At 33.9% G+C, this 72089-nt stretch overlaps 2 protein-coding genes across 2 annotated transcripts; both read left to right on the forward strand.

The window, feature by feature from the left end:
• Nucleotides 1-5937: 5937 nt before the first annotated feature.
• On the forward strand, nt 5938-49985 carry LOC129226481 (uncharacterized). Its single transcript, XM_054861092.1, has 5 exons — nt 5938-6033; nt 24814-24960; nt 26292-26567; nt 39436-39743; nt 49658-49985. Exons 2-5 carry the CDS (start codon nt 24829-24831, stop codon nt 49845-49847), a joined length of 906 nt encoding a protein of 301 aa, XP_054717067.1. The 5' UTR covers nt 5938-6033; nt 24814-24828; the 3' UTR covers nt 49848-49985.
• A 15560-nt stretch (nt 49986-65545) lies between these two features.
• Nucleotides 65546-66751, forward strand: LOC129226710 (la-related protein 6-like). The gene has a single exon (XM_054861339.1). The coding sequence runs from the start codon at nt 65546-65548 to the stop codon at nt 66749-66751; it is 1206 nt and encodes a 401-aa protein (XP_054717314.1).
• Nucleotides 66752-72089: the final 5338 nt, after the last annotated feature.

The following is a 72089-nucleotide window of genomic DNA, read 5'->3' on the forward strand; positions in this document are numbered from 1 at the left end:
AATTCCCTACTTTATTGGACCTGATGTCTAAATTGCTTTGGGATTTTAAGACAGCCGATAACATCCAGCGATGAATGATCCAACATGTATGACGCTCAACTGAACGCAAAAGCATTTTTAAGAACGTCAGGATTATTTAGCGATTGATCGAGCTTCCTTACATTTTAATCTTCTCTGTTTGGTATTAGTTTTATTTACTCGTAAATTTAAAACTATGTTTGCTATTCAAAACGCTAGAAAATTTCTTAATCTTTAAAAGAACGTCATCCCACAGGGAGCATGAGTGGAAATGTTGGAAATTGAGAGTGAAGGATCGAGAGAAGATTCGACACGTGGAATAGAAGAGTAAATATTTTATGTTTCATTATCAAGGATGGGTAAAGACAAAGTGGTTGGTGAAGGCGTGACAAAAAAAAAGTAAAAATAAAAATGAATAAATTAAATTAAAAATAAAAAAAATAAAAATAAAAACATCAAAATTATTTTTTAAAATTAAGACATATTATGCAGAAATCATTTTATCTTTTTTACTACTTTCATAGGAGATTAAGAGATAAAGGGACGCATTCCCCATACCTTTTTCAGAATCCCTTACTTTTTTGAATAAATATTATATTATTATATTTATATAATTGTTATTACTATCATTATCACAGTTATTACATTACTATAAATTCAACCGTCAAGGTATGAAATGTGAAAGTTTCTTCTACTCTTCTGCATTTTAACGAAGCAATTGCCTCTTTGATGATATTTTGGTAGTTGAAATTTTTACTCTAACTCCAGTGGATGAACCCTAAACTCCAGTAGTAGTGTTCATTGTTGACCAATTTTACGTTTCTTCATTCTCCTAAAATGACTGTTTTACCAGTAAAACAGTTAAGTGACCGGATACAGTCCAGCCTTATCAAAATAAAGCATTTCCTGCCTGTCAAACATTAAAAAATAATGTTATCAAATTATCATGCCGTGTTAGCGTTACTCGCTCGCTGTTATATATATGAGGATTATCATTGTAATCATCATCAATATTGTTATTATCTTATTATTATTGTTATTATTATCATCTCTGACATGATCACCATTATTATTATTATTTTTTAAATTTTTTGTTTTATTATTATTATTATTGTTTTATTATTATTATTTTATTATTATTACTTTATTATTATTATTTTATTATTATTGCTTTATTATTATTATTTTATTATTATTACTTTATTATTATTTTATTATTATTACTTTATTATTATTATTTTATTATTATATTTTTATTATTATTGTTCTATTATTATTATTTTATTATTATTATCATTGTTAATATTTTCGTACGTTGTTTTTGAAATTTTCATCAGCATGAAACTCTAAGGTAATGACGAAAATACAGATATTCGCCAGATTCAACGCTAAAATTAAATAAGAATCGTTTTTAAGAATTGAGGAAACATCACACAGCCCAAAATTTTGTAGATTAGTTTCATTATTTAAGTAGAGTCGGACCCCGATTTAACGAATTCATCGAAACCGAAACTTTATACGTTAAAATGGGGTTTTTGTAATATCAGGGTATGAAAGAAAATTAAAAAAATGCACTTACCTTACCTAAAACCCCTAATAAGCAACTGCGCAAAAATATCCGAAATTGGAAAGTTTGCACTTTTTATTTAGCATTCCACAACTTATTACACGCTAGTTAATTTGAAATTTAAACTACTGAGTAATAGATGTTTGGACAATTTCCTTGATACTTGACTCGAAATAGTTCTCTTTTGATTTCATAGATAGAAAAGAATACTGTGTCTTTTGCAGTCTGCGGCATGAGATATGTTTTCACAGTTTCCAGGTCATGTAATGCATTTGAAAAAGGAACAGTTTTAATAGGAGTTTCATTATCGCCTTCAGCATCAGAATCACGACTCGTTGGTTGCTCCCTCGTCCTCGCTAAAAAGAACTTTTAAAAATAGGCGAATTAAAGATTAATAACACCATTTTTTAAAGTATATCAAAGAAGGCAAGACTCGATACAACAAGCAATGCAAAAAATTTACTTTGATGGGATTAAATTTAGATGACGTAACTATTTTTCTCAAGTTAGATCTGAATGCAACTCTCTTTCTGAAATAATGTTCGCAGCATGTTGATTTGATTTTACAGAAGCGCTGCCATCAGTCTGGAAAAAAGCTAAACAGAAAATAAATTGCTGCTGTCTCACTTTTCTCCCTATCTCACTGCATCCACTCCTCCCCTACTGTTATGGTATATAAGAATAATCTGGATCTACTGGATTTGCTAAATAATTTAGAAAAGGCTAGAAAAAAAAAGAACTAATAACCTAACTCATGAAGGACTAATAAATCCCTAATAAAACAAAAACAAAGAAAGAATATTTTGAAATTTTAGATAAACTAATCACAAAGGTCGAACGAAATTCAATCAATCGGATTAAAAAGTTTTGAAACATTGGAAGATGTTGTTATTTATGCGGCCGAAGGGAAGTTTTCATTTTTAAGATAAATTTAATCAAGCCTTTGAAGTTCACTTCTTTTAAGAATTCTTCGATTTTAATAGTGACAGGCATCATGCAAAACAATAAATTTGGCCAGGAAAGGGAGACAAGAGTTCTATGAAATCAATTTTGGATATGATACAGAATTTTAAGTGAGAATAAGAGAGATAAAAATGAATGGGGTCGTTTCCAAAATTTTAAAAAGTATTTTTTTCTGAAAGAGTATGCTTAAAAACATAGGGTCTGACCGTTTTTTTAAATAATTTGTTTCATTTAATACTTAAAAAAATACTTAAATCGGTGAGCTTTCACTGTTTACGCTTCTGCCTATGACATCACAAATGATGAAATGCCATTCAGTGTTGCCATTCACAGAGCAAAATAGATAATTCACGTCTTTACTCACGTGTATTGGCAACGATATGGTTGATAGAAAGCCTAGAGCGCAATTTTAATCAGCTTCTTGATTATCATTACGTGGAAACGCGGTAGAAAGATGCGCCAAAGAGCATCATTTGTGACGTCATCAAGACCACGCCTTGTTTGAAAAATCGAACATTTAAAAAAATTAATTAAAAAATAACTGTTGTGAAAATGAAAGTATTTTTTGGGTCCATGTTATTTTTTTTATTTATTTATTTTTTTTTTTTTTTGCTTATTCTATCAATTTCAGTGACAAAAAGTACTACTTTTGACTGAAGGAAAAAACCCTATTCTGCGAAGGTGTACGTTTAATTGCTCTGATTTGAAAATTTCCCACATTTTCGCCGAAAGACTTTTTAATTTTAAAGCCCCATTTTAAAGCAAACTTACGGAGAACAGTGTCACAAAAATGATTGACGCATATAGCCATTTTACATGAAGATTTCGACAGAATTTCTCTTGACAATTGACATCAGTTTTATAATTAACATGTTTGTTTCCGGAATCTTTAACGGGAAAGGACGATTCGAAAAAATTAAAAATAAAAATTTGAAACGCACACGAGTTTTTAGCAATATTTGCTAATAATAAGAAGTAGTTAGTTAATGTTAAAAAAAGGCTTTGAAATGTATCGCCGGTGTATACCTGGAAAAAAAAAACTTTTTTATGATAACGTTGAATTTATATATGACTAATCTATTTGCTTTTTGAGTTTCTTCATCCTACGAAAGTTTTGATGCGGAAGGTATCAAGAATTAAATTAAAAAAAATATAATAAGAAGTTAGAATACAATAGACTCGTTTTACGCGGGTTTATTTTACGCGGTTTCGATTATACGCGGTTTAAGATTTGACACCTTTATTTTATTTTACGCGGATAAGTTTCGGTTTTACACGGATGCGGCAATGCAAACAGATAAAATTATCCCCTCTTTCAAAATACAAACTCCCAAAGATTGCAGATTACGCTTAATCAACTGCATTTTGGCGTGCTAATATTCGACCTTGGGCCACTGGAGACATTTTATGCGATTGGTTCCAGAACTCTTTCCAGAAGTAAAGTTATTAAACTCACACAGTTCAGAACTCACGGGAAGAAGAGCTTTTAGGAGTGACAAAGGAGGTCAAAACCAACGAAGATACCGACGTCGGTGACGCACAACCAACACATTGAAAATTTTCAGCCATTCCTATACAATAGAAATGATCTTTCTGATTTGTTAGTGAAGAAGGTTCTCACACGGAAATGACGCAAGTGATCATGGATGTGTTAATCCTCTGCAAAGAATTACAGAGAAAAATTATTAATGACTGCCAAAAGACTATCATATCCAGCTCCTCTTTATAAACAGGACACGAAATTAATTTGTGTTTTCTTTCTGCATGCTGTGCATAAAAATCGACATAAGTACACATTAAACTTATTATACAATTAGTCATCACTAGAATGAAGTATTTTGTAATCTACGGAACCAAACCCCTATTTTAACACCAGTATTAGATCTCAATTTCGTGGTTTAGATTTACGTGGCATTTCCGTGAAACGTAATCCCCGTGTAAAAAGAGGGTCTACTGTACTTAAAGAATTTCTTTGTAAAATAAGACGTCCAAAACAACCACACTGTAAAAAACATGTGTAACCTTACTCCGTAAATACGGTGGCAGCATTTTGCATTTTGTAAAATGCTGCCTTATCCTGGCGGCTAGCTTCCTCCATAGCAATCAAGTAACTTAACTAATAAAACTGGTCTAATTCTAACGTATGAGCGTTACACCTGCTTTTACGAAGTAAGGTTACACATTTTTTTACAGTGCATTTTCAACGAGTTCTTCCTTTTTTTCCCTATGATAAGCAACTTTTTACTCTTAATCTCAAATGTTTTCTTTCTTTCTACATCCTTGACAACGTTCCATAAAATAAGTCTAGAATTTACAAGAAAGCATACCTGGATATTTTGAATCGCTGTGTCTTTCTTCGAGTGTCTCCAACTCCAAAAATTCTGCAATGTCGATCTTCAATACACGAGATGAATTTTCTAAAATTTGTATATTAAAAAAATATATTTCCCGTTTTAATCTTAATAATCCTTGAACCTGCTACTAAGGTTAAGAAAACACGCCTGAAGAAGTTTAAAATAACTTCAAACTTTCAAGACTTTATTATGAAATAAGACTTTTTTTTTGTTAGAGCAAATGAATTTAAGTACACTAAGTTGCAGATTTACACAAAATCGGGACTTTTTTAGTAATTAACGTGAAGAGCTTCCGGGAATGACTTTTAAGATATTTCCTCTTTAGTATGATAAAATATAGCATATTGGCGATAAATTCATCATCCATTATCTTTTCTTTACTAATAATGAAGCTGAAAGTCTGTCTGGATTTCTGTGATGCGCATAGCGTTTAGACCATTCAGCCGATTTTCATGAAATTTGACACAAAATTAGTTTGTAGCATGGGGGTGTGCACCTCGAAGCGATTTTTTCGAAAAATCGATTTTGTTCTTTTTCTATTCCAATTTTAAGAAACCTTTACCCAGCAAATTATCACAACGTGGAAAATTTAAATTACGAACTTATTATAACGTGGAACTGTAACATTGTCGAGCAAATGAACGTAGCAAATTGGCGAGAAATTCGTCATCCATTATTTGTAAATAAACAGGCGAACCAAATGACCTTTTAATTTTCAACTACGGGGAAAGCCGCGTGCGGGTACCACTAGAGTGTAAATATACAGGCGAATCAAATGACCTTTTAATTTTCTACTACTGGCAAAGCCGTGCGGGTACCGCTAGTAGAAAATAAAGATGACTATTACTTTCAATACCCTCCATTAGAGTGACTCGCGAGAAAACTTTCAAGCGAACCCACATAAATCAGCTTCCATTGACTCAAGCCACTTTCCCTCAGTCCACGAAATCTCCAACAAGTGTTGGGTTAAACATATGTTGCATGCCTTGCGCCACACTTCCGACCTATCACCTTATTAGCAGGTAATTAGGGAAATCAGAACGGACGCAATCATTGCAGAAGTGGCGTTTTCCGTCGCTGCTTGCAAGCTTCATTATTCGCCTGAAGCTGCATCGCCTAGAATTAGGAAAGGTGAGTGGTGCTTTAATTACGCTTTTAATACCCGAATTTAGAGCGCTATAAGGCAGTTTTCCGAACTTCCACACTTCAAAGCAGTTGTAAATTGAGGAGTATTAATGCCTAATTCCCAACCAGCTCTTTGTCGAAATTAAGTCGGGACGGAAATGTATTGAAATATTACTGAAAAGCGTATTTGAAGATGGTTTTACGCTTGGATACGATCTGATTTACATATATGGGCAGTACTGTAATGGATAGGATTTGTCACTAAATGGTATCAATCAGATTCCAACGTGTGAGAGTAAGGAAAATTATTTAGGTGCTAAATTAATCAGATAATTTAAAACAATAAAGTGTATTTTCAAATGATTTTAGCACTCTTCTTCGTACGTAACGCTTAGACTCGAAGGTGGTTTTACGATCTAATGTAGATATTGTGGTAGTTCAAAAATGCATGTAAAAAAAAAAAGTTTCTCCTAGACAACGGGTCACCCCTCAATATTTTTAGACTAGTGGATAGTAATATACTGGAAGAATTTTATCTTTCTATTTCAACTGAAAGAGGGTGCTCAAACCCCTCCCCCAAACTTCGTACGCATGGGGAGGGAGAGGGGTTAAAAAAAATACATTGAATTGAAAAAACAATGCTACATATTATAGTATATACTAGTAATATGCATATACATTGCAATAAAATAATTATTTACAAAAAATAAATAAATAAATAGATAGGGAAATTAAATGTTTTTAAACTAGTGGCATTTTCTATACTACGGTAATGTGAAATTAAGGGATCATTGAGCACCCTCTTAAAATTTGAGTAAGAAGGTAAAACTTTTACTGGTCTAAAACAAATAGGGGATGGCCTGCACTTAAGCTTGAAAAAAAACTTTTTTTGAATCTCACTAGTAGACATATAGGCAGTTACTGTTATTGACGGAATTTTTCACCAAATCGTATCAATCAGATTCCAAAGTATAAGGAAAACTAATTAGGTACTAGATTAATTAAGACAATGAAATGATTAAACGTATTTTCCTTTGATTTTAGCGCTCTTCTTCCTACGATATCTTTAGATAAAAAAACTTAACTTCTCGTTCCAAGAAAAAATAAAAAAATATGGTACTTGAATTATAAATGATTAGTCCCACGCCATACATAGGAAGAAACATTTAAAAAAAACTCTGTTATGTGAATTAAAAATGAAAGATAATGCGTCCTACCTTTCTTAATGGGGGTATAGGTGCTTTGTAAAATCGGTCAGTACTAACAAATACGAAATAAATTATTATCATTAAATAAAAATTGCATTACTGAGGATCATTGCCTTGACATTCAAGCAATATGCCTCACTGCATCAGGTTACATATTCTACTGGAAAAAAACATCACAAAACATATTACTTTCAATGAAAGGGACATAAATTAGATAAATTAATGCGAGTCATTAGATGATTAACACAATAAAAACTAAAATTAACTTTAAATTAACAACGTGTAGAAAGATTAAAAAAAAAAAATTCACAACTTTGTCATATACTCATGGTTTCTAATACTTTTGTTTTTGAAGTGAAACTTTTCGTGCGAACTTGAAATTTTGATCCTCAACCGTTTTGTGTGTCGGAAGTGACGTAGTTGTTTTTTATTTGCTGCCAAGAACAATGAATAATAGTAGTAGTAATTATGAAGTTAGTTTTGTTGATAAATTTAACAAGTTCATTTCAAGGCTGAACGTAAGCAAGCATATATTTGTGGATATTGTTAATTTTGAACTTTTCAAATAATAAAGGTTTTCGAAGATTTCTTTGATTCAAGTCAAGTCATCTGTTTAAAAGTTTTATTCACATTTCACAAGTTCAGCCTTGAAATTAGTTTGCTAACTTTTATTAATAAAATCAACTTTAAAATAATAATTATTTTTTGGCAACAGTTAAAAAGCTGGTTTCGAGTTCAGTTTTCTCCGTTGTTACTAATCTATTTTCTTCATAAAAATGTACGATTTTGTTGTGAATATGCCTAAGTCAGGCGCAAAAAGAACAAGAGCATGACCTGAGAAATAATGTGCGGATAAAGTGAAAATTTCGAATGCAAAAAAAAAAAAAAAAAAATAAATAAATAAATAAATAATTAATTAATTAATTAATAAAATAAATAAATGTGAAGATAAAAGTTTCACTTCTATCGTGAGTCTTTACGACACACAATTCTTTTTATTTCTTCCACAACCATAGCATCTTTGTATATCGCAAACGTTTCATGTAACCATCCGAAGCAGTTTATGCACTTTATCCAGTCAACAGAAAACTTGGTAGAAAAGTAATCTATGCACACAAGCACTTTTTTTACTCCTTGATAAATAGTACTGGCTCATCAATAGGGCTTTCACGTTCGAATCCTTGCATAACTCTCCTTTGAGAATTAGTCAGTTTAAAGTTGGTGGTTTTTCTATTGTTTACTGTTGTCAAAATCTTCCCTGCTGCAGTTTTTAAATTTCTTTTTCTTTTCTTCTATTAAACTCACGCTAAAGACTCTCTCTAACTTGCTCTTTCTTGAAACATTCTTTTTCTTCTCCAAAAAGTTAGTGTTGCTGATTCTATAGAAGTACTTAGCTTTAGCACAATAAAAAATAAATAAATAAATGCGTAAAGTCACCAGTATTAATGGGTGTAACGTTGTACGAAATTCTGAAGGGTGTAGTATCATTGTTTTAAAAACTCAATCTTGTGCGATGGTTTCAGAAGAACTCAAAGCGCATGCGTAAAGACCATCATCGATGCAGGGCTGGTAAACTCTTATCAGCGGAATGAAAACCGGCCTTGGTGGCCGAGCGGTCAAAACGTTTGCGTTGCGACTTGTGCCAGAGATTCGCTTTGGAGGCTCGAGCACCGGGTGTTATATCCTCTCTTAGTGCAATAAAAATGTATTGTTTGTATATTAAATTAAATAATCGTTGTACATTGGTTGTGAAAAAGCATGAACTTGATAAATCATTACTAATCATAAAGTTAAAAGTATCTTTGTCCGGATGATGTGTGGATGTCTGTAATATGTCTGGATCTCTGTGACGCGCATAGCGCCTAGACCGTTCGGCCGATTTTCATGAAATTTGGCACAAAGTTAGTTTGTAGCATGGGGGTGTGCACCTCGAAGCGATTTTTTGAAAATTCGATGTGGTTCTTTTTCTATTCCAATTTTAAGAACAAAAATATAAGATGGACGAGTAAATTACGAAATTATCATAACGTGGAACCGTAACACGGGCACAAGCCAATTGGCGAGATATGAAATTATCATAACGTGGAACCGTAACATGAGTACAAGCCAATTGGCGAGAAAATTTGCCATACATTATTTGTAAATATACAGGCGAACCAAAAGATCTTTTAATTTTTCCATTACGGGCAAAGCCGTGCGGGTACCACTAGTATTGAATAAACAAATAGTTAAAATAAAGAGCTGTAAAGAAAGGGGTTTTAAGATGATATTTTAATGCTGTTACAACGAAATTTCAAGTATTGAAACCCACTACTTTATTTCTGTACTTTCAATTTAAAACGCATCGAAAGAAATAATTACTTGATCATTTATTATAACCTGGATAATTTAAATCATCGAGTAGTTAGCTTGAAGTGTAAGTCTACTAACAATTAAAAATGAGAAAAAAAAATCGGATAAAAGCTTGGTTTTTGTTAATGTGTAACCTTTCAAGCAATTTCTCTGTAAGCATACAAAAAATTCTGGAGTAACCTCACGCAGAAATGAGCGAGACGTTACACTATAGCGACATGACCATGGTGTAACGGTCCACAAGCCATGTGTAACTTTATTCCAGTCATATCAGTTAAGTTTCTCCAGAACAGTGGAGGCAGCTAAGCTGCCACTGATTTTATGGAGTACTAGTGCTACCCGCACGGCTTTGCCCGTAGTTGAAAATTAAAAGGTCATTTGGTTCGCCTGTATATTTAAAAATATTGGATGGTGAACTTCTCGCCAATTTGCTATACTCATTTGCTTGCCCATGTTACGGTTCCACGTCATGATAATTTCCTAATTTATTCGTCCACGTGGTGATCAGTAACATTTTCTTTGAATAGGAATAGAAAAAGAACAAAATCGAATTTTCGAAAAATCGCTTTGAGGTGCACAACCCCATGCTATAAACTAATTCTTTGCCAAATTTCATGAAATTAGGCCGAACGGTCTAGGCGCTATGGGCGTCACAGAGATCCTGACAGACAGATAGAAATCTGGACAAAGAGAGATCTAGACAGAGAGACATTCAGTTTTATTATTAGTAAAGGTAAAGATAAAGAAGGTAACACAGAATGCTTTACAGTGCAGTATTTAGGAGCGGTTTTCTCCAACAAATTAACAGTGCTGATCATATAGATGTGATTAGCTGGAAAGGTATTTAGGAATTTTAGAAGGCATCTGGAAGTTTAACTTCATTCCCCTCTTGAGACATTCTTTTTTTTTCTCCAAGTTAACTGCTGATTCTATGGAAGTACTCAACTTTAGCAGTATTTAAGAGTGGTTTTCTCCAACAAGTTAAGAGAGATGATTCAATGGAAATGTTCGGTTGAAAAGGTATTTAGGGTTTTTTTTAGAAGGGTCTGGAAGTGTAATTTCTTCTTCCTTGCGATATTCTCCTTTTTCTCCAACAAGTTAACAGTGCTGATTCTAATGAAGTGTTTAGCTTCAGCAGTATTAAGGAGCGGTTTTCTCCAACAAGTTAACAGTGCTATTGGGGTTGTTTGATTCAGTCAAAAGCACTACTTTTAGTCACTGAAATTGATAGAATAAACAAAAAAAAAAAAAACATGAACTCAGAAATTTTTTTCCATTTCCCAACATTTATTTTTTTAATTATTTTTTTAAAATATTCGATTTTTCAAACAAAAAGTTGTCTTTATGACGTTTATGACGTCACAAATGATTTACTTTGGCGCATCTGTTTTCAGCGTTTCCACGTTATGATAATCAAGAAGCTAATTAAATATTGCACTCTACGTTTGCTATCAAACATATCGTTGCCAGTACACGTGAGTAAAGATGCGAATTAAATATTGTGATCTGTGAATGGCAACAGTGAATGGCATTTCATCATTTGTGATGTCATCGGCAGAAGCGTAAACAATGAAAGTGCACCGATTAAAGTAATTTTTTAAAAATATTAAACGAAACAAAATATTTAAAAAATGGTCAGATCTTATTTTTTATGCTTGCTCTTTCAGAAAAAAAATGCTTTAAAAATTTTGGAAACGACCCCATTATATACAAGTGATTAGCTGGAAAGGTATTTAGGTTTTTTAGAAGGCGTCTGGAAGTTTAACTTCCTCGTCCTTGAGACATTCGTTGTTTTTCCCTTCAAGTTAACAGCGCTACGTCATAATGTTTCTCAGTTTTCACCATGTAAACAAAATATCGCCAATCAAAGAATCTTTAAAAAACTTTTTTTACTGTGTTAAATAATCCAGCAACTAAATTAGGAAAATCCATAAACAGCACAAAAACTTCTATTAATTTTCCTTTTTGCACAATTTCAAACAATCGCCAAATTTTACTACTTATTTTGGAAACATTTCGGATGAAACTCTTTAGCGCCATTTTATGGTGACCAAAAGTATCTCAGCACCTGACGATAATATCTTTGTAACGAAAATTAATATCATATTGTTTTAAAAAGTAAGGAAAGAAGGAGGGAGCATCATCGAAGGTATCCCAAAACGATTCCCGCAAATTCGGTAAAATCGCACCAAGAGCCAACAATGATTGAAATTTCCCAAAATAACTAAAGCAAGTATAAGGGGATTACGAGCAACTTCAATAGCAATACAGAGAAGGTTTTAGACTCCATGTTAAAAAAAAAGTATCAACAGATTAATCTGTTCAAACATGAGAAGAATAATTTCATACTTTGGAAATTTGTATATGCTTTCATTTCTAAATCAATACTATTTTGTTCTTTATACTTATTGCTATTTTACTTTTATGGGTAAGGAAGAAACTCGATTTTTAATCACGTCAAAAAGATGTGTTTTAAATTCTTTCACTTAAACCAGAAAACAAAAGCAAGTAACGATTTTTTCTCATAATTATTACTGACCCAGGCAACGCCGGGTATTTTTGCTAGTTGTTAATGACGATGAGTGGTTGTGACCAGAGATGGGCAGATTCGTATTCGTAAATCCGAATCCGAATTTGATTCACAGCACCTTAACGTGTCAATCCGAATACGAATACATTCGTATTCACAAGTGTGAATTCGAATAGATTTACTTTTGCAAGTGTAAATCCGAATACGAAATTCGGATTCATACCTATGAATCCGAATCCGAATCTATTCGGATTCAGATTTATAAATCCAAATCATTTCTGATTCACATCTATGAATACGAATCCATTTGGATTCACACTTGGATTCACTGAAAAATTTAATTTAAAAGGCCAATATAAATAAATAAATGTTTGTTTGTACTTCGCTACAGTTCGAGTTTTGGGTGTTAGTGAGTTTTTGGATGTATATTTATTGGCGTTAAACTAAGTAATTGACCCGAAAATGAACTTCCTACTATTCGGAGCCCCAAGTCGAATACGACTGGACCCAGGTTTTAGAAGTCATTAAAAATTTAAAAATCATGATTTTATGGTCATAAACGCTAAAAATTTCAGTTAATTTTTTGTATAGTCAAGTGCCCAAACTTAGGAGTTTTGAACCTGTTTTACCTTTAGTAGCATATTAATCATACGTTTTCCATTCGAACGAAGCATTCTATTTGCAGGATATGCCTTACGACGTCCCTTCGAGACAAAGTATGAGTGTGTAGATTTGTGCCTTTAAAAATAAACCAGAAAAATGTTCATTGTCCCAAATTAGGGACTTCCCTCCCTAACTTGGGACACTTTTTATTTTGATCTTTCTTTCATGTATTCAGCAAAAGATAAGAGTTTGGGACACCGACTGTCATTTTAAAGAAGTTTATTTTACAACCCAATAAAGAAAAAAATATCATTTTTACTGAATATACCTTGCCTTGCGTTCAATCTTCGAGTTGAACCGAACCATTGCTTCGGTCACTCGTCTGGTCTGCTAATTCTATATTAGCGACCAGTTTGTTTCGCACTCTTGGCTTACGTAAGAGGTTTTCCATCTCCAGCTCAGTCACTTTCCTATGCCGGGCTGATGAGTGCTAATAAGCACGAAACTGCAGTCCTCGGCTGGAAATGACTGAGCTGGCGGTGTATTTCACGTATTAATTTATTCTGTAACACAGCGTTTCTTAAATTGTGTTCCGTGGAACACTAGGGTTCCACGGAGCTCTCTCAGGGGTTCCATGAGACTTGAATGTTATCTTTTCACACATTTCAAGTTTTTAACTTAAAAAATAGATAAAAATAATGCCTTTTCAAACTTAAAAATAAATTCCTTTTTCCTTTCGTATACTAATCTGAGCATTATTACTCAGCACTTCTCACCTCATGGCTTCAAAAGTAACCTAAAAATGCGTTTTAAAAACTTAAGTTTTGAGAAAAGTACCGGATGAAGCTGTTGACTCCCGAACATAACGACAGTTTAATAGTGACTTCAATATTAAAAAAGTTTCGGGAGGGCATCCCAAATTCCGTTCCCTATAACATTACAAAATATTGCCTAAAATTACGATTTTTACGTCCATTTCAAATTTTCTGCTTTTCATGCTAGCTATAATCTCTCAGTATTTATGACGGCAATTTAAAGGACAATTTTAATATTTAACGAGTAAGGACCAGTTTAAGAAGCAGTACTCTGTCGTGATAAGCACAAAAGTCATATCTGTACTTTTTATCAAAACTGAGTTATTGTCACGACGTGGTTCGCAACTTATTTTACCTACGTACAATGCTTTGGGATTATTTGTGGATGAGAAATATTTTTTAGAAAGTCCTGGAAAAGTGGAACTTTAATCAAATGTTCGTAAAACTTTGAAAAGCAGTTTCTTATTTTGAGCTCGGCTGCAGATACGACTTTTGTGCTTAGCACGGCAGTACTAGTCAAGAGCGTCTAAATGTTCCAGTTCTGTGTGATTCTAATGTCAACACACAGTGAAAACAAAGTCTGATTTATAATTAACTAAAAAATTTAAAACATTTTCGGTGTAAATTTATGTGAATTATTGACACAATTGTTGGTAAAACACATTATACTTATTCTTTTCTTAATAAGAAAATAAATGAATCGTGTAACTCATGCATAAATTCTGAGGTCATTTATTTTTTTAAAAATCACTCAGAATCACAAATAGGAGTGTATTGGTATTTTACAATAACAAATAATAATTAAGAGTTATCAATATTAGGCTGCTTTATAATGAATTCCATTTAATTAGCAATTTTATGACAAATACAGTAAACTCCCGACTATCGGCGGTCGTTTTATCCGCAATTCGAACTATCCGCGGGTCTTTTCATTATTTTTTTAGAACGGTCATTAAATTTTTTTTAATTCTATAATTGTGTTACTGTTCGTTTTTAGCTTTTACATATCTGTGGTAAAATTATGTAAACAAATCAAAGTTTCAATTTACATTACTTTGGTAGAATTTCACTTTTAAAATTTTTGGACCCATAACAATATCATCATTTTTCTTCAGAAATTCACTAGCACCCAAAACTCGACCTGTAGCGAGGTACAGACAGACATTTCTTTATTTATATTGAGCTTTTGAATTGAATTTTTCAGTGAATCCAAGTGTGAATCCAATTGGATTCGCATTCACAGATGTGAATCAGAAATGATTTGGATTCATCGGTCTGAATCTGAATAGATTCGGATTCGGATTCATAGGTATGAATCCGAATTTCATATTCGGATTTACACTTGCAAATACGAATCTATTCGAATTCGGATTGACACGTTAAAGTACTGTGAATCAAACTCGGATTCGGATTTCCGAATACGAATCTGCCCATCTCTGGTTGTGACAGCATATTCTCTATTGCATTCAGTTCAGATGTAACTACTAATCTATTTATCAGTGTTCAGTCACAGTGAAAGCTTGAGCTTTGAAGCAATGAGAGGGATTTAGTTTTTGAATACCTTTACGGTGAGAATTTTTTTAAAAAAATGTAAGAAAAGCAGACATTTTGTTAAACTAACCTATGGAAAAACATTTTCATGTATAATTATTCACCTACAATAGTGCCTCATACTATTAAAAATCAATTACAAGTATTTTTTTTTAACAAATAGAAACTGGCAGCAGATAAAAATTTTTAATCATTGCGTTTAATTTCCTTGTCGGCCAACAATGAATTCGGTTACCAATCGCGTGAATAAAGGCTTAGGCGTATTTAAAATCTGATTTAAAAACGTTATAATTCGAATTTTATATAACATGGAAGTTTCAAACACATTCTATCAAACGCAGAAAAAACTCTTTATTTTGGTACTAAATTTAATTTTTAAATAAGTTTTCACTGCAAAAAATCGCGAAAAATCTTTTAGAGGTTTTTAATTAATATCTTCGTTATTTAATGTTATCCAAAGACAACGTTAAACTTATAACTTTCTTCTTTTGTGTGTCGGGGGTTAAAAACAAAAAATTAAAGTTTCGATGAACTTGCTTATCACACGCCATTTTCACAAATTACATTTTAAGATTTTAATGACTTATTTTAGAAAGACTGCTGTTATCTGGTTTAATACTCTTTAATGCGTAGATAAATAAACTGAATGTAATATTCTAAGATAAAAACACTGAATAAAATGTACAAATTAAACTTACAGTCTAGAAAGATATGCATCAAATACAATTAACGCACTTTGAAGTAGCCCGAAGCTTATGACTAATTGAATGACGATGTTGGAATTTTTAATGTATTCTCAAGTTAGAAAATATTTCAAAATATGATGTTCATTGTGATCAGCAATGATTAAAGTAAATAAACATTTTCTCAAGCATTGTACAGCAACAAATCTTTAAAGTACACGTAAATGATAAGGAGTCTTTCTCGGACACTGTATTTCGCAATTAAATTACGGAGGTATGTTTTTCAAAATTAATAATAAATGATGCAAAAGGAATAAAAAATGGCGATATTCCTACAAAAGAAAAGTTTTTGTCTGGAAATCAAATTTGTTTAGCGTTTCTTTTCCCTAAAATGTAACTAAAATCGATCTCTGAAAGCTGTAATCATATTACTAATTTGCCTCAAGCAGTAAGAAAAGTGTGAGTATGAATCAGAATTTTTAAAAACATCAAACGTTTTTGCTTCTTTAGCAAGGAGCTACAAGAAATATAAAAACAAACTCGTGTTTCTTAAATAATAAAGTTTGAACAGGGTTTTTTCAACAATAAATGAACCCATAATATTCTTTCTGCGATGACTAATACTAAATGATCTATAACCAACAAAAAGTTAATTCTTCCAATTAAATTAACTAATAAATTAATTAAGCATTAAATAATTACTAAAATCTACGTAATGATTATTTTATTATCTTTCCCATTATTTTTCTTTAAATATAATTTCTGACTTTTGAACATCCGTACCGTTTGATCATCCGAAATGACCGTTTAATCATCCGTATTTATTTTTTGGTCACTTTTTTTTCCCTTTTCAAACTCATTTTCACAGCTAATGGCAAAACAACAAGTAATGTTTAAGGTCATATTCATTCTTCATGAAATTTAATTTGACTCATTTTAAAACTTTATGTAAAAATAGTTAAGTCTTGATTTACATATTCATCCTATACTATTTTCCGATCACATTTCCATACTTAATTCCAAAATAATTTTTGACAGTATTTTCATAATATTTTTTTCAGAAACATTCTTTCATGAAGCTTCAACGTTAATGTCAAAATAATCTTCAATATCTATTTTATGTTCATTCTTAGTTAATATTCTTTTTCACATCTCAATAATCATCTCTGATTATTTTGTGTTCATACTTTTTCAAGCATTGTTCAAAAAAAAAGAAAAATAATAAAAAATCATCAAATTCGTTTTAAGGTAGGAAAAGACCCTAATTTTCCAAAAAAAGTCGAATTTGAGTTTTTGTGAAACTTAGAGAGTTTTAATATTATTATTTCTAAATCCACAAACATTTTTTAAACGATGAATTGTTTAAACGAAAAAAAAAAGCTTAATTTGAATTTTGACATCTGGAATTCAAATTATGTTTTTCACAATCACGAGTGTGTGTGTGTGTGTATGTAGGCGTGTGTGTTTATGTGTGTGGGGGGGGGAGGTATGTGTATGTGTGTGTAGGCATATGTGTTTATATCTGTGTGCAGGCATGAGTGTGTGGGTAGTTGTGTGTGTATGTGTAGGTGTCGTATGACTTGATTATTTAAATTTTGCAAAATATACATATACGAGGTTTAAAAATGTTATATATTGTTCGAAATATTTACTAAATACTTATTTTCTATGACTCAGATTGCGCCAAACATCCCCTCCCTTTTGGGGGGCACTTCTGATGCATGCGTGTGAGTAAGTGTGTGTTTAATATGTGTGCAAGGAACTGAATTTTTTATTGCAACAAAATCTAGGACACAAAAATGTTTCTGAAAATTTGATTTCGCTGACTGGCATACAAATGACGAAGAAGATTTGGTTCTGTCCCTTCCCTGCCCCTCCTAATAACTTGTCTACAATTCAATCATTTTTTCATGATAATTATGGCTTTCGAATTCAAGGCCTAACATGTTTAAGTGCAATGATCCATCATTAATGTTGCCCTACGGCCAGCATTAAGTCCTCTTTTGCGATTTTTTTTAAGAAAAGACTCAAATCGTTTCTTCGTTTTTAACGAAATACGTTTTCCTAATCCGCTTATTAATTGCTTTGTACAAGGACTCAGTTGGGGACCTTTTTTATAGTGTGATTTATTTGTCTGGATGGACATTCGTGTAACTTTTTGGTCGGAAAAGGTACTGCGAAGGTTTCATTCCATGAGAAAAAATTGGTAAGTTTCTGAAAAGTATTATTCTGAACTGTTTCGTAATTACTGTTAACAATTTTTTGGCTTAACAGTCAAGCTTGAGAAATCAACAGACTGTCAATATTTTTTACAGCTTATGTCACATAACTTGCTTTTTGTGCGAGTTAGGTGACCATTATTTTTTAAACCTAGAACATGGGATTTGACAGTTTTTGGCTACTGCTACTGCTTGTGTGTTGTTTAAAAAGTTGCATATATTTTACAGTTAGTGCTCAAAAAAGAAAATAACTTCTTAAAAAGAGGAATATGTGTATACTTTTGTTTTTAATGCTTAAATCTTCTTAAGTATGATTTTAAACACGCATGAAGTTCTTAGTGGGATTTCACAGTATTTACTTTTATAATCAGTCGCTTCAGGAACTGCGGTTTGCAAAATTGTCGATGAGCAAAAATTCCCATTTATTGGTGGAAAGAGCAAAAATAAAAATTCAGTAATTATGAGAAAGTTTGTATGATTCGAGCTATTAGTATGAAAATACATAAAAACGATTCTACTGTATGAAATTTTGTTGAAACATTCCCACTTTTACCTTTTGTTACTTTTGAAGATGGGACATCTCAGCATCCCGCAGTTACAGAGGGGGGAGGGGGAGAACAACGTTACAGGAAACTGGAAAACAGAACGGTTCCTCTCAAAACTGGAAGGATTGTTTCCTATTGTGACTGTGCCAAACAGAGAGAAAGATACATTTAATAAGAGGATGGCATTTTTCTGGCTACATCAGTGACTATTATTTAAATATTAATGTGGCAGAACCAAATACAATTTTTTTTTAAATTTCGTTAAAAACATTTTAACCTACTTTTAGGAGAAAAAAAATATTAAAAAAAAAACTTTCACGTTACAACAAAATATACCATGTAATGCTGCTTTAGTATTTCACGAGTATTTGCATATTTATGGTACACAACCGAAAACTAATATTTGACGAGTTTTGTTCTGCCCAGTAGCTTAGGAATGTTTCATTAAACACAAGCGATGTTTCAAAGTTACGAAATACTTCTAGGAAATATTTCTTTTTCAGTTTTGTTGCATAACTATCCCAGGAAATTCTGAATTTCCCAATAAAACGCTTATAATGAACCGAAGTAATGTTTTGCTTAGCAATTAACGATCAGTAAATTTCCGAGAAAATGATTAAGTTGCATTGTGCACATAATGATCTAATGCAAGTCCCTTGACTGCAGGATTTTGCTGCAATCTGTTTGATGATATTATGACTTAGTTAATAGCATGGTATAGCATGATATATATATATATATATATATATATATATATATATATATATATATATATATATATATATATATATATATATATATATATATATATATATATATATATATATATATTGGCCGTATTTAAGTGGTGGGTTTTTAAGGTTTGACCCCCTTCCGAAATTGTTCAAAACTGTTCCAAAATATGTTTTTTGTAATACTTTTTTGCAAGAAAGCTTTTTATTAATGTTTTTAATGTTTTATTTTTTTCATCTTTGTTTATTTCAATTTCATTTTTAAAATGAAAGCATTGTTACTGACGAATTATACAAACTCAGTGTTCATCTGTAGTATTTATTTTCGTTGTAGCTATTGTGTGTGACATCATTTTTTGCAAAATATTATTTTCATTCAGATTTTCAATTCCTGACGCTAACAAAAACATCAAACTTTTTAAATTTAAAAGCTCCAAACTCTATATTTTACACTTTTTTAAGTGTTAAAAAACATGTATTTAAGAAGTATTACTTCGAATGGGTGTGCAGGAATACAAGCATCTGTTTTTTTATCACTCATTAAAAGGACATCAAATATTTAACAGGGATAAAGTTATGTAATGTACACACATAATTTCTTTTTTCTTCATTTTATACACACGTCACCTTTTATATCTGCTCATATTTGCCCTTAAAGTAGCATCCCCCCTCCCATTTGAACTACCACCCACTCTAATAAAACCAACAGGGTATACGAATAAAATCGAATTTTATTGATCATACTAGCTGCGCCCATAGACTAATAATAAGAGTAGACCGAACTTTCCCAGACTTGCTGATGAAAAAATTGGTTCATGGATACATCATGTGACTGGTGGGAGGCTTGGCGAAAACTTTGGCAGCATGGTTGCTAGATGGCAGGATTATCTATAGTTTGGCACTCGACATGTATTTTAAGACGTAATGTGTTTTTATTATAATTTTTTTTCCAGGTGCAGAGATTGAACTGTTTTTCTTTTAATTATGCATTATTTTGACATTAGTAATTGGTTTTTGATCACAGTTTTCAGGAACTTTTATTTCATTCGGAACTGCTACTTCAGCGTTGGTGTAAACGTAATGGCGTAAACGTTTTGCGTTGACGCAAAAATGTACTAATCGGTATCTTAAATTGAAATTGTAGGTAAAAATCTTACCGTTTGCCGATTCTTCTTTTTGGTCGCTTGCATCTTTAAGTGCTTAGAAAGTTATTGAAATTGACTAAAGAAAATGCACAATACTATCTAAACGAAAAACTCACTATATTAACGAAATATTTACAGCTTAGAATAACAAATTTACAAATCGGACTCCATAAAAGATCATTCTTCCGTGTTCCACCAATTCTATTTATTTTATTTCTCGCTGGAGTTGATCGTTTGCTACGATCAATGCCCGCTGTTGCTAGGATATCCACCAGTCACATGGTTTGGTTTATGAGCAGCAAAAGGGTTGCCATAGCTCAGTCTACTCTTATTATTAGTCCATGGCTGCTCCAGCCGGCTTTGCACGGTCATCTTCGAAAACACGTTACGTCAAGTGACGGGCGTCCAGCAATCCGACTTGAACTAAATTTAAAAAAAAAAATCAGTAAAATTTTGCGGCAGATCTCGGAAGAAAACTAAAAAGGAAGCATTTTAAATCCGTCGATTACAGGAAAAGCCTCAAAACAAAAACCAGAATTTTAGTTGTTCATATTCGAGAAAAAAAAGTGGCAACAGATCTTTTTTCTCAATAATATTTTTAACCTTACAAATTTTAATAAAAGCATTGTTACGGAAAGTTGAGATGGAGCACTGGATAATAATTTGAATGGAGGAAAGCCTTCGAAAAATAGGGGTTTTATGTCGAAATCTAAGTAGCATAATTAATAGTTTTCAATTTATATCTCCGCTAATTCATGTCGGAGGATTATGTTTAATAGCCAAACATAAAGACGGGAAAATTACGAATCTATCGATACCTGGTTCTACGATCAGTTCACTGGCGTTCGGAAGAAGTAACTCGGACATAGATACATACATAGATACATAGGTACATACGCTCAGTGTTTAATCATATAGGATAGATTTCACGAGAATTGTGTTGGTAAAACTCTCCCCGAAACAAAAGTCTGATTACGACCCTGATATATATACTATATATATGTAGTAAAATTAAACTTTGCAGGGCTTGTTCATGTTTAATAGATAAATAAAATTGACTTGCATGATGTTTTCTCAGAGTAATCTTTTAAATCTATAAAATAACAAACAGAAAACAGAAGGCACACTTTTTTATAAACACAGGCGAAGCTTTGCGCTAAGATATGAGTAAAATGAGGCAACGTAAAGAGAAATGAACCAAATCGGTTCATTTGTCCTCTGTTTGGTTGATCGTGAATCTTTATTTTCGCACTAAATAAGAGGCTTGTTTTAACTGCCTCGAAACAGTTAGTTGCTGAGTTTTTCATTTTTTTCATTGCTTTTAGTACCTGCACCTTTACTAATGTTATCTGATTTCACTCTTAAAACTTTTTGGTTTGAAAGTTCTAAAAAATAAGTTTACGAATAGTATTATTCGGAAAAGGTGTGCGAAATGAGTAGTGGGGGAAGTACACTGCCGTGGGCAGGTAAAAGGCAGTAACTGCAAAATTTTCATTTTTCATTTTTTTTGCATTTTTGACATCTGTTGTACGTTAGCTTTATTGTACAAGCTAGCTTATTTAGTTTGCCGAATAGTAGTATTAATTGCCGAGTTTTTCATTTTTTCAATGCTTTTAGTTTCTGCACCTTTACTAATGTTATCTGATTTTACTCATATAACTTTTTGGTTTGAAAGTTCCTAAAAATAAGTTTACGAATAGTATTATTCGGAAAAGGCGTGCGAAATGAGTAGTGGGGAAAGTACACTGCCGTGGGCAGGTAAAAGGCAGCTACTGAAAAATTTTAATTTTTCATTTTTTTGCATTTCTGCCATCTGTTGTACGTTAGTTTTATTGTTCAAGCTAGCTTAAGCCTTGGTTTCCTAGGAGGGAACATGCCGAGCGTCGACGTCGCTCCTCGCCAGAGCGAATCTTGATTCTTCTACGCATGAATGCCCGAGCTAAATCGACGTCGTGAATGGCCGCGCCGAAATCCACTTGACTTTGATTTCAGCGTCACGGCGAGGAGCGACGTCAAAGATCGGCAATTCGCTCCTAGGAAACCAAGGCTTTATTTAGTTTCCGCTGAAAAATGGCGCTAAAAACGTCTAATTCCAACATTTCCCGATTGTTAGTATTGAATCCAACATACATTTCTTCAAATAGGGTAAGAGCTCCCAGTAGTCGGCAGCGATTGCTGTTTTTTTGTTAACATATAAATTTCAGCAATCAATACAACAACAAAAACATTGTAAGGCTGTACCTTTCTGTTAATGATTCACGAAATTGTTTTCTCAAATAAAACTATTTTTATTTTAAAATCTAACCTACTGTTAACACGAAAAAATGCTCCAATAGTCAGCCACAGAAATTCAGTTTCGGCCATGTATGAGCCCAGTAGTCGGCCGTTTCATTTTTCATTACTCTTATGGAGTATGAGTGAATAAATTTAAACAAAATTTAATGCGAAACTTACAGCGTAGCATTGTACTGACAAAATTAATTATTACAATAATTACGAAAGAATTCCCCCGCCTATTGCTCAGATGACGGTCCTGTATGCGAGTAAATGGACATTGAGAAAGGCGGGATGTCATGAAGATAATCTTACATCTTTCAACAAGAATATTAGTAAACAATGAATAAACTAAAGTGGAGTGGGTAGCAACGTAATGCAACTTTGAAACCTTGTTATTTTAAAACAAATTCGGCATATACATACTTTTAAACAAGAAGTAAACTTGGGTATCCTTGTGAAGAAAACCCAATGAATTAAATATTTGGTTAGAAGCAGTAATAACAAGTAGTGCCAACATTTGGAATAATTACTCTGAATAGAATACAGGTTTCTTGAACTTTTGGTGAAGCAAATAGTTTAGCAAAATGAGCAATAGAAAGAATAATTTTAGGTTTAACGTTCATTGAAACAATTTGAGCTAACGTAAATATTGAAACATCACCTCTTAATTCCTTACAGTGGGATTTTTTTTATTGCTGATTAAATACTAATTTCAGTCTGATTATTTGTTTTATCACTTTTATCAACACATCATGATATGATTTAAAAAAAAAACCCGATAAATAACCATCTGGTAATGTATTAAGTGCCCTCAGGCAGTGCATGTATTAAGTGCCCTCATCCTGAGTCCAAAAGAATGTTGCTAACGGCTGTACACTGAAGACAAGATGAGGAACCTCAAAATTACGTTAATCCAAGATGGCGGCGTTGATTCAAAATAGCTATGTGTGTTTTGATTTTGCTACAGCTGTTTTCACACATCACACAAAACAGAATTGCTCCAATCTACATGTTTTTCAGGACAAGGATTTTGTTTTAATAAAGTAAGCTAAATATCAATTTTGATGCTCTCTTTTCTTTTATGGAACATTATTTACGCAAAAGGTTATATAAAAAAGGTATATGCTTTTTTAAGCATCCGTAAAATAGAATAAAAAATAAAAAACTCAAGATGTGTGAATGAATGTTCGCGATATATTACGAAACTACAGAAAAAAAAAAGATAAAAAAAAAGGCGTTCTGTCATTTCTGCTAATAATATATTCCATTAAAACTTCGTTATTTGCATTTCTACATTAATATAATAATTGTGTGCAGGATAAACTTACACTAATTTACTTAGAGATGTTGCACAAGTGCGTTTGTTTGTTAATCTTCAACTCCTCTGAAGACATGTATTTTTTAAGTTTGATTAAAACGAACTTTTAAAAAGTTACCCACGGGAAAGAACGAAACGTTTTCAGACTTAGGTAATCAGAAAAAAAAAGAGAAACTATCCTTTGAAGTACCAACGTCGTTTTTTAAGATTTTTTTTTTTTTTTTTTTTTTTTTGTGTTCAGATCTACACAATTTGAAATGTATATCTTGACAACAACAGCAATAATAATAGTTCTCATATATATAATAGCGAATTCACTGATCAAGTAACGCTCCTGACGTCACCAACAATGAAACTCGCGCCATGGCACGAGCATTTGATACTATTTTTTCGTAATGTTTGACATGCAAGGAAATGCTTCATTTTGACAAGGCTGAACTGGATCCGGTAACTGAACTGTTTTACTGGTAAGCCTGTCACTTTAGGAAATGAAGAAACGAAAAAGTGGTCAATAATGGACGCTATCTACAGGAGCTTAGGGTTGATCCACTGGAGTTTGGATTAAAATTTCAACTATCTAAATATTTTGAAACAGGCAATTGCTTCGTTCAAATGTAGAAGCAATGTTCACTCGTCATACCTTGACGAGTGATTTTCTAGTAATCATAATAATCATAAAACTAATTTTTTTTTCAGTTAACAGTACCTTCTGAAAGGTGGGTTTTTTAATCGCTAAGAAACTTAAAGATTTAAAATAAAATCTCATTTTATTTGCTCACAAATTTTACATCTTTATTTCTCACCATCAGTTGGAGAGGTCTGCCATGTTACTGCTATTTTTTCTTGTGTGGACTGGATTGTGTTCTCGGACGTACTCCGAAAGTTTAGATAAAAATGACACTATATTAGAGGCAAGGCAAATTCAAGATGATAACCCTTGTAATTGCTACTTCAAGGTAAGCTTTGTGTGATTCTCGAAAGAAAAGAATATATTTTAGAAAATGTGAAAAGTAATTGTGCATATATGAAGTAAACTTATTTATGAAATTTATAGCTCATTCGATGCTAATTACGACGAAAGATGAGAGAAAAAACTTTTTTTATTTCCCCAATTTGTTTCTGGTTCTCTAGGGCATGAGTAATTAAATTTGTTTAGAAAAATTACAGCTGAAGCATACCTTTTATGTGACAAAGTTTACAGATCAATTGGTCTCTTTTTAATCATAAAATCCAGAATAAAGAGAATTTTTGAAAATGTCGCAATACTTTTTGTTAAATAGTGTACTTTTAAGTTATGGACAGAGCTACCGTGATTCTCTATAAGCTTGCACAGGGACCCAGAAGCGTTAAATCACGCGAAAAAAAAAAAAAAAAAAAAAAAAAAAAAAAAAATCCTTCAGTTCATGACTAATCAGCGGTTGTAGAAAACAGCTGTTTGAGTGGTTGTCTCTTTCTTGGGTAGCTCTAATATATAGATTGGTTCTTAAGAGCTTGTTCACGTTACTAATTTATAAGCTATTGACTCCGCCCACTTACGGTATCTAGTTCTTTAAATTCTACAAAGCTAGTTCCCAAGTGGGTGCGCGGCGGATACTCTGTATTGCCATAAGGAGAGACGCGGGGTGCCACAAAGTGTCCATGGCAGGGCCAACAAGAGGCCAAGTGAACCTAGTCAGAAACTAAGGGCCCGGCTCTTCGGGTGACTCGGCCAGAAATCAAAGCAGTATAAGTTTAACGAGTTTTGTGGGGAGAGGCAGGCCCGGAGACCAAACTAGCAAGGAGCCCGCCTTTATTCTCGGCGACCCTGGTCCATGGTTTCAATATATTCGTATATTATAGATAATCTACGGTAAGGCCCTTATATATATGGGCAGACGCATCAGCTTAAGTTCAGTCATTTTGGATCGGAGCGTGTGTTTGAATGGTTATCTTTTCTGGCAAGTTATCGCGTTTGGTGATTTCTCATCGCGAGCAATTATTAACGACACGTGAATTGTTTGTTAAATAAAGTATTATTTTTGGCTAATTTGGCAAAACCAAAAACTTTACTCTGGTAACCCTACCTTTGCAACGATGAAAAATCCGACTCAAAATGGCGAAACTTAAGCTGATGCGTCGGCCTGTATATATAACGACTCTAGTCTACGGTGTCGTGAGAAAATTTTAATTCTTCAAAGGGTACCGCGAATCAGAAAGTTAGGGAATCTAGTTAACCCTGGGTTCAAGGTGGGGGAGTAGAAATAAATAAATACCATCACACATAACAAATCTTCTCATGGTTTTTCAGGACTCGTGCGGTTGCATTTGCGCCCGTCCCATCTCTTGGACTGATTTCCAGATTCTTCCTCAGAACTTCAGACCGTGCAGGAGTTTCACACTCGCTCTGCGAGGGGGGCAGTTCCACTCTTTCCCCGGTGACTACTTTTACCGCGTGGGCCACGTGCAAGACTTTGTTCTGGACGTTGGAAACGTATATTTCCAGTACTTGAATGACCCGGATAGCGAGTCTTCGCCATATAACGGCATTAATTTTGATGTTAGTGCATATATTCGGATGCAAGGAGTAAGTACATTACAAAAGATATTTTTTATAAGTTTACAGAAAATTCATAAGGTATTGGGACTTTGATCAATCGAAAAATGCTTAATTTTTTCAAAAGCTTCGAATGTTTCGAAAAAGATTGAGAAATTTTTTTTTAAATAAAACAAAAAACCCGACTACGTAAAAAACCAAAAAACCTAAAAAAAAAAAAAATAAGCCCAGTAGTTTAGAATAAGACAAATCATGAATTCAAAAGCAGAATAGAAGCATCAACAGTCGGGGCCCACTCAAATTTTACGGGGTTCTTTGATTCAGAAAGGAATGGGCCACGACTGTTGATCCTTCTAATCTGCTTTTGAATTTATGATTTGTCCTACCTGTGCACCATTGTAAAAATATTTCAATGGTGTAGTTATTCAGTAGTACTTCATAACATTCTAAAATACTGGGCTTATATATTCTTCTTTTTAGTTTTTTTTTTTGTTTTTTTAAGCATTCGGGTTTTTTTGTTTTTGTTTAAGAATTTTTTATTTTACACTTTTTAGTTAATTTGTATTGACTTAGTTATTATGATCATAAGACCGTACATTTCGCAATTTTATCATTTCATTGAGAGAGTTTGTATTGTGAGGTTTATTAAGTAACTTGCGGCGATCTAAACTGCTGATAATTAGTTCCTCTAGGGCCCCACATGTGCTTGACCTTCAGCAAAAATGTACGAACTTAAGTCAACCATAGCCCTGCTATATAAACAGTCTGTATAACTCACGATAACGCGAGCAAGGAAACGTCGTCAGTCCAATCTTTCTCGCAAAACTATAACAGCCAGTCAAGACAGTACACTTCGCGAAACTCAGTCCCCTGAATCATGACAAAAACAAATGCAACATGTTAGAGATGAAAATCGAATTAGTAGACTTTCTTTCTTCTGTTGCTTATTACACGGGTTTATTTTGATGAGGGCTACAATCTGAGTGTCTTGCCTCCCTTACGCACAATATATTTTTTTTATTACAGTACAGAATACATATAAACAACGCATGAAATAATTTACATCAGAAAGAGAGGAAAGTACATCCGGAGCGAGGGTGGGAGTCGAACCCACCGCCTCAAGTGTGAGCAGCAATCGCTTAGACCACTCGGCCACTGAGGCCCCAATTAGTAGATTTAGTAAACAAAAAATTCAGACAGTGAAAGCTACCTGCATTTGTCACACGCTGTGTCTAACGCATGTATCGTGCGGCACGATCCTGAACTGACAAAATGGCAACTGGTTGTTAATATGGTGAGTTTTGATTACTGTCATGTGTTTAGTGACACTCCCAAGGTTAAGACAGATCGATTGACGTAAGAACTACCAAAATTGGCCAAGGCGTTTAGCCCCTACAACGCCACATAGGAACAAACATACATACATAGACTTATAAACACATTACCCTCCTCTACGTATCGCACGCGCAGTCAGGTAAAAAATGCAGCAAATATAAGTTTTAATCATTTTTTCTTTTTTTTATTTTGCGGGAATAACTTTAAAATTGAAAATCCTTCCTTCAAAAAAGCCCTTTCTTGCGGTATGAAGTTTTTCCTTTGACTGTTTTTGATGACGTAACGTTTCCGTTTTTGGCCGCTTATAGTTTATTTATTCATTACGTCATATATTTCTCGTTCACTTGTCCGTTGTTGGACTTTGGTATAGATTTCGTTTTGCACTGATGAAGGGGTTTGCATTCATAACCCTGAATCGGCTGTCAGCATATTTTTTTTTTCTTTTTTAACCCATTTTGATTGTTTTTGTTTGTACTAGTGTATACGTTGTCACCATTTTACACATTTTACTCAATAACTTTAACATTAAAATTTAATTAAAATGTATACTGTCCGCTAGAACCAGATCGATGAATTGACAAGAGATTAATAAAATCGTATGGCAATCTAAATTGAAACTCAAACTCATTTAGTTACGTAATGAACAAGTTACATGATCCAAAGTGAAAATTTTTAGTATGCGTTTGTTTTTTCCTTTCTTTATGTAAGTATAAATTTAAAAAAAAATGAAAATTGAATAAAAAAATTATGGTTTTTCCTAATGTGCCTATGTGATTATGATGAACTAATTAGTGCAATAATAAACCTAATAACAACAATAATAAACGTATAAAGTATGCCGAGAGAGAATTAAGAAGGGAAAGATTTTTTTTTTTTTTTGAATTAGAATAATTGTATTAATGAAGACTGTTTAGGCGAAGAGTAAATAATTTTAGCGCTATAATGAAATTTGCGTTGTAATTAGGAAAAAAAGAATAATAATCGTACATCAGATAAGTTGATTAACGAAATTAATGGGTTCGCTCTGCAGGCTAGCTGGTACATATTTTGCAATCAAAATAGTTTAACAGACGTCCTATTTAATTTTACTTAGCTCGAGTAACAGATCATTGTCTGTATTTAGCAGTGCAGATCAGGGAAAAGTTTTATTACCATAAGTAATCTGTCACATTTTAAATATAAATAAAATAAAGTAATTGATACAATACGCACTGGTAAAGGTTTCTCAATAATAATTCACAAGATAAAAAAAAAATCATCAAAATTCCAGATATGATATGAAAATGAGACAATATAATAAAATGAAATTGCATACAAAATATTGCACAGTTACAGCCAAAAATGTAAATTAGAGCAAATAAAAATAAATTGGCTATCTGTGAGAGTGTAAAACAAACTGAGTTTACTAATGATGTAATTTTGTACGCCAAGACTGAATCAAATCAAAGATTAGTAATAGTTTTTAAAATAAAAATCAGTGACACAAGGAGCTCCATTAAGCATGGGGGAAGCCAAAATTCTCTAATATTTAAATAATTAATATAAGAGGAAAAAAAGAGTTAAATAGAATATAAATGAGGAATAAACTTACCTAACACAACTTAGAGAGGGAATGAGATACAGTAATGATTGCAAAATTAAAATAATGTTCTGGTTAATACGTGTTAGAAGTTAATTTTACTCAGCCATGAATAAGAGAGAGGGGGAACAATGCTTACTTCAAAGTTGAAAATCCTTTTACTGACGATGAGTCAAACGGTTATTCCAAACGATTTGCTATTAGACGAGCAGTTACCAAACGAAACGATTTGGGGCACACAAATCAAAAGTTAGTCAGCTCGGAAAATTTCCATGACATTTCTTTGCATAAGATTTCAAGTAAAAATTCCGTAATTCCGCAAATGAAACGAACATTTAAGTTAGAAGACTTAATGTAATGGAAAAAATAAATATGCCACAAACAAAACAGAATAATTTGGGGAAAATTGATGAATTTTGTTAAATGAAGCAATGTATAATAAAATTCATACTATGGAACATTTTTACATTAATAGGCAAATCAAACCGTGTTTGAAATTGAAACCCTAGGCTGAGTAGAAAAAATTTAACAGCTATTCTTTTTCTTGAATAAATTCTGCTAGAGAGTCTTTTGAAACAACAGACCATATTTTAAAGTTAGCAACCAAGAATCAAGAGTAGATTAGGACCAAAATTTCTAGGTCAACGGTTTACTATTGCCAGCCGATTTTTATTAGAAACGAACGCCTGTGTCTAAAGCAGCAGTTCCACTGCCATAATTTCAGTTTTTCCGCGGTGTTAAACGAGGTGTTCCCTATTGCGGTGCAAAAATTGAGAAGTTTTTCCGCTTGTGAGGAAATTTGAAAAGTTCAGTTTCATGGAAATGGTTCTAACTATATGTACGTCAATTTCAAAGGAATTTTCAATATTATTTATTTCCTTACTTATTCAGTACCCATTAGTGTCCCTAAGAGAACACATTTGAGTAGAGATTCGTAGGCTCTTATTACGTAACAGATGCTGAATAGTTAAACGAAAAGGTGCAGTGAACCGTGATACTAATTTATTTGTAATTCGCCCCTTGCCTATTCAGTATCATTGGTGTCTCAAAGATTTGACATTTGAGTCAACATTGAGAAGACATTTGAGTGAAAATTTACAAGGCTTAGGATCAAACCTCTACTTTGCAGACGCTGTATTATGAAACGAGAAGATGGAAGTAGATAACTGGCATTTAGTATATTAATGAAACATGAAATGACATAAAGTGGGTGATGGTACTGGTGTTTCTATTATTAACAAACTGGAGCATATTTCTTCTTTTCGAGAGGTGCATTTTCAGTGGATTCCATCTCACGTTGATGTACACGGTAACGAGATGGCCGATATCTTGGCTAAAAAAGGGACTGGTGAGCCATTATATGCACCTGATTCCTTGACTTACTTGGAGATATTTTCTAAGGCTAAAAGAGATGCTAAGTCCTCCTGGAGTGTCCCTCCTACCCATAATTGGTACCAGGCGAAGTGCCCGGGAGGTGCATTATCTCTCAAGTGTGGTAGGCGAGATCTGACGACCATCACTAGGCTCATTAGTGGACACCTAAAATCATTGACTTATTGCAGTGGAAAAAAGACTTTTCCAACCTGTGTGAAGTGTGCCGACCATCAGGCCACACCCGAACATATACTGAATTGTCTGGGACTTTCAAGATTGGATGTTTTGGAGGATCCAATGTTGATGTTGGATTTTTTGAGAGTGACGAATTTCATAGACCTGGTTTAGCGCTGCTAAACACCGGAGATTTGCAACACATGAAATTTTATTTATTTCCTCACCAATGGTGTCTCAATGACAACGCATTTGGGTGGAGATTCAAAGGCCAAAGGACCAAATTCCTGCTTTATAGACGTTAGTTTGTTAAACCTGAAGATAGATCTGGACTTTGAATAGCAAATTTTCACCTTACCTATTCACTATCATTGTATCTTAAAGACAACACATTTGAAGGAAAATTCGTAGGTTTTGGGTTAGGGTTTCCAATCCTCTATTCATTATCATTGGTATCTCAAAGACAACACATTTGAGGGAAAATTCGTAGGTTTCGTTCTAGGGTTTCCAATCCCGCGTGATTGACTTTATTCTTCTAAAAATTGAATTCCAATGTCAAACAAAAAAGATTGTGCTTTTTGGAAAGGACTGCTTTTGTTGCCTGAATTAGTAGTTTTCTCGAATTCCGTACCTCAATTGTAAAGCACTACTAAGTCAAATCCCAACTTATGAATTAACGTTTGGTATGCAAAAGTGTGCCCTAAAAAAGTACAATGCATCCTAACAAAGCATCGCTCGTATGGTGTGGGAAAGGATTTTTGCTCAAAAAATAATGCGCTTGATGAAAACGCGTATTGCGGCTCCTTTCTCTATCGTGATATTTTCTTCATTTTTTTCTAAAGCATAATTTTCTGAATTTTAAATTTTGGAGATGATTTTCCAAAATGTTTATAATTTTTACGCATTTTCTCAATTATTGAACAAATTAAAACTGAAACCTCAAATGAGAACATCAATTCTCCTCCAGTAAAATATGCTCTCTTTCATAGTGTTCCTAAATGGCAAATCCACCGCACATCACATAATACTAAATTTTTCTTGCTCTTCTTGCAGAAAAACGAGGAAGGTGATTCAAACTAAAGATGCTGCTTGTGAAAATAGTCGTTTAATAAGCGAAAAAGGTTGGAAAACCTTTGCATGCAAAACAATTGCGGGATTCCGAATCCCGCGGGATTAATCCCGGTAAATATCATGCGGGATCCCGCGGGATTAAGCACTGAAAACCCTATTTCGGACACAAGCCCTTACGTTGCAATGCTGTATTGTTTAAGAAGATGAAAGTAGACAATATTTATTCTATTAGTATTACTAAAACGGAATATGTTATTTATTTTCCTACCCATTTGATATTATTGGTGTTTTTAAGACAACAGATTTCAGTGAAGATTTAAAAGTTCCCTGTTCGAATCCATGCGTTGCGGATGTTGTACTGTTAAACGGGAAGAATTAAGTAGACCCTGATATTAATATACCATCCATTTCTTTTTTTTTCTACTAATTCAGTATCGCTGGTGTCTCAAAAAACTAACCCAACTCTGTGGCGCAGCAGCCAATAGGGGCCAAGGCCTACTGTGCCCATCTCTGTTTTCCTAACCGAGGGCTCTGGAGTGCAAGGCAGACATTCCAGTTAGGTGTCAAAGACAACATATTTGGCGGTGAGAAGTAAAGGGATGGAAGTTGCAAAATTAAAAAATTGGAGATTATCAGTACAAATGTAGGTGAGCCTCTCCTCTGCATTGGGGCAAGATATAGTACTAGTAACCCTGGCAAGTACGCCCATATAGGGGGGGGGGGGGCAAGTGAGGGCTCAACCCCCCCCCTAGAAATGAGAAATTCCTTGCTTTTAATGCTTTTTTCTTTCTCAAAAATGTGTAAAAATTTCTTTTCCAGTCATTAATGATTAAGTTATTAAAAATGTCAAAGTTAAATATTTCTGTACTTAAATCTGTTTCCATGGGGAACATATTCTGCTAAACCATGGAAAAAAAATTTTAGGCCCCCCCCCCCTTAAAATTTTGCAAATGGCCGCCCTTGAACCCTGGTAGGTATTGTTATACGGCATGATTTAGAAAAACTTTTCAATGACAGTCTACCTAGGTTGTTGTCTTTAAACTTGTTTTACTCGAAACTTGAAAATATCTACTTACATCCCTTTGCTTCTCACTGCCTCATATATGAGTGATAATTCGTCGGTCTTGTGTACGAATTCCTATGTTGTTGACGCTGTATTATTGAACTACAAGAATGAAGTAGAACACGATAATGATGAAATAGCAATTTTCATTTATTTCCCTACCTATTAAGTATCGTTGGTGTTTCAAAGAAAGCAAGTTTGAGCGAATATTTGAAGTTTCTTGGGCTCAAAACCCTATGTCACAGACGCTGTATTGTTAAACGAGAAGAAAAAGTAATGCATGATACAATGTCTAACTTTTATTGATTTCTTAATAAAAACTTCTTGAGTTTTCTTCTTCTCTAAATGCGAGGATTTCACCCTCAGAAATTTCTACCAAGACAATACAAGTCTAAAAGACTAAAGGCACTCGAGAAAGAACTACCCATATTTAAAGACACGAAATCTAATATATCATTATACGAGGAAGACCTGACTCTTCGCGCTTACCAAAAATGACTTGAAACCTGTTAAAAATAGTCAAACACCAAACTAATTGTTTATTCTTGGATAAGATAATTAACAAGCAATATTCAGGGTTTGTCCTTATTCGTTACGATAGAACTTTTCCACAAGTTAATGTTGACTCAAGCGTGAACTTAAGTTGATCATCTGTTTCGCTGAAATTTCTAGAAAAATGCAGTTGAAAGTTCTTCCGTAAACATGAAAACAGGTTCAATAAGGTTTTCCTGGAAAACAAACATTATTAAAATTAAAATCTCTGTATACAAGTCAATTTTAGATAATGTTGACTTGACTGCATATGTAAAGTTCTGAGAAGTGGTTATCTGCTTTATTGATAGAGTGCAGTTTAAATAAAACTTCTAAAAGTGATGAAAAACTTTTGTAAATTGCCATCAGCTTTTCCATGTTCATTTGCTTAATTGACTTTATTGATCCGTACTTTTTAGAAAAACGTGATCAATCAGTACTATTTATAAAAAAATCGATGAAGTTATTTTCATAATCGCCGATACATTAATAGACGATCATTGAGTTTTAACGTGGCGTTTAATCATGCATAAGTTTTTGAACTCATAAGCTATTATCGATATGGTACGGATCTTTTACTGCTCATGAGATTGAATTTTTATTTGTTATAAGAGGAAGTGGGATAACGTTTTTTTTACGTTTCAAAAAGCGTGTTAGAAAATTTCAAGACAAAATAAAACGAGCTGATGTGTGCAGTGCATCACATGACTTCCTTTTACTCTAATTTTAATGTCATTTTTCCATTATGGGCAATTTTAATGTGATTCAATAGTTTACTCTATAACTATCACCACCAGTGGCCAAATTAAAACCAGATTTTTAAAAAAAATCGCCAAATTTGTCGCAACTTGGCAACAAAACTTGGCGACCAAAAGACTGGTGATATATCGCCAAGTGTCCTCCAAGTTATAACACCACTTGAGTATACATCGAAATTAATAATGATTTCCCCCCAAAAAGGGGCAAAAGACCCCTTTAGAAACACCGGAATGCAACCAAAACAGGAGGTGCATAACTAAACTTCACTAGGAGTCTACGTACCAAATTTCAACTTTCTAGGGCATACCCTTCTTGAGTTATGCGACATGCGCATATCCGCACATACATACGTACATACGGATTCCACGAGAAAAGTCGTTGTAATTAACTCGGGGGATGTCAAAATGGATACTTCGGGTTTTTATACGTTCTTAGGCACTTATCCGCGTGTGGTCGGCTTGAAAAAAAAAGTCAACATTAATTCGGTGGTGAGCAAAATGGAAATTAAGGCCGAATTTTGAGTGAAAATTTTTTCGCGAATACAATACTTCCTTTTTTGTAAAAGGAAGTAAAAATATTAAATAAATAAATTTTGAAACAAAATAAAAAGGGCAAAAAATCAACATAATCTTTACTAAAAAAAAGCTGAAAGTCTCTCTGTCTGGCTATCTCTGACGGGCATAGCGCCTAGACTGTTCTGCCGATTTTCATGAAATTTGGCACAAAGTTGGTTTGTAGCATGGGGGTGTGCACCTCGAAACAATTTTTCTAAAATTTGATTTTGTTCTTTTTCTATTCCAATTTTAAAGACATTTTCCCGAGCAAAATTATCATAAGATGGACGAGTAAATTACCAAGTTATCACAACGTAGAACCGTAACATGGGCAAGCTGATTGGCGAGAATTTCACCAAACATTATTTGTAAGTATACAGGCGAACCAAGAGACCTTTTAATTTTTACTACGAGCAAAGCCGTGAGGGTACCACTAATTCAAAATAAAGAAATAACAAAATTATTACGGACTTTTTAATAACACTTAGTGTAAAACAAAGAAGTAACAAAGAAGAGAAAACAAAGATCAATAATAAAAGAAAGAAAAACTAAAAAAATAAATAAAGTCCTTCGAATTCAGATTAAAAAAATAAATAAATAAAAGGTTCTCACCAAGCCTAATATCAAAATTATCTTAATATAGGCATCAGGGGTAAAAGATTCAAATTTAAATCAATCGTTTTTTCCCCTTTCCTTAGGTACCCAAAAATTAATAAGTGTTAGGTCTGTGAATAAAATTTTTCCGCTATCTTTGTAATAAAAAATAGGTTTACATTTAGTATCCCTACATCGTTTTCCGTCACTTTTTTTTTGTTCAAAAAATAATTTATAGTGTCTTTTTATTTAAAGTTATTTTGCTGAAAGTTTTTTTTCCAAATTTTAATGTTTTCCTTATTTCACCTTGTTTAGTAATTTCTTTTTTCAATGTGTCTTTTTATTCTGTTTAAGAAAAAGATTAATCAAAACGATTGCAGTCATTGAAGTGGGAAAATAAATGAAATCATTGCTTCATTGTAATTGGAACTGACACAAACGTTTAACGAAATCGAATTGAATTAGTGCAATTACTCCTATTATACCAGGCCCATTGTTAAACATTCTAATTCCTTAAGGATCTCTTTAGTTCTGATTATAGAGAATGATCTTTTAATACAAGACAATTGATTCAATTAGCCTCAACTTCTAATTCACTTATTATAAACTTACCGCTTTGTATTCAAAAACCTTAAAATTAATGAATTTTCTCCCAGTCCATAATGGGGATGCTTCCTTCAGCAAAGTACTACTTTTAGTCACTGAAATTGGTAGAAAAAGCAAAATAATAATAGCATGGACCCAGAAAATAATTTTATTTTCTCAACATTTAATTTTCAATTAATTCTTTAAAATGTCTGATTTTTAAACCAAAAGGTTTCATCGTGTGACGTCAGAAGTGATGAAAGACATTCTGAATCGAAGCGGTGGCTGTTTTTTCTGACAAGATATCTCGTTTTAATGATTTTTTCACCGTGAACAATTTAATAGCGGAACGAGAACTGTTAGTTATAAATAAAATATTCATTTAGCGAAGTTTTGCAAGGTTCTGAAACTTTATTCCGGTAACCGTAGCGATTTGCTCGCTTGTGATAGCAGTAGCGAAAATGAAAACAACGGCTGAATGTCGTTTAAGATTATTTTTTTAAGAGAGAAAAATAAGTCGAAATTAAGAAAAAACGAGCTCATGTGCGCATCACATGACTTCCTTTTTTACTCCACTTTAATGTCATTTCCTCATTACTGCCAATTGTAATGTGATTCAATAGTTTACTCTCTAAATATCACCAACAGTGGCCAAATTGAAACAGATTTTTAAAAGAAATCGCCAAATTTGTCGCCAAGTTGGCGCCAAAACTTGGTGACCGAAAGACTGGCGATATATCGCCAAGTGTCCACCAAATTATAACACCACTTGAGTTTACATCGAAATTAAAAATGATTTCCCCCAAAAAAGGGGCAAAAGACCCCTTTAGAAACACCCGGATGCAACCAAAAGAGTAGGTGCACAACTAGGCCCCACTAGGAGTCTACGTACCAAATTTCAACTTTCTAGGACTCACCGTTCTTTCGCGTGCCTATACGTTTTTAGGCACTTATCCACGTGTGGTCGAGTCGAAAAAAAAAAAAAAAACTCAACATTCATTCGGGGGTGAGTAAAATGGAAATCAAGGTCGATTTTTGAGTGAAATTTGTTTTTCGAATACAATACTTCCTTTTTTGTGAAAGGAAGTAAAAGTGACTCACTCCATGTTTTTGACCATGCTCTTTCAGAAAAATATATTTTTGAAAAATGGGAACCAACTTAATTGGCGTTTCTTTTAGTTGTACAAGTTTTCTAGATAGATCAATTGTTTAAATGAATTTTTACAACTAGCGACGAACCCATGAGCTAGCTGCGTGGCTGGGGATTTAGAGATCAGGGATCGCAAAATGTGTGGCTCGGGTTCAAAGGCCTGATCTCCAAAAAGATAATTGCTTAATAAAACTTCCTTTTTCCTCGCATGACTCTCGAGAAACCCACTTCGCGGCCGGAGAAAGCAGTAGATAAGAATCAGGAGATCAATCAACGATTCTTAATAAGAGTTTCTATATCACTCACTGGAAAATCGCCTGTCAAGGTATGAGAAGGAAAATTGCTTCTACATTTGAATGAAACAATTGTCTGTTTGATGATATTTTGATATTTGAAATTTTAACGTAGATAGCGTTCATTGTTTACCCCTTTTCCATTTCTTCATTCTCCTAAATTGAGTCTTACCAGTAAAGCAGTTAATTGCCGAATCCAGTTCAGTCTTGTCACAATAAAGCATTTCCCTGCATGTCAAACATTGCCAGAAAATATTATCAAATTATCATGCTAGGGGGCGAATTTCATTGTTGGTGACGTCAGCGTAATTATATCAGTGAATTGGCTATTATACATATGAAAATTTACAGAAAAAAAAATTTAAATCGGTAATACAAGTTAAATATCGAAACAAAAGTATCATTACATGCAATATACTGACAGCCCGGTTATTCCACCCAGAGGCTGCACTTTATTCCTTGTTATGGACTCCTCAGTCTGGAATGGGGAGAAACTGAGCTGGAGGCAGATGTCATCTCACTGAAGCAACTTACTGCTTAAAAGTAACAACCTAAACCTTTAAAGTATAAGATCTCAAATTCGAAAAAGCCATTAAAGACGGGTATTTTAGCTAGCAAAAGAATAAATACTTACCATATGCAAAACTTTAAAGGGGGGGGGGAGGCTCAGATATTTTCCCCGTGGAAACCGATTTCAGTACAGATTAGAATTATTAGAGTTTGACACTTTTAGTGACTTATTCATTAACGGCTGGAGAAATGTTTTTACATTTTGGCAAAGAAAAAAGTACAAAGGCAAGGAAGTTCTAATTTCTTAAGGCGGGGGTGGCTTGAGCTCCCACTTGCCCCCCTATATGGGCCCCCTTGAATATTTTTGAAAACATCCCCAAGTTTAAAATTCAACTTAGCTTTTTTAAGGTTTTTAGAAGTTCATTTTATCTTTGATAGAAAGTTTTGAAATTTTTGTAAAATGTACTTTGACTCATTCTTATTAAAGTACACTACTGGCTATTAAAATTGCTATACCAAGAAGGAGTTGTCAGAATGAAACAAAATTTTGCCCACGTGATGGCAACATTGACAGTAGAAAACGATTACAAAATGAAAGCAAAATGATCATTTATTACTGGAAAAATCTCACATGAATGGAGATTTAAGTACCCTGTTGCGCCACCTCTAGCTGGAATGTAAGAGTCGATACGGTCGAGCATTAAGGTACAGCAGTTTCGTACTATGTCCCACGTCCTTTCGTACCACAGTTACTGTAAACGAGTCACTAATTCGATCAAACTTACACGCTGTCCTAGTTAGCGTCTCAAATGATCCCAGATGTGCTCGATTTGTGACAAATCAGTGCATCGCGCAGACCAGAGAAAGTGATAACGTGGAAGAGAAAGTCCCTAGACGCTGTGTGTAACCGGGCATTGTCATGTTAAAAAATGGCTCCTGGGAGCCCTGTCGTGAGTGCTAACACATGCGTATGAGTTTGATCGAAAGAGTGGCACGTTACAGCAACTGTGGTACGAGATGACGTTGGATATCGTCAGAGACTGCTATGCCTCAAGGCTCGATTTTATCGCTTCGTAAAAAGTACATTTACGCTAGAGGTGACTTAACAGGGTACTTAAACCTCCATTCATTTGAGATTTTTCCAACAATAAACGATGAATTTCCTTTCATTTTTTAATCACTTTCTAATGTCAATTTTGCTATCACGTGTACAAAATTTAGCTTCATTCTTGCAATTTCCTCTTGGTGTAGCAATTTTAATGCCCAGTAGCGTACAATCTGTCAATGTGATCAATTGATGCACTTTCCATTTGCCTCAAATTACAGGTTAGTGTGAACAGACGTTGGAACTGGGGTGCAATGTATTGGCTGGCCCCCACTTACTCGAGCTCTTATTGTGAAATTCAAGTTGTTCAGAGCACTCTGCCTTTGTTAGAAAGAGATTTCGGTCGAATTTGTCAAGGTGCCGTGACTGTTGTTAACATCCGGTCTTCTGGAATGTTACTTTTGGACGACCAAGTTTTTGCCCCCTTCTATAAGCTTACTGAAGTTGACTTGTCAAGCAACAGAATCGAAGAAATGCGCCGATCCTACTTTTCTTATCCGGCAAACGAGTTGGAATACATAAATCTAGCGTAAGTAGCACATTTGTGATTTTTTTTTTTTGGTTATTTAACCCTAACACATTCAAGTTAAACTTCTAAATGAAAACAAATGCAAATTTCTTTAAATAAACTAATAGTTTAAAAAACTAAAAAATACGCTTTAGTCGCAAGATGAACTAAAAAGTAAACGTGTGATGTGTGCATTATTTGACTTCCTTTTAAGCCAATTTAATGATAATGGTGCCTTGGAGAAAGCAAGGAAAAACTAAATACTTTCACCTCTAGTTTGTTACGAACCGAAGCAAAAAAAAAAAAAAAAAAAACGATTTACGCAGATTTTATTGGCAATTTTAATGTAATTATAACATTACTTGAGTTTGCATCGAAATTAACAATGATTTCCCCCAAAAAAGGTGTAAAAGACCCCTTTTGGAACATCCGAATGCAACCAGAAGAGCAGGTGCACAAATGTACTAGGAGACTACTTATGAAATTTCAACTTTCTACGGCACACCGTTTTTGAGTTGCGTGAGATATATATGCTCACATACGAACATACAGGTACATACATACGTACATACGGACGGCACGAGAAAACTCGTTGTAATTACTCGGGGATCGTCAAAATTGATATTTCGGGCATCCATACGTTCTTTGATATATATGTACGTGTGGTCGAATCGAAAAAAAAGAACCTCAACATTTATTCAGGGGTGGGGAAGCAAAATGGAAATTAAGGCCGATTTTTGAGCGAAATTTTTTTCACGAATACAGTATTTCCTTTACTATGTAAAAGGAAGTAAAAATAAACTTTGGATGTTAAGTATGAAAAAATGATTGACCAAACAATTAACTTTAATGTAAAAAAAACCGTGGGTGCTGGCCATTGAGAAGGAATAGATGGAGAGAGTGCAACCCTATTATCCCGATACGGCAACAGTACCATGTGACCTGGGGAGCAATTTCGAGTTGACCGTAACCGCTGAAGAAGTAATCATTAGCTGAAGCCATGCATGATAACAACCTTTAACTGTAGAAGGAAAGCATTGTAAACTGTGAGGAAAACGCCACACCAGGAGGTCTAGTAACTTTTCCGTAGCATGTACGAATATTTTTTACTTCTAAATAAAGAAAAAATAACATTTATATGCATTCAACGAGTACATATTCCACAGTTGCCTATAATTTTAAAAATTTTGTACTTTTTTTACCTATAAAAGTTATAAAACATTGTATATCTTGAGTGCAAATAACATTTTAGTTCCATAAAACCACTTTTTACTTAACTAGTAATTACTTTAAAGGCTCTTAAGAATTTTATGCACATTTGCTTTGTTGACGAGTGTCTTCTCGCCAAGCTCCTGTGAACAGCAGATGCGCAAGAATAAAGATTTGCTATTTTACAAGTATTATTCAATTTAAATACTAGTATGCCTGCGTATGAAATCATTTCAAAACATTGATTACAATACATATTATAGTATATTGAATCCATAAATTTTCAGTCAATAACAGAACACTTTAAACTATTTGTACATGCCCGTCATTTCAGGGAATAAACATCAAAGTACATGAAAAATGCAATCACATTATATTTTAAAATTTGGAAAGAAGTGGGGAGAGGGAGTTTGAATGATATCCCTGTACTTGCATCCATTATTTATTTATTTATTTATTAATTTATTATTATGCGGTAAAGGAGTTGGAGCCAGAGTTGCTCTGATTTGTAGCCCCGACTTCATAATAAGCGTCGTCGCGTCGTCTGAAAAATATTTAATGCCCAAAATGCGATTGCGTGCCAAAACGCGACAACTTCCCAGCCAAACAAGTCACCTGACCTGGGAAACATTGGGTCCCAAGCTTATTTCATTGAGACATTTGCTATGGCTCCCTCCATTAGTATTCCTTCTCAATGGTGCTGGCTATTTACATTTTTGCAAGGACAACAAATGGAAGAAATTTAAAAACAACTGATATGAAACCATGACCAGCTCTAAGTTGCGTTATCGCGCCATTGAAATTTTAAGGGGGAAGGGGGGGGGGTTGAGGGGTATTTTTCACTTTTTGGGGGGCTCTTGCTTTTAGGGGTGTTTTTGTGATATTTAGGGAGCGTGCGCCCTTGCCCTTAGGGGTAAGCACCCCTGCTTTTTGCTGAAGCACTTAGGGTAAAGTGTTCGAAAGTTAATGCTCGAAAAAGCGCTCTGAAATTAGGCATTGTTAAATAATTGTTAATATTCAAAGCATTACCAATTTTCTAAAATAACTTAGAATCAATTTTTTTTCCTTAGAAGAAAGAAAAACTCAATCTAAACTATCTTTTAAAATCGGTAATACTTTAAATATTTGTCTTATTTAGAGATGTTAGCCTTAGGAAAAGTATTTTAGGTGCCAGCTTTAAGGCACTTTACCTTATTAATTAACGAAGCAGAGAAGATTAATTTTCTGTATAATTTTACAGAAAAGATCGTACTTGCACTTTTTTGAGTCAAGAGTTTAATGCCATTTTTGAGGTTGCTAAATTATATTAATGCACGAAAACATCTCTTTATTTTTAGTAATACGAAGGAGATTTTTTTTTTTTTTTTTTTTGGCTTTTGCATTTAGATTTTTAAAACTAAAAACAGAAATTTCATTACAGACCACATACCAGTGTTTTTAACTAAACGATTACTTGCGCTTAGACTTACAAATTTTAATTAAACAAATTTCCAGAACATTTAATTAAGTTAAAAGTAAGCTTACATAGGAATAAAAATTTATTAAACTTCTTATTGAATCGAGAACAACAAGAAATGATACTTCTTTTCATACGATTATTTTTGCTGCAACATTTAACTGCTCTTTATTGAGACTTGTATTCAATTCTTAAATTTCATTTTCGTGTGCTTAAATAAAGATCAAAAACAAGTGATTTGAGACTGAGACTTCAGAAAACGCTGAAAATTTGTTTTATTGAATGAAAGTGTTGGGACGTAAAAGATGTTAAGCTTATTTTATCTACGCATCACATATTCTAATACTGAGTTCTTTCGGAAATTCACGAGCAAGAAATAATATGTCAAATATAAACAAAACATTTAGATTAAATAACACGCGAAACAAAGTATTATTGAAATTCCAGACGAGAAATTTTTACTGTCACGTGCATAGTTTATCAAAGCATTCCCTGATTTACAGCAACTTAGTTGTTACGAAACATAATCCTTTTACTGTGAATACATTTAGAAATTTAGATGTATTACAGACGTATTTGAAGTGAGTATAAGGAAAAGATATATTTCAAGAAAAATTAAATTTGAAATGATTTTTTCTTGAAGCAAAAATTTTCATATGTTTAACGATATCAAGATTTATCAGAATTGGAATACGTAGAATATTTTGAAAAAGGCGGACAGTTAATTTTTAAAGGAATTTTATATTACATTGTTACTTGAAATGAAACTCGCACAAGAGCAAAGAAAAAAAAAGAGAAATTGATAAATATACTTGCGCAACCAAGAAATAGAAAGACTAAAAGAGGAAACATCCAGTATCCTGCATTCATTTGAATCTGGTTGAACCACAAATAGTGGTAGGTATGGGGACCTTGGAGTGCGATCCCGACTAAATGGGACCAAAGTCAATCCGAAGAATGAAAAACTCAAATAATATGGGTAATAAGCAAAACAAATCTTTAAAATGACTGACTTACTATTTTTGACGATACAAATCCAGTGTTTTGTCACAAAATTACCTAGAATTGTTTAGAAGGCAATGAAAAACATGAAAATTATTTTTCATACCTTTCCGTAACCATTTTTCATATCTTTTCGTTTCTCTGTCTTCAGCTCTTAACAAGTGTGGCGTAGGAATAAAACACGGTCACCCTAACACTTTGTCAATCGATCAAAATAAAAGACACATGTCCGGAGTACTTGTAATTATATTCAAAAATTATTATCTATGTTATACACGGAATTAAAAAAGAGGCTAAATACATTGTATATATTTGTTACTGGTTATTTGGGGATACGAGCTATCAAAGGCCGGATAAAGAAGGTCCGACCACAAAAAAGAATATCAACATTACTTCTGAAAAATAGAGTATTAACATTAACTCATAGCTTATTTTCACCATACAAAACAAAATTGCTGGCCTGTAAAACATACAAATCAATATAAAAAATCTTTCATGTGATTTAAAACTAACCCCCCCCCCCCCACAGGTAGGTTTTTTAAACAACACCGTCCCCTTGCATTTAAAAACACTTTGGAAATGCATCCGCATTTTAGTTTCTTTGTACAGTGATAAACATCATTCGTATCAAATGGTATACGCTTTCCCGTAGTCACTGGTCATTCTCTTAAATAGCGTATCAGCTTTCAATTCCTATATCTAATTAGACATCCATGAATGAAGTAGTCCCAATTTAGTTCTTATGTTTAAAAAGAGCATGGAAGTATTACAGATTCTCCCCGACACACCGAGACTTAGGCCAATGAAATATATCATCATAAATCATATTATAGCTTATACGCTCATTATCACGCATTATAATTTTCAATTCCTATATCAAATTAGATATCCATGAATAGAGAAGATAAGTATATTGATGTATAACACTGTTGATAAATAACATACTAGATATTATACTACATCAATAGCTGATACGCTCATGAAACTATCCGGTAGTCACTGGTCATTCTCTTTAAGTAGCGTATTAGTTTTCAATTCCTATATCAAGTTAGATATCCATGAATGGAGTAGTCCCAGTTTAGTTTTTTATGTTTGAAAGGATCCGGATGCTCTTCGATACACTATGACTTAGGTATTTAAATATACCATTATATACTATATTTCACTTGCTTATGTCTTGAAAATGGGAAAGTTGCGAAAAATTATACCGCAGCCAGGGACGTCCAAAATTCGCCGAATGATTATAACTTTTCCGAATAGAGCTCAAAATTTAACCAAATGGTGATAATTTTGACGAATCAATCTTTATCAGACAAGATTCGTCTAATAAAGAATTTTTAGGAGGTCACTGTGGCTTCTCGTGACCTCCCATTGGGTGCTCCTGCCCACCCCCCAACAGATTCAGCATCCTTGATAGATATAAAGGCTATGCTAAAAAAAATTTCTTGGAAAACAAGTTCATACCTTCTCTTCTTCAGCGTAAATCGGAAAGCTTCTCCAATTAAATTTCGCTACGATTCAAACTTCGCACGTATTCCACTCAAAATCTTTTCTTTTCCACTTACACCACTTTTCTTCCCACTGCATCATTTACTTCCTGAAAACCGACTTCCATTGTTCATAGAAATTTTTAATTTCTACGTCATATGACTCAAAACGTCATAAGTGAAAAGCAAAGGGATGTAAGTGGAAAAATGAAAAATTTGGAGATAACCAGTACAAATGGTAGGTAAACCCCTCGTCTGTCGCGGGACAAGATATAGTACTGGTAGCCCTGATAGGTGCTGCTGTATAGTAGGATTTAGAAAAAAAATTAATGCTGGTTTACCTAGGATATTATCTTTAAAGTCGTTTTCTCAAAACTTAAAAATGTCCACTTACATACCTTTGTTTCTCACTGCCTCATATGTTATTTTCATAAAAAAAAGTTAATTATAAAGACACGAGCGTAAACGATTACTTTAATTCTGAAAACTTTTTTCTCAAAAGGATTGAAATTCTATTAAAACGAATAATTTTTAAGAATTTCATTGAATGTTTCATTATCTATCTCCATTAATGATGCTTCTTGCGCCCACTTAAACTTTTGGACAGAATATTAGTCCCTGAGTGCCTCGTTACAGAGGAACGACGATTATTTTTTGGAACACGGTAATGGATACATTTAAGAAGTAGTTATGTTAATAAACGTCTATTTTCTGTGCTTTCGGAAGATTAGAATCAACAGGAGGCATGGAAGAAATTAAATTCGAATGAATGCTTTCATTTAGTTTAGAGAATATTTAATTAAAAACACGGCTTTATTTTTCTTCATTGAAACATTTTTAAGTCAGCCATGGCTCCAAAAGCTGGTAGTGAAAATCTTTTTCTTTGGATGTTTAATTACATTTTAGAAACTAGTTTCTAATTATTGAAACGTTGTTTTTAATTGCCTCACTATTCCGCTATTTAAAACTAATTGCGAGAAAATAGAAAATGTTCGGTCTTTTTATAATAATTCTTAAAAATGTAGTTTCGTAGTTTGTAGGTTTAATTAATTTACTTATTTAATTTTTCTTTTGCCATTGATTTCGTTTTATATCTCAAAGTAGTTTTGCATTTAAAATTTATTCGTACCTAATTTCCAATGATTTGTCCTTAAAGCATCACTTTAAAAAAAAATTAATGCAATTTCATGCATTTCAAAATTGTATGGTAAATCTTACTTGCAAAAATGGGCATAATCAGGAACAACACTTTATTAGGATGAAAAATAGGTAACTTTGTTTGTTATGATTATTAATGGCTTGATGATTGGATCCAGGGCCGGGAAGATGCCATGTCAGCCTAGCCGGTAACTGGGGGGCCCAGCTCCAAATTGGAGTAATATAAATTTTATCAGTTTTAAGGGGGGGGGGGGGATAAACCAGGCAACCAAGCTGACAAGGGCTTTGGGTCTCGGAGTGGATCCCTAGATCGCTAAAGATGTACTGACAGTATCAAGAAACATTTAAATTGAATGATTTTATTGAGATAAAAAGTACACGCATTTTAAATAAACGTATTGATATCGTAGATTTGGACGTGATGAATTTGTTTGAGGTATTATAGGAAACCAATATGAGACACTGATGCTTAAAACCATTTATAAATTTTAAAAATATCCGAAAAATATGATGTTCTGCAAGGTCTTTATATTTTTAAAAGTAGAACAACAAAACTATTGAACCTGATATTGCTCAATCGATTGTTGCATGAGTGATATTTAAACTTATATGTTTGCAATTAAAAGCAGAAAATTTTAACTTAGCTTTTAACCATATACATTATTTCTCAAAAGAATTTTTTGTAGGAACGCCGAAACGTTCTCAATAATTCATCAAACTTCATAAATAAGACGTGAATATCATGCAAATTTGATGTTCTGCAAGATCCCTGGATTTTTAAAAGTAGAACGACAAAACTATTGAACCAGATACAGCTCAATCGATTGTTGCACGGGTGACATTTAAACGTATATATTTGCAGTTAAATTCAGATTTTTTTTAACGCTTTAGTAAAAAGTAAACAAACCTTTTACATTGTGGCGGTTGTTTCAAAAAAGCGATTTATTTAGTTTTTTTTTTTTTTTTAAAGCATTGCTTTAATGCATATCAAAGCGCAATGGAGGCCTTCTTCTCTCAGTTAAGTAGTACGTTATGATGATAAAGCGAAAGTCGTGTGCATGATCCCCCTGTGACAAAAATTAATGTGGTTTTTGAATGACGCCTTGCCTCGAGGGAGTTCTCTCTCAAATTTCCAAGAATATATAATGCAAACGCATTGCAAAATTCTGAACCACAATTGTGTTTTTAATCAGAAAAAAACCCGTTTATTTTAACATGGTAAGTCCTAGTGTCATAAATAAAGTTTCTTTGGGGGTGTTTTTTTTTCGAGTACTTCCTTGATACTTCATAATACTACAAAAGTAAGGCCTCATTATGAAGTTTTATTTTAGCACTTTTATCGACAAAACAAATAATTCACTAATTGGTTGTTTTTCGAAAAATTCCTCTAAAAAAATCGGATTTTTGAATTACTGCTGTCTAGCGGGAATGCTTGGCACCATCATGTATCGTAAAAATAATATCAATTTCCTGAAGTTCTTTTTTTTTTTTTTGAACTTAAATATCAACTTATACATATTGAGAGAGGAGCTTTCTACGTCACACCTGCAATGTGTACAAATTATCATTTTTAACTACAAAATTTGCTTTTGAAAATTCATACTTTATGTTAAGATACATGATAGTTATTTGTATTCAAATGCATAAAAAACAAATGCGAACGCTTTAAATCTCTGAGCTGAAGTGCAACTATACGCGTACAAATATAACAATCGCAACAATAGATTAAGCAATACTCTTTGTACTCAATATATAGTCCTGTTTGAAACGTCAAGCGCAGTCGATTCTTGTCATTCAAACGAACGAAATCTCAATCTGTATTTCTTCTCTTACGTGGTGCTGAAAAGGAACTGTACTGTCTGTTCTCGAACTCCGCGACTAGCAGCTGCGAACGGCTCCAATTGAAAAAGGGGTGATGGTTTAAGAAAGCACACTTCCCGATGCATTCAACTTTTGCTTGCTCGTTATTTCCTTCTTGCTATCACCCCTGTTTTGATAAAATCAGAAGAGACCTGACGCATGCGCAAATTCGAGTAAGGTTTTGCTTTAAAAGATCGGACAGTATGCCTCATTATCCGTTTGTAAAGAGTAGATATTTACTTGAGTTCAAGATTCAATGCACGTCAAATTACATGTCATATGTTTCTACCAGCTATACAAATACTCGTAATCCTCAGCCGTGGCATGGGAAAGGGGCTAAATTTCTCATTTTTCATTTGAAACGGGTGAAATATTTAATTTAGCTCAGGATTTAATATACTTACAATGATTAAATATCTTGATACAACGTCATTCTAGTCCTGAAGTTTTAAAGCACTCGTTTAACTAAAAGCAGGGATGTAGCGGTAATAGGCACCCATATTTTCATCAAAACCACCCAAGGAAGGTTTGCACGATGGTTGTACTCGAGGGGTGGGTTTTTAGGGTTCAAACTCCCTCCAATTTCTTTTCAAAAGCATTCGAAGAGGTGCTTTTCAAAATACTTTTATTGCTCAAAAACTTATTATTACAATTTTATTTTTTAAATTTCTACCATTTAATTATTATTTTTTTTTTCAATTTCATATGAAAATGAAATTAATCTTGAAAAATTTAACTCAAAGTTGAATCTGCAGCATTTATTTTTTTATTTTTTAGTTTTTACAAACATTTTTTCTTACAAAAAAAAAGGTAGTTTTTCTTCAAATTCAAAGACATCGAAACAGTTTAACTTTTCAAGGGTTAAATTTTACATTTATCATGTTTTTATTGTAGTCAAGGAATGAATTTAAGAAATATTACTTTGAATGTGCGTATATGATTTCACACATCTACTCTTTTGAGTTATCGGAAAGACATCGATTAATATGGGTACAAGGAAGTTCTATATCAGTTTTTTCTTTAGTGAATAGATACATCATTTTTTACATTTGCTAAAATTTGTAAAATCAATAGAATATATGAAGAAATCAAATTCAACTGACAGCATACATTTCACGAAAAATGTGTTTAGTAAAACCCTCTTTGAAGCATAAGTCTGGTTATACACAGCCCTGATTTTCACTATTCCCATGTAAGGTAAAAGGTTGAGTGACTAAAGGTATATTTATGAAGTAGCTTAGATACTCCAGTTTCCATACATCACTGAAATTATTTTAATTTAGCCACATGATTCAGACACTTGTCGAACGTTTGCAGCCCAGAATAAATAATTCCTGCAATGATTCAAGCTGCATACGTAATAATTCAAAGAATGGATCCAACTCTCTTTTTATTATTATTTTTTACCAGCAACAGGCATTGTCTGCAGCCCTGGAATCTTCAGCACCTGCATAGTCACTTAGGGCGAATTGCCCATTTTACACCAAATGCCCATTTTTACACATTTCCCTCTATTAATCTTTTATGTCGTTAAAATTTTCTAATTGACGCTGCAATTGAGGTATCTCCCTATATCAGGATCTAGATGCAGAACTTGTTCAGACGTAAAACCTCTGACTAAATGTCTGTTAATCAGAGTGAAAGCGTATTTTTACTCTAGATTTTATTAGATTCCTATGTAATTGCATTGGTTAAACATCAGCTTGGAGCATTATAATTTCTGACTCCTATTTTAGCATTAACTATTGTCTGTTATATTTCAGAAACAATGACATTAGACGGCTGCCTGATGACATATTTTACGAGATGCCTTCTTTGCAAAGTGTCGACTTGAGAGGGAACCCCATTCTCAGTCTTTCGACGCAAAACTTCAAACCAACATTTCGAACTCTGGAGATAATTGGGCTTGAAAATGACTCTACAGATAAAATTGAGCAAGAAATTTTGAAATAAAACGTTTTTGTTTTTCTTGATCACTTATACAAAAACATTACTTTCCTGAAGGTTGCAATGTGAAGGAAACGTTTTGGAAGAGCTGTTGTTAAATTATTCAGAATAGAGTGCTAAATAAGTAAATAAATAAAAATCTTATAAAGCAGTTTTGTGACTTTACTTAACTTAGTAAATGAAGTTGGTGAAGTTGGTGCAATATTTTCTTCATCGAAAGTGAATTCATCGACTGAAATTTAAAGATAATTTTGTTTTGAGATGGAAATATTTTCCAGTTATACGGAATAGCCCTTTTCCTTTCACTAAATGAAGAACATCCCTTTATCCATTTCCTAGCATTATCTTTACCCCTGTTACTCATAAAAGCAGAAAAAAATCTAAAGCATGACAAATTGCGAACCTAGATGAATATTTTTACCAGTCATTTCATTCACTTTGCCTGTTTACATTTTCCTGGTGGAAATCTTGTTGAAACCATAGAAAAGCATCATAAAAGTGCAGTAGGTTTTGGGATTCGTAAGACAGGAAAATAGCAATATATTTCTTAGAAAATGAATCATTGAATGATAGAGAAATTTTAGTGTCATATATCGAGTGAAATATTTTAGCAAACGTAGCATTGCTGCGGCTTTTAACATGAAATGGTGTGTAGTAATTGTTTGTCTCTTATATCTAATTTATTACCATTACTGAGCGACCAACAAAATATCTCTTAGAATTGCTTGTATGTGTATCGTTTAATTTTTTTTACACATTAATTGTTTTTCGCAGTATAATCTGAATTTCAATATAACCTTATCCTCTATCTCAGATTTTAGAATGAAATTTCTGAAAAAATGTAGATTCTTTTTTTGGGGAATTTTGTTTCTTTCCGAAGCTCTATTTTTGCCTACAGTTTTTCTACTAAGGTTTCTCAAATCAATGTTGATTGCTTAAAAAGAATTCCCAATGGACAAAAAATTACTTCTGTAAAGTGCTGTAATGACAATGCTGTTTTCAACTATCGCATTCCGAATGAAAATTATTCGCATAAAAGAGAAGGCACGAGAGTGAACAGAGTTTCGGGTCGAACTTCCAACAAGAAAAAAAAAGTTTCTCATTGAATAAGAATATGCTCTGAACAGTTTGGGCCATAAAGATGTATAGATTTGTAAGTGCTCTTGATACCAATAGACTTAGTTTCAGATTGCCATTATACCCAAACCTATTTTTGTGCGGAATAGGGACCGCATAGAAAAAATGCAACACAGTAAAAAAATATTTCTCCTATGCGGAGGATAAGAACCGCAAAAAAAAAAAATGTCTCGCGTCGAAAATAACCCAAAAAACTTGCGAAATAACTAGGAATTGCTTCTTTAAGCGAAATCAAATGAAACCAAGTGATGATAATTTTGCCGAATAGCGAGACAAAATTTCTCGAATAAAGAAGTTATTGGGAGATCACAGTGACCTCCCATTGGGGTGCCCCTGTCGTCACTTGAAGAAACTACCTCGCACTCGTTTTATAAATAATTTCGTTAATAAGCTGATTGAAATTTTCATAAGCCGCGCAAAAAAAAAAAAAAAAAATCGCATCAAAAAGAAAAAAGAAAAAAAGAAAAAGAAAACGCACGGAAAAAAGACCGCAAAAAAAAAGGTTTGAGTGTATTTTTTCAGTTTTACTAGTAACCACTGCGTGGTAAGTTAATAAATAAACCTTTAAAACTCTTCTGACACCGTTCTTTTGCTGATTCGTATGTAAAAGGACCAAGTAACTCATAACAGACCACGCCCTCTGGTGCAACCAAACAAAGAGCATCATCTTTCTGCCAAATGCTCCACATTTGAGACTCCGAAAGCATCATTGTCACGTTTCTTGCGTTCTGCCATATTCAGCATAAACTGCTCGAAGTAATCAGTATGATTTGGCAGCAGTTTCCCTCAAATGAATACAAAAGAAATAAATGCACTCCGCGAATAGTCTTTGTTCGGTACAAACTTCGATATATTAAACGTAACAACACACTATTACGTACACATTTTTCCAAGCTGTGTGTAGCACTAGTTGATGGCACAGCAAAATAGCGCACTATCAAATCTGTACAGCACAAACTGCACTAATTCAACATCTGTTGCCTGAAATTTGCATTTTATACTTGCACACTTGGTGTACAGAGCGATCCAAAAGTCAGTAGACTTTTCAAAACCTTATCGTTATTGAACTTTTTATGACAAAGCTATTGAGATTGCATATAAATGTTTAGAAACATGGGTTTTTCGTGTATAATGAAATTTCATTCAAATATTAGTTATGTTTTCGACCGAAAGGTGACTCTGGAATTGAATTGATGGCTGATTTTTCTTCTAAGAGCTGCATGGTGAAGCATTTCAATCTGTTTCTGTCAAAGGTGAACCATATGAAGCGCCACTAAAAAAAGTTATTCCTTATTTGCAAGAAAGACAAACACTTCATTCAATAACTTTTAAGCATGTTGAAGCGCCTCCGCACATACAACATATTCCTGCTACAACACATGTGAGGTCGACGTTTGGAGACAGCCATGTGCTTTGTCGATAATTAGTGCATGTATGCTTCTATGGTCTCCAGATCTTACACCGTGTGACTTTTTACTGTAGGGTTAGTTGAATTTTTGTATAGAGATCAGCCAGCTTTTTTAGCCCAGTTAAAAGTGGTACTTTCCGAAATGTTTTCCAATCCTGTACCGGGTGATTTACATCGTCTGACGACTGTAATTTTCAATGATAGGACACACATTGAATGGCTGATAGATTTAAATGAATTTATTTATAACTAGTGGTACCCGCACGGCTTTGCCCGTAATAGAAAATTAAAAGGTCTTTCGGTTCGCAAGTATATTTACAAATAATGTATGGTGAATTTTCTCGCCAATTGGCTTGTGCCCATGTTACGGTTTCATGTTATGATAATTTCGTAATTTACTCGTCCATCTTATGATAATTTTGTTCTTAAAATTGGAATAGAAAAAGAACCGCATCGAATTTTCGAAAAATCGCTTCGAGGTGCACACCTCCATGGCACAAACTAACTTTGTGCCACATTTCATGAAAATCGGCCGAACGGTCTAGGCGTTATGCGCGTCACAGAGATCCTGACAGACAGAGGGACATTCAGCTTTATTATTAGTAAAGAAGATCCTACCAAAAACATTCTGTAAAAAACTAGCCAAGTCTCGATGGAGCTGCTTGTTTATCTCTAAAAAGTAATGAAATCTAGACAAAGTCATGACAAGTCTAAGGTTCCTTACTGCGATTTCTTTATTATTATAGTTAATGTTGTGTGACTTGGCCGTTAAACATTCTTTATACGTTAGTGGATACAAGACAATTTTGTTTACACGTTTTTCAATTGCCAATTTTCCATCGCCAATGGGTAGCGGTTCTGGCGACAGATTGGTGCAATGGTGTCATGGAGCACCTGGTTTTATACCCTTGTGCAGTGGCGTACTGGGTCAAAAATGTGTACCGGGAAAAACACTTGACAGGCGCCTTGTTCTATTTTCGCACCCCCCCCCCCCTCCCATTCACCAAGTCCAACTAAAAAGTTAAACTTGATGAACTTTCTATCCGAGGAGTAGATAATCTTCAACGCCCTAAGACAACTGAAACTTTTGCGCCCCCCCCCTTTTTTTTGTCGAAATGAGGGAAATTTTTTTACTTCCTTCGGTGATGGTAGAAAGAGGAGTGTTTTAGGGGGAGGGGTGGTTTCGAAGTTAGAACTTCTAAAAATGAAACTTTGGACGAGTTTTTTTATAAATAAGAAACGAGTAAAAAGAGGAGTTTGAAGGGGAAGAGGATAGAGAGCGCTCCCTCGTCTATTTTTCGGGATCGAAAAGTTAAAGTTCAATTGTTATCTACAATCATCCTAATAAAGAGGGGGGGGGGGGGTCCGGGGCTCTCCCCGGGAAATTTTTCGAGATTGTAGCCCCTAAAACGCAGTTTTAGACGATCTCTAAATATTCTTCTAAAACTGCGATATCTAAAGATTATCTCTAGATTATCTTTGGTAATGTTACGAGCCGAAAAAGTTCGATGATGCTCCCAGACCTATTTCGAAATTGAAACTTTAAAAACGCAATTGTGGATTATATCCAATTATTTTAGAAAGGATGGTTGGATCTTCCCCGAAGTTGAAGCGGTAAAAAGGCAATTGGACTATTTGCGGTGATATTAGGGGAGGATAGTTTCGGGCACCCACTCTCGGGAATTTTTCGAACGTAACGCGTTTTTCGACATAAAAACGGCAATTTTTCGCAGGTGAAGTCTTTAAACCACGATTGTAGGTTATCTTTGGTAATGCTAAGTGGACGGGCCTTTTTTCCGAATTTGAGGCTCTAAAAACTTTATTTCAGTTGACTTTCAATGATGTAAGGGAGAGGAGTTCCCGAGAGCTCTCCCCCGAACCCTTTCGAAATTCAAACCCTTAAACAAAATTTAAGACGATCTTTAATGATTTTAGAGCTAGTGATAGGATCGTTCCCTAAGAAAGGTTTCAAGGTTAGCTCCTAAAACACAGTTTTTAGACGAGCATTGGTAATATCAGTGGGCAGAGAGGTTCGGAGGCTTTCCTTCGGAAATTTTCTAAAATTGAAATTCCAGGAAAAAATTGCAGACTATCTTCGACGATGTATTAGGCAGTTTGGGAGCTCCTCCCGGAAATCTTTTCAGAATTGAAATCTTAAAAACGACCATATTTTTAGACCGTCTTTGATGATATTAGAAGGGAAAGGAGGTTCGGGAACCTCTGGAATTTTTAGAAATTTAAGCCCTAAAAACGACTATCTTTGGTGATATTAGGGGGAAGGGAGGTTCAGGGACTTCTAGAATTTTTAGAAATTTAAGTCCTAAAACCGAAATTTTAAACGATTTAGGATGATGGGGTGGTTGCGTTTCTCGAATATTTGAGTGGGGCGCTCTCCTAGAAGTTTTTTGAAATTGAAGACCTAAATAAGTAATTTTAGGCCGTCTTTGGTGACTGTAGGCGACTGTGGTTAGGGAACTCTTCCTCGGAATTCTATCAAAATTGAAAAAACACGCTTCTCGGCTACCTTTGGCGACCAAAAACGAAGGAATATAAGGTTCGGTTACTTCCCACTCTTCCGCTTTCTTCTCTCTTTTTACGCATTTGTTTTTATTATTGGTAAAAATGTAGTGGAAAATGCTCCCCCAATTTTCTTTTCTAAACCCATTTGAGTGCTTTAGTTTTTCGAAAATGAAATTTTAAATTTCCAGCCTGATATTTTCATTTATTTGAAATACAAGAGTTTGCGACTCCAAAGAGAAAACTTTTCACATTTTGGAGTAATGTCTCTAGAGTCTTTTTTCCCCTCCACTTTATTTTAATTTAAACATCATGTCTCCTAAAACTCGGGATAAAGTTTTGGTTTACCTTCAAGTTAAAGCATTCAAACACTGAGAATTTATTATTAATTCATTACATTATTTAAAACTCGTTCACTACTTTTTTTATACTTGTTTTGTTATTTTATTTTAACTTGTTTTCTTTTTAAAACATATTCCAGCGGCCTACATAATGCTATTATATTATTTATCTATTCATTTTTTTATTGAACTAAATCTTGTAATAGGTTTGTAACGATACGCTATTTTTTTTTTTTTTTCCAATCAAAAGTGTTTGAAACGTATAATTTCAGCCTACTTCAGTTGGGTGAATTATTATGCAGGAACTTGGATGTTTCTCAATAATATGCGAATATTTCATTTTCTTTTTAAATTTGGCAGAAAAAATACTTTTTGTCACTTTTATTTCTTTAGTTCATTGATTATTACAATTTCAATTCTTAAAGATTGCGAAGATTTTCTTCTTTTTTTTTTCTTTTGCTGTTTTTAATCACTTTCAGAAATTGGCGGCTCCATTTCTGAAAAACTGGTGGATGTTGGCGACGGCCCTAAGCGCTTCTTCAAAAAAGTTTCGAAATTGAGGTCTTTACAAAACATTAGATCATCTTTAATAAAGTGAATACGGTGGTTCGTCCCCGGAAAGCTTTCGAAATTTAAAGTTCAAACATCGTATTTGTAGGCCATTTTTGCTGACTCTAGAGAAAGGCATGCGTTTCAAAACTTTTCTGTGGAAATTTTTCGCATTTGAAGCCTTAAATGACATAACTGTATGCTGTCTTTGATAACTTAAGAGGACGGGATGGTGTTCGGGGATTCTCTTCTGGAAAGTTTTCGAAATTGAACAGCTAAAACGAAAGTGTAGACAATTAATTATAATTTCGGGAAATTATAATTTCGCTGAAGGTAGGGTGGCTCCTCTAGTAAGTTTCTGAAATTGAAGTCCAATATGTTAAATTTCAAACGATCGTTTATGATGTAGGTCATCTAGGTGCTACCCCCTGAAAATTTTCGAAATTGAAGTACTTTAAATGGAAATTTTGGCGATCTTTAATAATGTTGGGGTAAGGCGTTGAGTTATATCCCTGGTATCCAAAGGAGCTATGTGCGTGTGTATGTGTATGAGGCTGCAGCCTCAATCCCCGTCCGCACTTAGCGAAACCGAAGTTTTTGCCTTTCTTTTGCTTCGTTGGAAGCGTCATCAAGACAACATAAAAATTTTGACCTTAGCCCTTCCCCTTCCCCCATCAGGACTAAAAACCCTGGCTTTGTCACCGAGTTATAGAGAGATGGACGCCGTACGAAAGTTAGATGTCTGAGATAGGCGCCTTGGTTCAAAAAAATCTGGAAGCCACGGCATTATTAAAAATTTTTAGGGGAAAGGTTTATAGTTTCAACTGAATTCAAGTCGGCGCTGAATGGCTACTTATTGTTAGATTCGCGAATTGATACTTCAAATTAAAAAAAAAATCCTCTGAGGTCATTTTTATTTTTAAAAAAAGGAGGGGAAAACTCCGCAGCCATTTTATTCCTTGGATGAAGGAGGTAGATTTGGACGGGAATGAAAAAAGCATTTTACATTAACGATTTTGATTAAACCGATGGAAGAAGGTAACTTTGATTTTAAAAAGGGATGGTACGTAGTTTTATGATGTTAAGTCGTCTCATTTGTTCAGCTCATACGATAAATCTTATGGTACCAAATGCCGCAATATCCGGTACAAAATTCATAAATAATAATAATAAAAAAAAAGACTGAGGCACCGGCGCACCGGGAATTTTCCCGGTATCCCGGCGGCCCAGTACGCCACTGCCCTTGTGTACCCTTTAACGGCCAAGTCACACAACATTAACTATAATAATGAAGAAATCGCAGTAAGGAACCATAGACTTGTCATGACTTTGTCTGGATTTCATTACTTTTTAGAGATAAACAAGCAGCTCCATCGAGACTTGGCTAGTTTTTTACAGAATGTTTTTGGTGGGATTTCACTTCTTTTTGTAGAAACATTTAATTTGTGTAATGTTCAAGTAGACAAAAGTTAGGCTAGATTAAATTAGAAGATGTGTCCCACTACGCTGGACTTTTGCAATGACAGTCGATTTTTTTATGCACCAATAGTAGAAGGGGGCATTACCATATCTCTAATACAGCTGAGACCAGCTGAGGGTTCTTCATTAGATACTTCAGACTTTAGATTTTTGACATCAAATGAAGCGGTCAACCAAGTTGAATACTTTTTGTAAAGGCGGTATGTCGATCTCTAATAGTTTGGTTGGGCTCTTGTGTTTTCTAATTAGGGTCACTCCAGATCTTGGATTATCCTAGTTTTTATAATTTTCTCTTTATGTGGCCATTAAACCCTAACTCTGTACCAAATTTCACCTCTCTGAGTTTATGGGAAGTACTAGCTCTATTTTGATGATCGTGAGTGAGTGAGTGTCATAAATGCGAAACTTTGCTTTCGCTTAACTTCGGAACTAAATGACTTACAGACTTGAAATTTCGAATTTTAAGTATGTGATTATAGTTTACTGGATGACGAAAATTTCTGCGCTCTGGTCTCATCAGAAGGTTCTCAAATAATGGCCTGAAAATGTGGCGAAATGGTTCCAGTAAAGGATGGTACGGCAGTGTTTGCTTCGCTCTCGACTTGGCGGGAGCACTGCCGTGCCCCCCCCGATAAAGAAGATTAATATAGATATTTCATTCTAAACTCCCCATGTTTTTGAACATTTATGTGATGTGTGTCAATAAATGTAAGGTTTAAAAAAATTTAATGCGTTTCTGATCACCCCTTTTATATATATATATATATATATATATATATATATATATATCGAACTCCATATATCTCCATATATCGACGAAGTTCCATGTAACGAAATTTTCTATATATCGAAAAAATCTCTATATATCGAAATTTTTCTTGAGACATTCGTAGATTTTTTTTTCCACTTTAGACTGTTTGTCTCATGAAAAATGAAGGTTAGGGAGAAAATTATGTTCACTGAGGTTGCTATGAAACTCAAAAGGAATCTGGGGTAGGGGTGTGAAGATAGGTCGTTGTTACGTTTTGGAGTTCTTAAATTCCGTCAAGTTCATTTTCAAATCTTAGTTGCAACCAGTAACACTGTAAAATCAGTTTCAAGTTATCCCTTTTGTCTGTTGATTATCATTTTTATTTCTTTTTAGCTTCAATAAAAATCATTCAGGTTAAGTTGATTGGTTTTTTACTTTTCTCTCGATTACATTGTCAAAACGAAAATACCCTAATGTTGCGGATCAAGTTGAATTACTGAAGAATGAAGATATATGAAGGCGCAAAGGTGTAATTTCTGTTAATTTTTTCATTCTTAACTTTCGTTTAATCCGATGCTCGTACAAATTAGAAATTGGGTTTCATACAAGAAAATTAGCTTTAATTTCAATGTTTTAGGATACTTTTATGATAAAATAAGATCGATTCCATGTATCGGAATTTCTATGTATCGAATTTTTTCCCGGCAATTTGCTACTTCGATATATGGAGGTCCGACTGTATATATATATACACACTCAAGAGCCAAAACATTACGACCACCTGTTAATAACGTGTTGATCCGCCTTGGACGCGCAACACAGCTTCAACCCGCCTTGGTATGGATGCCACAAGTCCTTGGCAGATGGCCGGAGACAGATTGCACCAGATGTTTAAGCAATTGTCACGCAAATCCGAGATATTGCGAATTGGTGGTCTTTGAACTCTGAGCTGCCGTCTCATGACATCCCAAATTTGTTCTATCGGAGTGAGATCCGGTGAGTTAGGCGGCCAGGACATGAACAGGAATTCAGCATCATGTTCCTCGAACCACTCCAACACAATTTTTGCGTTGTGACACGGGGCGTTGTCCTGTTGAAGCATTCCATTTCCAGTTGGAAAAACAGAGATCATGTAAGGGTGCAACTGGTCCGCAATGATGTTCAGATACCCTGTGGCATTCAGGGTCTGCTGTACCACAACCATGGGTCCCAGAGACGCCCAAGAGAACGTCCCCCAAAGCATAATACCGCCACCACCGGCCTGTGTATGGCCTACTGTATATTGAGGGAGCAACTGTTCGCCCGGAAAAAAGCGTATCCTGACACGGCCATCGCCGTGATGCATGACAAAACGTGATTCATCTGACCAGGCAACTCTCTCCCACTGATCCATGGACCAGTCGCGATCTTCCCGGGCCATGCGCAGGCGCAGTTGGCCGTGACGCTTGGTCAGCAAAGGCACACGAGTGGGGTGTTAGCTGCGTAGCCCCATATCCAACAGTGTCCGCTGAACAGTGTGCTCCGATACTATTCTACTTGGCCCTGCACTGTATTGGGCTGTCGGCTGAGCCACTATTTGGCTCCGGTTTTGCTTCACTATGCGAGACAGTCTCCGACGACCGTTTTCTTCGATAGCGTGTGGACGTCCAATACCATGTCGTCTACTGCTGGTTTCATCGACATTTATCCACTTTGCATAAGTACTAACAACTGTAGGTTGCGAACAGCCCACGAGTCGTGCAGTTTCTGAAATACTTGTTCCGAGCCTTCGAGCCATTACAATCTGCACTCTATTAAAGTCGTTTAGATCCGCAGCCTTTCCCATCACACACAGACGTTTAAGTGAAAGAATGATTATTCAGACTCTCCAGCAGCAGTTAAATACCATTTCCACCTGATCATGTGCCTTCCACGTCATCCAGGCGAGTTTATTGCAAAATGTAGGGGTGGTCATAATGTTTTGGCTCTTGAGTGTATATATATATATATATATATATATATATATATATATATATATATATATATATATATATATATATATATATATATATAATTAGAAATAGAAAATTTGAACAAGAAGGATTAAAAATTATTTTTCAACCAAAATCTTACAACACCTTGGGGCTTCTTCAGGGGACTCCCCATAGGCAGGGAAAACTATGAGATGTTGATATATATATATATACTTATTTATTTATTTATTTAAAAGTTGCTTTAAAATTTGTTGACAGAGAACAGAGATATGATATTACACTGACAACATTGAAATAATTTTGTCGACGAAATCCTTATTTTTCATTTAATTACCGAGAAAAGGAATCGAAAAAAAAAAAATCTAATTTCTTTTCTGCCCTGATTCACAGGAATAAACTTATTAACGAAAACCTTTTACATTTCCTATTAACCTAACTCACATTGGGGTTTACTCATCCAAAATGTTTTCTTTCCTCAACCTGTGTTTTATAAATATTAACTCAATTTAGGGCACCAGTACACTACTCCTCTTAAGGTATATCTTTTTCGCGAATCAACGAGATACCACAGAGAAGCATCCATTATTCTAAATGGGGAAAAAAATCGTGTTGCCATAGTTATGTTGATACAAGGAGCAGTCACAACACGAAGTGTCCTGAACTTTAAGGTCGCTTGCTATCTTTACTTCTTCCGAAGGCCAAGGATTGTCAGCACAACTAATAAATGTGTTTACCCCGTCAAAAGCTGCAGCTAATTTATGATGTCCAACAAAACCTCGTGGGATCGATTCAATAAACATCACGAATTGGGATGTAAAAGGAAATCGTTACAAAGTTTGTTGAGAGATTCCAAGACACATTAACTAACTATATTTAGGCTATTTTGTTTAAATATTTGTCATATTAAAAAGGAAGAAGATCTTTGTGTGATTCTTACAATCGTTTTTCGAGTATAATATACTTATTTTTACTTTTTCTGAGTCACATGCATATGTCAAGATTTGTGGAGCCTTTTTTTTTTTTTTTTTTTTGTTGCCACTTTTAAGAGCTTATGTACTAGTTTGCTTCGGGCTTTTTGTAACCAATGAGCGGCTGCAAGTTGTAATCACCCCCTTGCTGAAATACAGGGGTGCGCACAGGGGAGGGGTATGGATTATGAGTCAAGTTGGCGCCATCCAAATTTGTTTGGGGAATATTTCAATTTTTTAAATTAATTTATCTAAATTTATTTATTGATTTATATTTAATTTAAATTATTTAATTTATTTTATCCTGTTTATATTTTATTTCATTCATTTGTTTAATTGGTATGCGTATCTGTGTGTATGTCATTGGCGTAGCACAAGATTTTTCTGATGAAATAATAGTTAAAAATAAATAAATAAATAAATAAATAATATTTAAAAAAAATAAAAATATATATAAAATAAAAAAGAGAGCTAAAAAATAAAAAAGGATTGAGAAAAATTTGAAAGGGGGGGGGAGTTTGCGCCATTGAACTTGAGGAGGGGGGATGGGCACCCCTGATGAAAAACTAGTTATGTTTTATAGTTGAATAAAAAACTACTTTTAACACTCGTCTTCTTTCAGTTTTGTTAGTCTTTCATCTACCTTTTAAAATTCTACAGTTCACACAGTTTAATTTGACGAAGTGTAAAGCAATTTGACGAAGTGTAAAACTTTCGCAATCCGTGTGAAATTTGTATAAAGCAGCAGCACTACTTCATGGGATAAGTAGTGCAATAAATTAACTCTTATTCCACTACTTCATGGGACAAGAGTGCATTTTTAAACAAGATGCCTAAATTTTTAAACCAGCCCCAATTTTACGTTTCCCCTCTTGTACAGTTTTTTTTATCACTGCTCCGACAGAAACCGTAAAATCGGGTCCATTGTATAGCGTATCATTAATGTCCCCTATCATAAATTCTGATCAATAATAGCGGCGACATTAGATGGTTAGGTGGTTTTCCCGTACGGACAGTACGGTGGTAGTGAAACAAGTTTTAGAGATTTCCTTCATTCATCGGAAAATTTATATGAGTCGCGTAGCCAAAAGGGATGCAAGTACGTCCCTTCTTTCAAAATGCACTTTTATTAACAAAGAGAGAGATAGACATAGATAAGACTAGATACAGACATATTTTGGTAGATTAAACAGTATATAGCATTGTTCGAGTATATAGATATAAAATTCTTTTTAATGCTTTTCATGATATGTTACCGCCCATTAAAATTTTACGGGGTTCCTTGAATTAGAAAGGTAGGGGAACCGACTGTTAATCCTTCTATTCTGCTTTGAATTTATGATTTGTCTTATCTGTGTACGGTTATAAAACTATTTCAACGGTGTAGTTATTCAGTAATACGTAATACATTCTAAACTACTGGGCTTATACATTTTTGTTTTTAGTTTTTTTTGGCTCCTATGCAGTCGGGTTTTTTGTTTTTATTTAATAATGTTTTTTAAAAATAAAGAGCAAAAAAAAAAGACATTAATTTTGCTAGAGTTGCAATAAATGACGGAAGTTCAAAAAAAAAAAAAAAAAAAAACGAGCAAAACAACGATTTTTGAAGCTGCAGGAAAAACCTTCGAGCGACACTGCGAAGGTCTGTCAAAGTCACTCAACTTGCTCATTAGCGTATAGATTCATTGTTTCGCTCTCTTGGGGAGAAAGCTGTGTTTCAATCGATTTATTTCTTGTTTTATTGTATAAACTTCGAGGATTTTTTACTGTGATGAATGTTTCTAAATACAAGACACATTTTTGAAACATTGTTGTTCTTCCACAGCAAAAAAGTTAGCTCTCAAATATCGTCGACTGAGTACTACAATTGGGTTGTCCTTTAAATTTTAAAAGTATTTTTTTCTGAAAGAGCATGCTTAAAAACGTAGGATTTAACCTTTTTAAAATGATTTGACAAAGCTTAACATCTATTGTAAACGGTGCATTTTCATTGTTTATGCTTCTGCATATGACATCACAAATGATGAAATGTCATTTACTGATGCCATTAGCACAGAGCACAATATTTAATTCGCTACTAAATTACCATAGGTTGAAAACACGGTAGACAGCAATAGAAAGCATTCAGCGTGCCAGTGGAGATGCGCCAAAGTACATCATTTGTGACGTCATAAAGACCACGCCTTGTTTTCAAAATCGGACATTTTAAAGCATTAATTAAAAATTAAGCGTTGGGAAAATAAAAGCTTTTTCTCTCTCCATGTTATTTTTTTTATTTTGTTTATTCTATCAATTTCAGTGACTAAAAATAGTACTTTTGACTAAAGGAAACAACCCCATTAAGAGGCAGAAGCACATATCTGTGACAAACAAACTACCACCCCTCAAAACTTATAGATGTGTCCATTTCCACCACTAAACCGGATGTTTGCCTTTCCATCTCATCGTTGGTCAGACTGTACTTAGTTCTTAATAAAAGTATCTTAGTAATATCAAAAAGCGTTTCAGCATATCCGAAGAATGTGACTCCATAGCTTGAAATCCCATCTTTGCAATGATTGCAGGATTATTTAATCTTTGCTTGAATTGTTCTGAAAACCAAGTTATTTTTTGATACTTCCACTATATACTGCCGTGTGCAGGTAAACGGCAGTATCTGCAGAAATGAGGTTTCAAGATATTTGAAGAAACGTGTTTTGGATTCAATACTAATAATAGGGAAATGTTAGAATTAGATGTCTTTTTCGCGCCTTTTTTTCAGCGGAAACCAAATAAGCGAGCTTCTATACATATAATAAAATAAGATGTTTGTGTGTGTGTGTGTGGCGCGCATCCCGGGAAAACGGTAAGGCCTAGAAAGATCAAATTTGGTATACTGGTGCAGTTTTTGCCGAGGATGTGCACCTCGGGCTTCGATTTTTGATATTTTAATTAGAAAAAAAGTTATTTAATGTTTTATGTGTTTTTTTGCACTTTTTAGTACTTTTTACCTCACAGACCCCGAACCAATCGCACCATACAAATATTTTTTGTACTATAGTGTAGAAAATTTAATTTTAAATATGATGAATGAAAAAAATTTTGAAAATTGAGCAATATTTATTTATTTATTTATTTTTTTTTTTTTTTTGAATTTTTGAAAAAACCTTTAATTTGCATTTTTTCCAGGGCTTTTTTTTTCTAATATCATCCTGCGAGAAGAATCAAAGCCTCATTTATAAATTTTAAGTTGGTAATAGTAAAAACATTTTGCCCTCTTCAGAAAAAAAAAGTTCTTAAAAATACGGATTTTTTTTTTTTTTTTTTTTACAATTTTTTTAATGCTGAACACATTATGTCTTTTCACGCATCGGTCGAAAAAGCGTTCTTCAATCTTTTATACTTGTGACGTCACTACTTGGATTTCGATTCGATATTTACGATGGAATCTTAATCGCAAGCAATGTTAATCTTTTTTTTTAACTATATAGCTTTCTTCTACATTTTATGACGTGATGACTACGTGTTTTTCCGGCAGCGCTTGCTTTTTTTCTTTTTTCTTTTTTTTTGTTTTATTTAGGGATTGCATTTTTTCTTTTTTTTTTGCATTCCCCCCCCCTCCCAAACTGGACCTTTTGCTGTATTTATATTACGTTACATTTCATGGTTGTGCGAATTTAATTCAATAAAAACAGCGAGATTTTTTTATGTTTGTCAAACACTACTTTTTGCACTACTACGGGGATTTTGAGATTTTTTTTTCTTTTGCTTTACTTAAATAAAAAAAAAAGCTGTTTTTTGAAAGATTTTTGTTTTTATTTGGAAATGGGCGGGGAGGTTAAAATAAATAGAGATGGATAACAAAATTTAGAGATAGATCGTAAAGGTAAATAGCCGCCGAAGGCGGCAATCTTGGCGTAAAAATGTGAATGGCACAAAAAAAAAGAGATGGATTGATTGATACTGCTGAATGACAAGTTCACCAAACAGCCGCCGTAGGTGGCTGCTTGCACAGAAAGGCGAATTGCGAAAGAAGGCGAACCAGCTGGTCGCCGCAGGCGGCTAGTATACAATAAAGATAACGTACAATAGATGACAAAAATGCAAAAAAATGAAAAATGAAAAATTTGCAGTTACCTGCACACGGCAGTATAGACGAGTCGACGCTTCAGCTTAAGATCAGCCATTTTGGATCGGAATGCGAGTTTGAGTGGTTGTATTTTCTATCGAGTTATCGCGTTTTGAGATTTTTTACTGCGAAGAATCATAAGCTGCACGTGAATTTTATATGAAATAAAATATTATTTTTAGCCAATTTGGCAAAACCTGAAACTTTGCGTGGTAACCCTAGCTCCGCAACAGTGAAAAATCCGATCCAAAATGGCTGAACTGAAGCTGATGCGTCGGTGCATTGGCTCTAGTTTCTGAAGATACAGCAACAATATATATGTATTTGAACTTGAGCTAGGCCTTTAAATTTTGAATATTTATTTACTAAATGCAGCTTACGCTATCTACGTATGTATATTTTAAAATGAAAATATTCAATTTAAGTCAGTTGCAGCCATAGTTCTTCGACGTAGTTTTGGGACATTTGACAATATGACATCAGAAATAGTTCAAACTGGTAATATTGAGAACTCGAATCCTAACGTTTCAGCTCACAATACTCCTAAGAATATCAAGCCAACAAAAAACAACGCGACAACCATGTCTTGTATGGGAAATAGCAAAACCAGATGCACAAAGTCAAACTCATCTGCCAATGACTTTGTACCTCCAAATGATGAACTATCAGAGAAGATTGTCAAACAGGTTGAAATGTTTTTCTCTGATTTGAATATTTTGAAAAATAAGTTTCTGCTAAAGCATGTTCGAAGAAACAAAGATGGTTACGTAAGCTTGAAACTGATTTCGTCCTTGCGAAAAGTGAAATCTCTGACCAAGGATTGGCGCGCAGTCGCTTACAGCATGGAAAAGTCGGAAAAGCTGCAAATGAATGAAGAAAAATCTAAAATTCGTAGAACCGATGCACTGCCACCACTTGACGTATCAAAAACTGTACTTGTTTATAATCTCTCAAAAGGAGCGGAAGACAAAGATAGGTTAAAACTGATGCTAAGCAAATATGGGACAATAGCTTCAATTCTTTTCTCAGAGGAAGAAGAATATTCTGTTATTTTAGCTATCAAGAAAGTTATCGCACTAAATTCTGATATTCCAAACAAATCATTTGTTGTCGTTGAATTCGAGTCACTGATTGAAGCAGAAAGTGGTTTATCAAAATGTAACTCGCTTTCGACTCGAGAATTCAATATGATTCCAATATGTGCTATTCATAGTATCAGCAAACAAGTACATGATTCACAACTGCAACTGGCGTCCAATCATCAAGAACGCACAAGACAGAAGAACAATCACAATGATGAAACTCTTCAAGTGACATCAATTAAAATCGATACCTCAAGTGGTGACAAAAAGAGACGAAAAAGGTTAAGAAAAAAGCTCTCTGATGGTGAAAACTCGCCCACTCTACCTCCTATAAATAGACTGGCAAACTTGTACTCAAGTCCAAATCCATACCTAAACTCGCTCTATCCTTATCCAAAATTTATTGCACCGGCTTATCCAATTCTTGCGACTAAATTCAAAGGAGACGGATTGGAAAACACTTTGTGGAACCAGCAGCAGTACTTCGGGAAAAATAGAAAATTTTCTGGAGTTTTTGCAATCCGGCAGCCAAGAGGTCCTGATGGTACAAATGGATTTCACGTAGGAAGACTTAGAATGAGACACCAACTCATTTGAAGTGGTGTTTGACATTTCTTCTGCTCACTAATTTTTTTTTGGAATTTGTTTAAACTGCATTTATTCTGTTCCTCCAGTAGAAAACTTACGATACAGACTAATTTCACGAACGTTGGGACAGCAGGGTTTTCTTTCGATTAAAAACGATAAATGTGCTTTTTTTAGTGTTTTAATAAAACAGCTTTAGTTTTTTTTCTAAGGTTTGAGACATTGTTTTGTCTTTTTTCTTGCTACTTTTTTCGGTTATAAGCCCCAATGGGGTCGTTTCCAAAATTGTAAAAGTTTTTTCTAAAAGAAATGTCAAAAAACATAGGATCTGACCATTTTTTAAAGAATTTGTTTAAGTTTAATATTTTTAAAAAATTACTTAAATCGGTGCGCTTTCATTGTTTATGCTTCTGCCGATGACATCACAAATGATGAAATGCCATTCAGTGCTGCCATTTACAGAGCAAAATATTTAATTCGCATCTTTGGCAACGATATGGTACTATAAGTATATGGTATTGGCAACGATATGGTTGATTGCAAGCGTAGAGCATAATATTGAATTCGCTTCTTGATTATCATAACGTAGAAACATGGTAGAAAGATGCGCCAAAGAACGTCATTTGTGACGTCATCAAGACCACGCTTTGTTTGAAAAACCGGACCTTTTAAAAAAATATTTAAAATATAACTGTTGGGAAAATGAAAGTATTATCTATGTCCATTTTGCTTATTCTATCAATTTCAGTGACTAAATATAGTAATTTAAACTTACTTAAAAAACCCCATTGTGTTGTATTGTGTTTTGTTTTGCCTTTACAACTTACAAGGATTGCCGCAAAATTAAACGCGTTAGGGCAGCTTGGCGTCACGAAATATTACCTAGGGGATATGTCGCCAGCCAGGAGATAGTACTAAAGCTGTTCCGTTTTAATATTAAGGGTCATTGGTAGAATTACGGTAACCGGGTCGCGGCGATAAATATTTCATTTTGGCAACCCGCTACCATCTTGGCGACGGAGCAATTTCGGTAACCCTACAAAACAGTTGATTCGCTATTCGTTTGACCAATTGACGCTACAAAAAATTGTAATTGATTTGTCTAATGAATCATTTTTCTTTTATTTCAAAGAAATATATTTTTAATTTTCTCAAACGTGATTTTTTTTCTGAAAATTGGCAACATCCTGCAATATCTTTTCAAGTTTTTGATCGTAAAAACATTTTATAAAATTTTATATCGTGGAATGTTTTTCACTCTTAACTATTTTAAGTTATAAGTTTAAAAATTAGTCATTCATATATTTTGGATACTTTTTTTTTGGAACTACTTTGATATACCCCCCCCCCCCCCCCCAAATCGGAAATTTGGCGACTTTTCTTTCTCGCCAAGCAAAATTCCTGTTTTATGGCTCAAAATTCCCTGAAACTTTTCAACAACACTACATATAGTAGGCATATTGAAAGCTAAAAGATAAAAATGATTAATAGAAAAAATATATAATTGGAAAATACAACCAGATTTGCAGCAAAATACAGCAAGTCAGAAATCTGCTTGATCACTTCACAAAGAAATGGCGGATGAATGAAGTGGCGCAAAAACATAATGAAATCCAAAATTTTTTTGCCACAAAACTTTAAAAAAAAAAAAAAAAAAAAAAAAAAAAAAAACTCAAAAAATGGTACAAAATACAAGAAAATACTAAATTTGGAAACAACAAAAACCTAAAAGCTGAAATAAAAAGCCTAAATTGGCAACACCAAAATAAGAAACAGCAACCCTAAACAGTCCGTAGGGAGTGCCAGATTTCGCGCGTAATTTTTGAGGGGGGGTATATCAAAGTTATACCTTTTTTTTTTTTCAGATTTTGCTCGCCGTAAGTACTTTTTTTTTCATGTTTTGTTGTTCCATTTTTAATTTAAAATTTATTAGTTATCGTAATAATTTATTCAGTGAACTGAAATGTACAGTTATGATAGCGTTCTCTGAATGGATCTTTTAATGGGGTTTAATTTATTTAGTAGATCACTTTTAGTTTTTTGAACATTAAAATAACTCAATGGCTTTTTCTATTTACCTGAAGATTTATTTCAAACTTTAATGTTGTTTTCGATCCAACTTCAATGTTGTTTAATTTCGTTAGAAATTTATGTTACATTTTGATGTTCCTTAGAATCTGCTTTAATGTGGTTTGGTAGAGTGGTTTAAATTTTAATGAAGTTGCTGGATCATTTATTTAGAAAAATATTTTCATGTTAACAGAACTTTCGCATTATTTTGTAGTATTTTCAATTTATTTAGCAAATCATATGTTTCGTTTATTTTTTGCTTATTTCGCTAATTGCTATTTAAATATTTTGTTCGAATAAAATGCGCACGCTACAAAATTGCCCAAAACTGCTTTTTTTTTTCATTACAGGTTTTTGAAAAACTGTCACTTATCCGTTCCGAATATCCTCCCCCCCCCCCCTCCTTTTTCTGAAGTATTTAATTGATTTCTCTCTAATGAATTTCTAGCTATGCTCCTTGATTCTTTAAATTAGGTTTATTAAAATGTTTCTTTGTATATTTTGCTATATCTGTACCTCAGAGCCAGACTGACGTAAGTACAAAAATTGCGTTTTTCCGTTTAGTAGTGCATTGTATGTCGGAGCTTACTCAGCATCGAGCCATGTGAACGTAATTCTAAAAAGAAATACTTTTCAATTTTTTACTAAGAGCGCGCGTCTCATCCTTTGCATGCGCCAGAAAAAAAGTTTTTTCTCACCAGTAAAATTATAATGTGACAAACGTCCTTCAGACTCTGAAGTACAGATATTATCATCCTTAAAAAGAGGTAAAGTAATTTTAATTCGCAACTCCAGAGCTCGAATACGCTACCTTACGGTGATTAACAGTACTGAAGAAAAAGGTAAAACATTCCATTCCACGTGTTTTCTTTGGGGTAAATTACTGGCTTCATACAGTTTGGTGTAATATAATTTCACAAGAATAGAAAAGAAAGCTTCCCACAAACACTATGAAAAATTACTGTCATTCACTAAGCGTCAAAGCAAGTTAAAAGTAACGGCATTTATTTGTTTTACCTTTTTCATCCGCCATTACACAGTGGCTGCAGCTCTCCCTATAATTTATTGGAATTGCGAATTATTATTTTATTTTTTCTTTCTTTACAGTTGAGATCAGAGAAAGAAAAATGTTGATTGATTCTTTGTTACCAAGGTGATAGTTTGAGTCATTCAAAGCTCCGCCCGTTTTCTTTGAGTCTATTCTCATTGGAGGATTTCTTTTGTTTACATTGTAGTTGTTTACATTGAGTCGTAGGTGGCAAATTTGGCTGTATTTGAAAAAATACGCCAACGCGACAAACACTTTACAGTAAAAGCTTTAAAGAATAGTGGGGGACATTTCGATAACTGGGAATCTGGCAATCTTTCTTCATTGGCGTCAGTTTTTGGCTCCAGCGCCTGCGCGAGAGGTATTTTTCTTTGCAAATCAAAACAAAGAGATCGGAAACATTTATTCACATATAGGTCTACCATAAATCAGCAGGTTTACCAAAATAAAATTATTAAGACCAAAAATGAGACGACCGCGCCAGATTCCCAATTATCGAAATATCCTCCAGGGGGTTTCGATAATTGGGAATCTGGCGATCTTTCTTCACAGGCTGTCTAAATCGTTCATTATGTCATCAAACACATCAAAACTTTACTGCCGTGTGCAGGTAAACGGCTGTACAGAAAACAGTTTTCGAGATATTTGAAGAAATGTGTGGTGGATTCAATACTAACAATAGGGAAATGTTGGAATTAGACCTCTTTTTCGCGCCTTTTTTCAGCGGAAACCAAATAAGCGAGCTTGTACAATAAAGATAACGTACAATAGATGACAAAAATGCAAAAAAATGCAAAATGAAAATTTTGCAGTTACTGCCCTTTACCTGCACACGGCAGTATATTGAAAATTATTATCAATTACATTTAAGTTTTTCAAATTTTTTCTCCAATCGTGCACCCTGATATGGCTTCAGAAATGGCACTAATCTAGGTATTTCTATTGCACTTTAAAGACAGGAAGTCTAGCAGTACACAGTAGTATATCAAACAAATAACATCGTAACTTTCACAAAGCTTCTTTAATTACTCCCTGTCTTGGAAATTCTAATTGTATACATCCCTTAGAAAGAACAAAAGTCTAATTAACGTTAAGAACAAAACTTAAAATCTGCTAATTTGACTGTAAAGTTTAACAAAAGATTTAAATATTGGGTTAAGTTTTTGTTAAAACTACTTATTGAGTTAGTTCAGTAATTCAAGCGTTTAGTGTGCTTTTAAAATACGTTGCTTTGTAATTTGATTTAACTTGTTTAATTGTACTTATTACAAATAATGGTCTTGTAAAGTGGTTAAATCTTATATCTTTGTTTTGTTCACACCAACTTTAAGAGTTCTAATAAAATTTATCCAATCTTTTTGTTTTCCTGTGGATTTCTTGGACTTGATTTAAATAAAGCTCATATTGGCCAATTACTACTTTCAAACTACGTCACTGAATTGATTTTTCAAACCACTGTTAAACATTTCCGGTTAACAGTTCAGAAGGAGCATTTTAAACGAAAAAGAGTGTATTAACTGATAAAACTTTTATTTAGTTTGGTTGAAAGAATAATTAGCCTCTAGAGCACTAATTAATTCAAATTGACAACAGCGTCTAATTTTCTGTGATCTATTTTTCAAACTATTTAGAAAAAAAAAAGAAAAAAATCGACTTAAAACTTGAATTGCTAAAACTCAAAATAACTATTTCTCATTTTAAGAAAACTTCCCTACATGACTTTGCTATAGCTATAACCATGGAGGGAGGAATAGAGGAGAGGAAACTGTCTTAATGTTACTCGTTGGTTGAAATTAAGTAACCAAGACGGGTCACCCAAGATGACGGAATCCTCTCTATTCAATAGTGTAAGGTGATTGCCGATGGCGTTAAAAGAAATATTTCTATTTGTTTTAAAACTTTTTAATCATCTTATACAATTAAAAACTGAGCGTATGTACCTATGTATCTATGTATGTATGTATGTATGTCCGAGTTACTTCTCCCGAACGCCAGTATACTACCCATCGAACCAGGTATCGATAGATTCGTAATTTTCCTGTCTTCATGTTTGGCTATTTAACATAATCCTCCGATAAAAATTAGCGAAGATATCAATTAAAAGCTATTAATTATGAAACTTAGAATTTGACATAAAATCCCTATTTTTCGAAGGATTTCTTCCATTCAAATTATTATTCAGTGTTTCATCTCAACTTTCCGTAACAATGCTTTTATTAAAATTTGTAACGT

The sequence above is a fragment of the Uloborus diversus genome, chromosome 7 (assembly GCF_026930045.1).
Source record: "Uloborus diversus isolate 005 chromosome 7, Udiv.v.3.1, whole genome shotgun sequence".
Classification (NCBI taxonomy): Eukaryota; Metazoa; Arthropoda; class Arachnida; order Araneae; family Uloboridae; genus Uloborus; species Uloborus diversus.

Excerpts from the sequence above, each read along its gene's own strand:
- LOC129226481 (XM_054861092.1), top strand. The coding sequence starts at position 24,829 with ATGTTACTGCTATTTTTTCTTGTGTGGACTGGATTGTGTTCTCGGACG. Across the intron at positions 26,568-39,435 it reads CATATATTCGGATGCAAGGA|GTTAGTGTGAACAGACGTTG; the intron begins GTAAGTACATTA and ends CTCAAATTACAG. Across the intron at positions 39,744-49,657 it reads TTGGAATACATAAATCTAGC|AAACAATGACATTAGACGGC; the intron begins GTAAGTAGCACA and ends GTTATATTTCAG.
- LOC129226710 (XM_054861339.1), top strand. The coding sequence starts at position 65,546 with ATGACATCAGAAATAGTTCAAACTGGTAATATTGAGAACTCGAATCCT.